Genomic DNA, 72,089 nt, shown 5'->3' with positions numbered 1-72,089 from the left:
GTTTTACAAACGCATAGAAACACAGCACAATATTAAAATAAAACAAATCATGACAGATAGGGGATGTGAATTCATGTCTAAAGAATTCTCCCAATGGCTGAAGGACAAAGGAATGTTACATTACACATCTAGCCCATTTTCTGCATTCCAGAACAGAGTTGTAGAGAGAAAGAACTCAACATTACAAACCATGATTAGATGCACATTGGAAGATGCTGGCTTAAGCAAACAATTCTGGTCAGAAGCCCTACAATATTCCAATTACACACAAAATAGAACTTGGTCCAGCATTGTAAATAAGACACCATATGAAGTAATGTATAATAGGAAACCAAAATTAGCACACATGCACATATTTGGAGTCACTGCAGACGTACACATACCTAAACAATTGAGGCGAAAAGGGGAAAACGTGTCTAGAAGACTTAGATTTATGGGATATGAGACAGGTACAAAAGGATACAGATTCATCGATAATAATAACAAATTTATAGTTTCCAGAACGGCTGTGTTCCATGAACAGGCCAACTGGTCTAAAATACATCTTAATGAAATATTCCCAAGCACCAACACAGATACCAAACCCCAAGAGAAAAGAGCTATAGAAGAGCAAAATGACAACAAGCATAGAAACAAAACCAAAACATGGACAAACAGTCAACACAAAATAAAGACAGATTCATTAACAAAAAAGGAAGCAAGATATTTACATGATAATGATAGTAAGCCTGAAAAAACAATCAGAAATACAAGAAATCAAATGCCAAATAAGTACAAGGATTATATAATGCATATGGATGGAGAATCAACGACACCTAATACATATGAGGAAGTGTTAAAACTTCCTCCTAAAGAAAAAGAAAAATGAGAATCAGCAATGACTAAAGAGATGGAAAGTTTACGAGGGTTAGATGTATTTACACCTGCAATTGCACCAAAGGACAAAACTATTATTGGCACTAGGTGGATATATAAAATTAAAAATTTAGAGGGAGGCAATACTCTATACAAAGCTAGATTAGTTGCACAAGGTTATGCACAGAAATACCCTGAGGATTATACTGACACATACTCCCCCACAGTAAGAACTGAGAGTGTCAAAACAGCTCTAGTTATAGCATCAGCACTCAATCTCGATGTATTCCAATATGACATACAGACTGCGTACTTACACGCAAAATTAGATAAGGAAATATATGTAAGAGCACCTCACAGTCAATACACAAACAAAAATGAGACTTGGTTATTAAACAAAAGTTTATACGGGTTAAAACAATCTGGTAAACGATGGTATGATTGTTTAGTAAAAGTGCTTAAAACTATGGATTTCAGTGCTACTACTGCTGATAACTGTTTCTTTGTAAAAAAAAAGTGATGATTCCATAGAATTTGTATTGATCTATGTGGATGACATTTTGTACATAGGTAAACATAAAGAAAGAAGAGAAACATTTGTAACAAAGCTAAATGAACATTTCTCACTGAAATCTTTAGGCAAAGTAAATAAGTATCTTGGTGTTCAAATTAGTAAAACTAGAAGAGGATTCAAGCTTTCTCAGAGAGATAAGATCATAGAGCTCTTGAATAAATGTAATTTAAGCGATGCTAAACCCTGTGACACTCCTATGCAGACTGACTTTCTAAAGAATGCAGACGAATCATCCCCTGAATTCAAAGATAATACATTCTATAGATCAATCATAGGTTCCCTTCTTTACATTTCCAATTGGACTAGACCTGATATCGCTTTGCCCCTCAATTTATTGTCCAGACATGTCAGCAAACCAACAATGTACCATTGGGAAGCTGTCAAAAGGATATTAAGATATTTAAAGAATACCTTAGATTTTTGTTTGATATTGGAGCCTAATAATGTCAAAGAGCCAAGCCTCACATGTTACGCCGATGCGGATTGGGCTGGCGACACTTCATGCAGAAAAAGTACATCTGGTTATATATTCCTCCTTAACGGTTGTCCAGTTTACTGGTACACTGGCAAACAAGATTTAGTGGCCACTTCAACAACAGAAGCAGAATATGTTTGTCTATCTAAAGCAGCAAATAACCTTGTATGACTTAATTTCTGACATTTGGAAAAAACCCACTTTGCCTTTTATCATGCATGAAGATAACAAAGCTGCTATCGAAATATCTAGATCTGACGCCATTGGACAAAGGTCCAGACATATAGATATAAAATTTAAACATGTGAGACAGTTATCTCAGGATGGATTTATTAAAGCGGTGCATTGTGAGACATCAGAACAAATAGCTGACATATTTACAAAACCTTTGCCATCTAAACAACATAAATACCTGACTTCTAAGTTATATGTTTTGTATTGTTCTGAATCTGAATGTAATTGGTGTAGCATATCGAATCGGCATTTAGAGGGGGATTTGTCACAAGTAAATGCCTTATTCTCCATTATGTAAATAGTATATGAACGGGATATCGGGGTTAATTTATTCTTCACTTCTTAATGTATTCATACTTCACCACTCCCATATCTAGCTCCACCCATTGTATATATAAGGAGCTGCACGCACCCATTCCTTGCTTCTCTCTGTGAATATTCAGTGAATATAGAATGCCTTATGTAAATAAAGAGAGATATATTTGAACTCTTAATTCTCAAATGATTTATTGAGTCTGATCCTGAAAATATTGCAACAAGGAAATATAAGGATGACCATGCTCATTATAGTGTGTACAACCACCAGCCTTAGGACTGACAATGAAGTTACTGAAATGGAGGATAGCTGCTGCTTTTTTAAGGTCAACTTCCAGCACCAGTTTGGTATAGTGGTTAGGGCATCAGACTAGAAACCAGTAATGTAGAACACTGCCTTACAATGGGTAGCATATGGTTTATCTAATTCAGAGTAGCTTACATTATTGGCAGCAACTTTATAGGGTTCTAGACAGGAGTAGCACCTTGACTGGTCATAAGAATTGAATCTGGGCCCCATGGCATTCAAAATGCTTGTTCTATTACTAGAATATAGTCTTTCTGCGAGCCAAGATACATTAATGAAAAACTTCCCTAAGTCACATAGATCTATTATGCATTTGTTATGGTTTCACAGAGCTGCATACCTTGACATAATGCAAACCAAATAATGTCTGAAGTCCAGTGAAGGTTGTGGAGTTCACAGTTGTATATTCGCTGCCTTTTCAAACAGGACTGGAGGATTATATGACTTGTAATATGATTTCCTTAAATTGGATACCAAATTAGATGGCAAGTTGACGCACAGCATTCCAGTTTGGATCATGCAGAACTTTTCCTCTCCCTGTGCTTCTGACCCTTAAACTACTTATCACCAACCATTTGTCCAGCAAGAGTTGCTCTCCGTGTTGGAACCCTTTTGACAGCAGGAACAGCTGCAAAGCAACTCCAGGATGAAAAGCACTGATGCACAACCTCATTCTTTTCACCATCATATTTCACTTAATCTCCATACATTCTACATAAGGACTACACTGAAACTCAAGATCCACTTTCAATTGTCAATAAATTTGATTATGCAAAAAGTGTGTTTGTGCAAGCATAGCATGTTTGTGAATCTGCAAATGTGGAAGCATCAGATTTGGTATAGTGAATTGATTGCCCGAAATAATAATTCAACTAGAAAGAGTAATCATTTGAATAGTCCTCATAACTAATCTTCAAATATTTGCACAATCCTAATAGTCACATACAAATCTTACATATTATTCATATTAGAGAAGATAAACTATCCCAAAAAATATATTCCCCAAAATGAAGAGAACATGAGCTTATGACATTGCATAGATATCACATTAATTGCTAAATTGTGAGCAATACAAAAGTACTCATTGCTAGACTGTGAAAACTGGAACTAATATTTTTGTATTTTATAAAATAAAACTGATCTAACTATCTACATATTCTTGATTGTCTTATCGAAAAGTTGAATATGACACTAAAAGGGACTACTTGGTAAAGTGACAATTTAATATCCCCCGAAGAGTAGGCTTGGGCAGGCACTGGTGTAGGAAAGCATTGTGTATGAGTTCTTTTATAGAAATCTTAATGTCCATTTGAATATGAACAAAAACACAGCATTCCATGAGCAGATTTCTGCTCCCTGTGGCGGTCCATAGTTTTGCCCCAAAGACTTGAGAAGACCCTATGGAACCTAATTTAACTAGGTAGAGGGCATTTCTAGAATAATAAACACATTTCACTAGTTTCATTTTCACAAACAGCAAAGGCACCAAATTAATTTCACCCAGTGATCCCAAATGTGTAGCCAATATCTAAAATTTATAATTATATAGTAATGTTTAATAATATATTTAAAATGGGATATTAGATATTTCAACTGCATATAATTAAAGAGGAAGGACAGAAGAATCTGTTTGCATGGTTACTGGGGTACTGCTAGTGGTTGTGCACTTATACAATTCTTTGCAATGCATAGTATCTGTCCTACTTTCAAATGACTTGCAGATGTATTACTGTTGCAGCTGTTGCTGGTCTTGTAATAGCATTAGGCTTTGATTCAAGACAGTTAGTGCCAATGAATTCTGGCAGCATAATTTGTTTTGACGTTCCCAAGGAGGAAATCTCAGTCCTGTAAGAGAAGCCGATAAGGAGAACTAAAACAAGAATTATAAACACAAAAGTATGAATCCAGTCATGAACAAAGCCTTATAAAGTGTAAACAGTTCTTCTATGTATGCCTGTACGTATGTTTAGCAATCAATACTGTTTCAGTTACGTTTACCTTTAGCAGACTTAGTTAGAAGTAAACATTGACCTGTAGAGTATTTTTAGTTTGTATTTCTAAACCTGTCTCCCATCTGATCAACAGCTTGATGCATTTGCCACATTGCACTATACAGAATTTTCTGCTAGGGCCACATTAGGTTGGTTTCATATAAGACAGATATGTCAGCTTCTCCTTCCCCATTAATGTATGATTAGGAAGATAATCAGCAGCTGAACAAAATGCTTACTGTTATTTTAAAATCAATTCACTTGATACTTGACATTCAAAAAAACGTTAACAGCCAAACCAGTAATGCCATTTTGAACCGATAGTTCTAAAATTAATGGCATTCATTACTTCTAAAATAGCACTGGGTGCAAAAAAGACAAGAAAACTTGCCTAAACAAAAAGACAAGGAAACTATTTGTAAGAATGGTTTTACATTAAATTACATTACATTAAAAACAAAGTGGACTTATTTCAGTCTTTTATACATAAAATACCCCAGGAAGCAAAATGCACTGATTTTTATCAATGGAGACATTCTAGGTGCAAGCAACTCTACCCCCCCCCCCAAAAAAAAGACTGTTTCCATTTACATGGCTCATAAAGCAAAATTATGTCAAACCCAAGAGACAGCAGCAGTATAAGAAATTTTTTATTTATCTACTGTGTACAGCATTCAAAAGCAAACAAGACATATTTATTTTATTATACCAAGTGCAGATGCTTTGGCACCTTCACATTATCTATCTATCTATCTATCTATCTATCTATCTATCTATCTATCTATCTATCCACACGCCATGCTGGAGATCCGGCTAACATTCGGCCCTCCTATAGTAAAGGCATTAGCCCTAAGGAAAAAACAAAATAGACAGGATAGAAGCAATCTACCATACAAGGGAGTAAAATAAAATTAAGGGTTGTCAGGGTATTTAGTGTGAGACAGTTGTAGGAGTTTAGGGGCCCAGACATCCCGAACGTTCACCCATTCAGACTGAGGGAGGGAAATGTTTCCAAGCCACCAAATACTGTACTTTCCCCCTATGCTTCCTGGAATCCAGAATCTCTTTGACCTTGAAGTGTTGCTCACCTTCAATGAGGATTTCTGGGTGGTCTGTAAGTACTTTGTAGATAGGAAGACCCTGTCCCCTACTTGAAACCCTTTCTGTATAGCTCAGTGATGGTTAACCTTTTTGGTGCCAAGTGCTGAATGCACGTGCATACGAATGCACGTGCATGTGCCAGAATCCCCAAAATGCAATTCAAACAGCCCCCCCTCGCATGCACCCCACCTCTGTGCATGCCCATGTGTTCCCCACCCCTGTGCATGTGTTCCCCGTGCATGCATGTGCGTTCCCTGTCCCTGCGCCCCTGCGCATGCACCCTGTCCCCTGCGCCCCGGTTTGGCTTCCAGGTTGGTACAGGAGGCTTTCCGGGCCCAAAATGAGACACGGGGGGCATGATCTTGACCCAAGTATTGTCCACTTATACCTATAGACTAAGACGGTCTTCAAGAACCACAATCAGATATAGTGGTTCTGCTTTCTTGACATGTATATCAGTGCTTTGCTTTATTAGACATGATTTGGAAGAAATGCTTGGACCTTGCCGAAGAACCAGCTCTCTCTTCTACTCATTGAAGCAATCATATTTTCAAGCTTCATAATCAAATCCAAGTTTGTTGAGACCTTATTCTTATTTTATCTGGATTTATACAAAATCCTAGGCCCAAATGTGATAAACATAGTAAAATATGTGAACAAGCCATTCCATTTTCTTTAGTTTCTAAAAACAACCCTTTCTTTTGTTCTGTATGTATGAAATGTTAATATTTCCTAAAATCAGAGTACCTTATACCAGTTATATATGAAATCTTTTTAAAATATGCATTTACTTGATGCAATATATTCAGCCCATGTCTGACAACTGGATCTAGAATAGCAATGGACAATGCAACAAAAGATTTCTATGTATTTTAATATGTATTTGTTCAAACACTGACATTCTGTATTATATATTTTGCAAGTAATTTTCCCTAATATATATTTATTATGATAATCAATATATTCATTTATATGCAGACCTCTCTCTAATATGTTAATGAACTTTCTTTGAAAAACTGCAATTTTCTAGTGATTAAAAAAATGTGACATTATGTAAATTCCCACTCAAATACAAACCAAAAGAATATATCCTGCATCCATAGCTAAAAATTATTTTAAAAGTAGTGAACTTTCTTCCCAAAATGGCAGGCAAGCTTCTCTAAATATAAACAAAGAGCACCATTCATCTGGAAGCCCTCAGTCTTGGAAAAGATCAAAAGCAAGAAAGGACTTGAATGGGAGAAAGTGCCTTTGTAAATTTGCAAACAGATTGCCAAATTACCCTTAATTTGGACAATTTAGGAGTTACATTAAGTATTTGTGTAACGTACCAGGGCAACTGTGCAGAGAGCACTTTTTTCTGGGTTATTATAGCCTCCTACAATATCTGCTAACTGTTCTTTTATCTTAAAAAAAATCTGAATATACTGCAAAAAGAAATAGAACAGCCTTTGTAGGTGAAAGAGGATTAACAGTAGCATGGTTCATTTTAATAAAGCATTTTTTCAGAGAAGTCATTTTGGTATGCTTCAAAAGCAAAAACTACAGATCAACAGCTATAAAAGGAATTAGCAGATACTATGAAGCCAAGAGGAATCAGGGTTCTTTTATCTAAATACAGTGGGTTTATATATATACATACATACATACATACATACATACATACATATATATATATATATATATATATATATGCATATTCTTTCTAGCCAGGTTCCACCTATGTAAGCTAAGTTGTTCTTCAGCCCTAGTTCTGTGAAATCTCATTCACAAGTTTCTGGGCTTTTTGTATCCTGCTGAAAAGCAACAACTCTGTGCTGCAATTTGGGAGACTCAAATAGCTATTTCTGCCTTATAAGGCGTCATCAGTGAGCCACACCCTCTTCTCAAGTAACCTCCCTGTAAAGGTATAATGTGTCTTTTTCTTTTTTCATAGGCTTTTATGTGCATATTCTTTCTAGCCAGGCTTCTTCCTGGAAAAGAAAAGACACATTATACCTTTACAGGGAGGTTACTTGAGAAGAGGGTGTGGCTCACTGATGACGCCTTATAAGGCAGAAATAGCTATTTGAGTCTCCCAAATTGCAGCACAGAGTTGTTGCTTTTCAGCAGGATACAAAAAGCCCAGAAACTTGTGAATGAGATTTCACAGAACTAGGGCTGAAGAACAACTTAGCTTACATAGGTGGAACCTGGCTAGAAAGAATATGCACATAAAAGCCTATGAAAAAAGAAAAAGACACATTATACCTTTACAGGGAGGTTACTTGAGAAGAGGGTGTGGCTCACTGATGACGCCTTATAAGGCGCATTTCATTCTTATTTTTGGATTCCAGTCTAGCTTAATTTTAAGAAATCTATATTATGGTATTTTATACCTCAATGACTGAATTGAGGTAATTGAGGTAAGGAGATTGATGTTTTGGCTGATGATGCTACCACGAGATAAATGTTATGTTTTTAGCCACATGAATTAAAATTGATAGGGTTTATATAACAAAGCTAAATTAAAGTAAAAGTTTATGTTAATCATGCATATTATGATCTAAATGACATTAGTAAACAATGATTTCCTAGTAACAGTAAATAAAAATATGTTTATTGGGTTTATAATTTTAAAGTTATAATTGGACCATTTCCTGAGATTCTGGCTCACGACTCAGCTGAGGACCTGGTGGCTGCCTGGGATAGTACAGCCGCCGGGGCTTTGGACCATGTCGTGCCTTTGCGGCCTCTGACCCGGCACCGAACTCACTTAGCTCCTTGGTTTTCCGAGGAGCTGAGGGAGATGAAGCACCGGAAAAGATGCCTAGAGAGCAGTTGGAGGGCCACCCGGTCTGAATCTGACTTGACAATGGTATGGTCTCATATTAAGACCTACCTAGTGGCAATAAAAGCAGCGAAATCTAACTATTTTGCTGCTCTTATCGCATCATCAGATAATTGCCCAGCCACCCTGTTTAGGGTGACCCGCTCCCTCCTCCATCTGGGAGCGTGGGATGACCCCTTGCAGGGCCAAGCTGAGGATTTTGTACAATATCTGAATGATAAAATAGCTCAGATTCGGGAAGACGTGGCCGCTGACTGGGTTAGTTCAGATGAGATGACTGAGGCAGGTCTTGAGAGTGTTATCTGGGAGGAGTTCGATCCTGTGGCTCCCGAAGACGTGGACAGGATCTTGGGATGGCTGAATGCGACCACATGTTTATTGGACCTGTGTCCCTCCTGGTTGGTGCTGGCTTCCCGGGAGGTTACACGAGGCTGGCTCCAGAGGATTATTAACGCTTCTTTGAGTGAGGGTGTCCTGCCAGCCGCCTTGAAAGAGGCGGTGGTGAGGCCCCTCCTCAAGAAGCCCTTTCTGGATCCAGCTGTTTTGGCTAACTATTGTCCAGTCTCCAACCTTTGTTTTATTGCGAAGGTTGTTGAGAGTGTGGTGGTGCGGCAGCTTCCCCAGTACCTGGATGAAGCTGTCTATTTGGACCTGCTCCAGTCCGGTTTCAGGCCTGGGTACAGCACGGAAACGGCATTGGTTGCGTTGGTGGATGATCTCTGGAGAGCTCGGGGTAGGGGTTATTCCTCTATCCTGGTCCTGTTAGAGCTCTCAGCGGCTTTTGATACCATCGACCATGGTATCATGTTGCGCCGGTTGGAGGGATTGGGGGTGGGGGGCACCATTTTGCGGTGGTTCTCCTCCTATCCGACCGGTCGCAATCTGTGTTGACGGGGGCAGCGGTCGACCCTGAGGCGCCTTGTTTGTGGGGTGCCACAAGGGTCGGTCCTCTTGCCCCTCCTGTTCAACATTTATGTGAAGCTGCTGGGTGAGATCATCCGTGGTTTTGGGGTGGAGTTCCATCAGTACGCTGATGACACTCAGCTGTACATCTCCACCCCAGACCATCCCAACGATGCCTTGGAAGTGATGTCCCAGTGCCTGGAGGCCATGCGGGCCTGGATGGGGAGAAACAGCCTCCGACTCAACCCTTCCAAGACCGAGTGGCTGTGGCTGTGGCTGCCGGCATCCCGATATAGCCAGCTGGTGCCATTGCTGGTTATTGGGGGCGAATCATTGGACCCCATGGAAAGGGCCCGCAATTTGGGCATCCTCCTGGACGCATGGCTGTCTTTAGAAGAGCATACGACGGCCCTGGCCAGGGGGGCTTTCTATCAGGTTCGCCTGATACGCCAGTTGCGCCCCTTTCTAGATCGGGACTCCTTACGCAAGGTCACTCAAGCACTCGTCACTTCTCATCTGGACTATTGTAACGCTCTCTACATGGGGCTCCCTTTGGGGTGCACCCGGAGGCTCCAATTGGTGCAAAATGCGGCCGCGCAGGGGATTATGGGAGCAATGGGGCGCTCCCACGTCACACCTCTCCTGTGCGAGCTGCATTGGCTTCCAGTGGACTTCTGGGTGCGCTTCAAGCTGTTGATGACCATCTTTAAAGCACTCCATGGCTTAGGGCTGGGGTACTTACGGGACTGCCTTCTGTCACCAATTGCCTCCCACCGGCCGGTTCGCTCCCACAGAGAGGGCCTCCTCAGGGTGCCGTCAGCCAGACAACGTCGGCTGGTGACCCCTAGGGGGAGAGCCTTCTTTGTGGTGGCACCTACCCTCTGGAACAATCTACCCCCAGAGATACGAGTGATTCCAGACCTCCAGACTTTTCGTCGGGCCCTAAAACCTTACTTTTTTCAGCTAGCCGGGCTGGCCTGATTCCATGTTGATTTTAACATTTGATACTGATTTTTAATTGATATGTTTTAAATTATGGGCCAAATTTCATTAATTAGTTTTAATATTTTAACTTTTGTGTACAAATGTTTTTATTTTGGCTGTTCACCGCCCTGAGTCCGAAAGGAGAAGAGTGGTATACAAATTTAATAAATAAATAAAAATAAATAAATAAATAAATAAATAAATAATTTTCATAAATTTCTTAATCATGGATACAGGATTAGGAAACGTCCTGGAAATGCTAACGTTATTACATATTATATTCATCTCACCTTCCCATTTCAAAAATTCTCACAAGTTTATAATAATGTCACTTAGAATTAGTATTTAATCAGGTAAAATTATGCAAATATAATGAAAATTTGAAAATGCCTTTGCATTTACTATAGATTATCTGTTCATCTCAATTTGTTTATCAGGATTTACTAAAACTGTTATTGCAGTATTAGCAGCATAATACATATGAAGGTCAAGGGCACTTGGAGAGCCAAACACTGCAACTGCCTCTGATCATCTGAGAAATGCGTCAAAGGTCAAGCATTTTCCAACATCAATGCCAGCCCATTTTCATTTTGGACAGACACTTGGTAAAAGGGAATTAAGCCAATAACGATTATATTGGCTGTGTTTTTACTTTATGCCCTTATTTTGTCTTTTGCCTAAGTATGTATACATTCTTAGAATTAATATCCCAATCAACCACAGAACCTCTTATTGAAAAGAGATCTTAATTCTGTTCATTAATTTGAACTATCATGATATCCCTTTCTTAATGCAAAGAACCTTCCAATAAGACCAGTTACTTGTTTTGGTCCCAAAAATAGCCAAAAAATAGTTTCTCTTACTTAAAAGTTATAGGACTGTAGTATATATTGTCATTAAAATTGCTATCTTATGCATACTACTCGGTAGTGGGTTTCAAATCCCGGTGCTACCAGTTCGCTATTGGTAGCGTGTGGGTGCGCTTGATTGCTTTGTGAGCGTATGGCACTTCTGCGCATGTGCAGAAGCTTCTGCGCATATGCAGAGCATTTTTGATGATGTCTGGGCAGGTGGCCGGAGCCTCCCGCTGCTGCCACTACCGTTTCGCCCGAACCGGGAGCAACCCACCACTGATACTACTCTTCTGAGAGGTTATGTCAATGATATTACTGTATCAAATGACATTTTCATGGTGAAAATCTAGGAGACAAAAATAACTGACTGGCACATAATTATTGCAAACTAAATCAGAGTTTACATTATTTTGTTTAAAGTATTGTAATTTACGGTTCCCTTTCAAGTGACTACTCTAATTTGATTAGCTGTGAATATACATTATGCTTCATTTCCTAGAAGCAGTTGCTTGGTCCATTTAAAGTCAAGAAATGAAATTCAGATATACTACAAGAAGGGGGGGGATTCAAAATGGAAGCATTTTTGACTAGTGGAGTTTATATTTCCCAAAATGGGGAAATTATATTTATTGTTGGTTTCCAGCAAACTTTATGTGAGCCTTCATTGCAACTGCACCTTGATTTCTTAAACCCTAAGTTACATAGTAGAAGGCTCACAATCAGTCCATCCAACAAGTTAAGCTGATACTGGTATGGCTCCATTATCAGCATTTTTTTCCTTATCCTTTTGTTGGAAGAAATGTCCATCTGGGTTCAGTTCCAAGTGGGGAGAAAGACACTGGAAACATGGAGGCTATTTGGAAGGATGGTTTAATGGTGGACAGCACCACATGGTCTGAGGTCCTGGGCAAAATAAGAACATGGAAAAGAGAGGTACATATTTATATCCTCTCTCGGGCACCACCTTAGAGTTTCCTCTTCCTGTGTAAGGGCAGGTATCCTGATTGGTTGTCAAACTTCCATGGGACCATACAGGGGTAACTTTGTAGATTGTCTTGAGTCCCAGGCTTGGTTGAATCTTGCTGGGTGGTTATGAAGAGGGTTTTGGGCAATTCCTATTATGGCTGAGGGCTAATCCTACCTTTGTTGGATCTTGGGTGAGGGTGTTTGTTTATGAATAGACCTAACCATCTCTATCTCTTAATTGCTGACATCTGCTGTGGGCTATTGAGGAGGGTGGGGGTTATTAAGAGGGAAATGCTTCCTGCTTTAAAAACATGTTTCTCCATTTCTCATCCAGGGAAATAGAATATTCTGCCTTTTTAATATTTCCTAGAATATTTCATTCTTCTAGGAGAAGGGTGGGTGCTAACTTCCTACAATCCCCCCTTTTTGCCAAAATATGTGGGTGGAACACACGTTATTGGCAAAAGATTAAAAATTGATCAGATCAGGGAGACTTGATGGGAGCTTTTAATTTTTCTCATGCAAAGGGGAAGGCGCAGCAGAAAGGGATTCCTTCAGTGCCTCCCAAAAGGAGAGGTTTCAACCATGAAGATCTAGCAGCCAGGGAAAAAGTTCTAGAAAGAAATTTACAGAATCCAATTTTCCATGCCAATTATTTTCAGATGTCAGATATCACTTTCTGTGAGCTTCCAGTCAGGTTTCAAGCAAACACAAGTCCCAAAATTCTTCACAGCTATGGTTTTCCTTTAAATAACTACAGGCTACCCATTTCCAAGGATTGGTTACTGAACCTGCCTTAGCTCTTGCTTTAGTGCATCCAAGATTTGTGAGTCCAAATTGAGGTTAGCCAGTGTGCAATCCAGGCTATTTAGTATTTTTAAAATTACACACAGTGAGCCTTGGGATGCCTACTAATGAGACCACCAGTGCAACATATCCTGCTTTTACTGGGCAGCTGGGCAGCATTATTTGTGAGTCACAATCAGGGCTTGGGGTTTGGAGATCTCTTTTCTCCTACTTCTTCAGTGAGGGAATTGCCTGAGGGGGATGCCCCTCCCCCATGGAATTAGCAGGGAGATATGACTCCCTGCTACTTTGATACTCTCAAAGTTGCTTACACCATACTTCAAAGTGGTTAATTTCTTCACATGTCCTATTTATATCAAAAGTCTCAAGATGAGCAACAGTTTGTTTATTCCAAGGAAAGAATTGCCCAAACACTTGAACACTGCAGGAATTAATAACATCTAGCACTTTGTTATTGAATCATCTCTTATTTCAGATTGTTAGAATTGATAAACTTTTGTGACAAACATAAGCAATGTTGGATATTTTGATAATGAGCTAATTTATTGTAATTGAATCTTCTACCTATAGGATATATGCATGAAGTGACAAGAAGTCAAATTCAACTTGAAAGATTGCTGTTTTTCATGGCAACAGAAGATAACAAGATTTATGTTTCATTCACACTAATTATTTCTGTATGGTAAACAACTAAAACAGGCAGGAAAGAATGTATATCAGTATAAGTAGTCTTCAGGTTATGACAACAATTGGGACCGGGACTTCTATTACTAAGTGATGCAGTCATAAAGTGTGACATTATAAACCACATCGCTTAGCAATGGCAATCCTGGCAGTCCCAGTTGCCATTCAACTCTCAGGACTCTGTGGGTTGTTAAGCAGAAAGAGGCAGGGATCCCAGGCAAAGAGCACAGGGTGGCGTGCAGATTCCACAAGAGGTGGGAGGGGTGTCCATGGGCAAATTACTATGCAGGTAGATCAGGGATCCTCCAGGTGAATTCTACAGAGGGCAGGTGGGACAGTGGGGCTCACAGGCTAGTAGGGGATGCTGATGCTGTGGGTGATCTCCTACTCTGTAGAGGAGCTCCTTGGGAGGAAAAGCAGAAGCAGTTTACAGGAACCATTTGTGGCCTTATTTGTCAGCTTCCCACAAGCAAAATCAATGGGGAAGCCAGCAGGAAAGGTTGCAAATGGTGATCACGTGATTATGGGATGGTGCAATTGAGGTAAATAGCAAATAAAGAATAATGTAGATAAAAGAAATAATGTGAATAAAATAGGAATCATACAGAGTCAGATATATGGGCTCTGGGGGACCCTCTCTATTCACATTATTATAAGGGGAAGACATGCTTGGATACATGAACTCTGAGAGACCCTATCTATTCACATTATTATAAGAGAGGAAAGTGCTTGTTGGAAATTACATTAACAAACAGTTAAACCCCTTTAAGTGGTAATATATCTTCTGAGACCTAGATGTCACGGAAAGGACTGCTATATGGAAAAACATCTGAGTGACCTGACTGTGAATGACACAAAGACCTATATGTTACAAAGAGTTACTTAATCCAATGAATTTACCCAAGGATAGTAGTAACTCTCCCATTAGCAACTCCGAGCACTTAAGAAAAGTTGTGTGGCTAAGATAATTTTGTAAACTAAGATTAATGCTTTAAGTAATTAGATGAACTTATTATACAGTGTATGTAACCATAGAAGGAAAATCGGATGTATGATCTCATGATTAACCATATATGGAAAATGTATGATCTCACTGAATCCTTTGTCTTAGAAATGTATAAAAACCATTGTATCAGAGTTCTTTCTTTGTTCAAAGCTTCAGGTACAAATCTGGCTCTGAACCTTGCGCAATAAAGCTGTCTCTGACTGACCTGGGAATGTTTTTTAGTCCTTCCATTCCACTACACAATAGTAATGCAATCCGGATGCCAAGCACCCAAACTGCAATCATTTGGCTGTGAACATACTGCAATATCTGGAACTTCGAGGACTGGTCGTAAGTACCACTCGTTCAGCACTATAACTTTGAATTATTGCTGAATGAATGGTCATAATCCAAGGACTACCTGTTTCAATTAAGTTATTTTTATTCTCCTTTTCTTATGTTAAAAGTGAGAGTAGTCTGAAGAAAGAACTGATTCCACAAAATTCTCATTTTTGTATGAAATTTATTGTGTACACTAAAATATGTAAATGAAATTATACCATACTATTGAATTTTAAGGTTTTTAACACTTTAAAGGGGGAAAACCATATAATCACCATATAGTACTATCTTAAGAAAGGAATATAATCTTGTGTGTCTGTATTCCATACAAGTATTAGTTAACTGTTAAGTATAGTTGTCAAATAGTAGTTGACAAGTGGGCAATATTAGACAATGTATTTATCTTGAATTAGATTATCATAAGATTTAAAAATGGGTAACATTTCTAAAATTCGAATTTAGTGCATATTTGCATTTACTCTTGTATTGTTTTTGTAGCTAAAGAATTAAGTTTTGGAAGTATTGCAAAAGTGGTATAATTTTGCCATTGCCAACATAATTTTTAGAAATATTTATAGATATATACCTAGCTATAACTGGGTGCACAAGGAGTTCGTTTAGAAAGAATGAGCTGCAATCGTTTGGAACTATATATATAGTTCATATATATAGTGTGCGTGTGTGCACGCGCGCACTAGCTTTTAATTCCGAAGAACAGAAATGTGGGGCACAAAGAAAACGAACTAAATCCATCCGGAACAGCTCCTTTCGCACCCTGCCGATTGTATTACATCCCCAGCCCATCAGGATCACCCCGGCCATCTCATACGGAGAAGTCGGGGGGAGGGAGACGATGTGACGTCACAAGCGCCTTCGGCCCGAATCGATGGCGCCAAGGAACGGAGCGTTTCAGGCGCTTTATCCATCAAATCCGCAGCGGCGCTATTAGGAAACTTCTTCCACCTCTCAAGCTAAGAGAGGTGGGAGGCACCTTCCCCCAACCTAATGAGTATTCATAAAGGCAATTCAGCCTCGCGCCCAGACCCAGGGGGATGGTACTTATCTTGCCGCCCCGCCCCTTCAGTATGGCGCTCCTCGGAGTGGGCGTATCTAAAAACACGACGTGCCCCGCTCCCTTGCTGAATATTGATGAGGCGTCTTTCGAAGCGTGTTGTCGTCTCGCCTGGCGCGTCCTGCGATTGGTCGAGCTCATGTATGCGTGGTGACGCGCGTCGCGGCGGTGCGGGTCCCGATTGCTGCAGCCGCTTGTCAGTGTGACGAAGATTGGCACCCAGGTAAGCGCTGTCACTCAAACCTGCTCTTAGCCAGCCAGCCATCCATCACGGCGCGCCCGCCGCCAGTATCGGCCGGCTTGGCTCAGTTGCGCCAATAGATCCGGGATGTGGGGGAACATAGGGGGAGGTGAACCCGCCACATGGAAAAGCGGGATAGGGGCATAGGCACCGTAACTTACTCGGAGGGGGGTTAGGGGCGTCGGCGGTCTGGAGCGAGGAAGGAAAGGGAGGGGGAGTGAGGAAGTTTCTGGAACAGCCGCCGACTGGCCGTTGCTTTTGTAGGAAGAGGAGGTGGCGGCGGCGGCGGCGGCGCGCGCACACACACCGAGGCGGGGGCGGTGTCGCGCGCTTCGATGTGGGAGGGGGAGAGAAAAGGGCAGCAGCTGTTCGTGGTGCGACGGGTGGGCGTATGGGGGAACCGCGAGGGCGGTATTTAAAGGGGCCGTTTCGGGGGCATTCCTGTAGACATGGAGAAGTGGAAGAGGAATTGAACATTCAGCGGGGTTTCCCCTACAGCCGCTTTTCCTCGCTCGCTTCTTTTTCTAACTCGCTTGGGCCCCTGAGAAAAGCCCTCCACGTCCCTTTCCCCCCCCCCCCGTTTTTCCACAGGTTCGCAGCTGCTTTTTCGGAGCTTGAAATAATCCCCCTTTTGCACGTGAACTGACGGGGGGGGATTCATAGTTGAAATATTGGGGCATCCGAGGGGGTTGTTGTTATTGTAATCTGGTTGTCAACAATAAACGTGGAGGGGACCTCTATCGCTGCTTTGTTTCTGAGCCGTTTTTGGGTGTTTGCTTGGCGACCTGTTTTCAGTCACGCAAAAATCAGGAATATATATATATTCGCATACTCTCCACCCCACTTCTCAAAAGGGAGAAGAGAATCTTACAATACATTTTCAAACCAGCAGACAGTCTCCCACGAATTTGTATCCCCTGGCTAAATTGAAAAAGGCACTAAATGACGTTAATGCCAGAACTTGGCAGACCTGGAAATACGAATTATTCTTTGATTCAAGTACTAAGTGTTGAGTATGTGAGCAGATAATGTGTACTTCTTGCCCTGTTTGATATTGGTAAACATTTTGTGATAACCACTAACCGTGTTTATTGTGATAGATGAAGATTGCAACTTGAAAAAGAATGCTAGTTTTCCAGTTCATTAGTTAAAACATTAAGCGTTTAAATGAGTGAGCAAACTGTATCTTTCAAAGTTATACTAAGAACCTTATCCCAATATGCACATTTGAAGTTTTAGATTCCTTTATTTTGATTTTGTGTACCAAGAACAGCAATAATATAAATGATGCTGCAGAATTAGTTTAAACACAGATTTCGAAGGATTCATGATAGTATAAATGCTAGGTGCAAATCTTTAAATTTACCTACAGTAATAGAACTTTAATAATCAAAGCGACATTTCCAATTTATTGCACACATGACCATTTTACATGCATACAGTTTTTACACTAAAATATCAAAGATTTTTTTCAGATCACAAATTTTCTGCTTGGGAAAAAAATGGAACTTTAATATTCATAAATACAGCGGATGGGTGTGTATTATCTAATTTTGTATAAATTTTTTTCAGCTGGGAGAATAATACAGTGCATTACAACCAAGTTCTTACTCAAATAATTTTACTTAATGGTTCATCAGTAGTTCTTGAAATCTCGGTGAGAATTGGGTTCATCTTTTGATAGACAAGTGGAGGCCGGTGGCACCAAGAATATATATAAGGCTGAAGAAATCCCCCATTCTTGAAAACATTGAGTCACACATGGCATTTTTTAGTCGTCTAATGCTAGATGCTAGAATAAAGTCTTGAAACCAAGATGCTTAGAATGCTGAAAGGGCCATGAAATGTTCAAATTCAATCTTCAGTAGCTGCTTTGAATGTGTGGAAATAAAATGTAGCATTGATTTGCAATATTTTAAAACAGCTGTATCTGGGATTGATGCAAAAGTACTACCATTTTTGTAAAAAAAAACTTGGGGATTGAATTCAAAGTACTGCATAATACTAAATGTCCTGGTAAATACAGATGAACAATAAGGAAAGATTCCTGAGTATTCATGTACTAAGAAACGAGGATTGTAGGAGTGGGTAATTTTACTAAGCTACAAGTTATTATATTTTAGTGTTGGCTAGAAATGGCTTTTTTCATCATAATTTCAATAATACAATGCCTACATAGAATAGTAAACTTTGCTTGCATGTTGGAATTTATTTTTGATTTCACTGAAGAAAGCAAAATATTGAATATCTAACAAATTATAAATTGACAGTTCTAAATAATAGGACAACAGAAATCAATTGAATTTCCATTAATTTTCCGATAATTGATTTTGAAAGGCAGGATATCAATCTAATAATAAATAAACAATTCAAAAGTGATGCATTTCTTTGTTTGGTTGTTGTGAATTGTCCAGTTGACGAGAGTCAGGTGTCATAAAAGTTCAATATATTATAAGTATTGTTATTCCTGCTGTTTTTATGTTTGTTTGTCTTACTGCTTTTAGCTTGGACCCTACCTCATGGTCATTTTCATATTGTAAATTAATTGTTCATCTTAAAATATACTTTTATTTTCTAGTTCCTGTTTCAATTCCACAGTTTGTAATTTGTGTTAACTATTATATAATAGTTAAGCATATAAACTATTATATAAGAGTCACAATCTTTTAACTATTTTAGGGGTACATTAAAGACTTGGTTATAATTACAAGGCAATGCGGCTAGGAATGAAGGTACAAGAAAACGATAAATTGGCATCCTTTTGCAACACTATTTTATTGTAACTTGTTACTTGAGACAAAAATTCAAATTGTTTTAAATGTTTCAATTACTTGGCCTCATGTTTTTTTTTATTCTTAATGCTGTGTATAAAGCATGTTTTTAAAAAATTGAATTGGCTTTACATTTGATATTTGAGTGGTATGCTGATGACCACATCCAAAGAGCAATTTTTTTACTTAAATTTAATTAAAATAAAACTCTTGGCAGTAATGGTTATATTCCAATTGTAATTTTCCTACCCTCTTAAGAATTACAACTTTGAGCTACTCTTTTGGGAATTCTAATTGACATCACTCTGCACACTATTTGCCTATGATATTTTATTAAAATAATGTAATTTTATGATATTACTTTCAACTTTACATTCAATGTTAATATAAAATATTTTTAAAGCATAATTAAGTTTCAGATTTGAGGTAAGGTTCAGTTACTTGAACAATTGGTTATTTGAGTTGGGATCACACACAAATAATTCAGATGGTGCTTAAATGAGAATATAAATATTATAGTCAGATGTTCAACCCTTGGTTTCTTAAATCATATTAAGATTTGACATATCAGTTTACAAATGCTGTATTCAGCACACATTTAGGAGCAAGACCTGAAGCAGCAGTAATTTATTGCAAAGTAAAATCAATTGAACGAACTGCTTGAACAATTCCATAATATGGTAACATATAATCTTATCACAAACATGATATTGTATAATGGCAGCATCAAAATAAAAAATAACCAAATTACACAATGGTTTTTTTCTTGTAACAGTTTGTATTTCCACTAAAAAAAATATTTACTTCCTTGAAGAAGGTAAAAGTACAGATAGTCCTTGACTTGCAACTACAATTGAGCCCAAAATTTCTATTAAGTGAGGAAGTTGTTAAAGAGAGTTGTGCCTCATTTTACAACCTTTTTCCCACAGTTATTAAACGAATCACTACAGTTTTTAAGTGAATTATGTGGTTGTTAAATGAATCTCGCTTCCCCCATTGAGACTGCTTGTCAGAAGCTGGCTGGGAAGGTTACAAATTTTGATCACATGACCTCAGGACTGTGAGTTGCCAAGTGCCTGAGTTTTGATCATGTGACCATGGGGATGCTGCAGTGGTCATAAGTGTGAAAACTGGTCTTAAGTCTTTTTAAAGTGCTGTAACTGAACGGTCACTAAACAAATGGTTATAAGTTGAGGACTACCTGTAACTTGTTTTGGCATTGTTTATAATTGGTAGACTCCTATTCAAATAGAATAAGTATAATTCACTTACAATACTATCAGCTACTCTCTTTGAAAGGAACATTGTAGTTGTTTGCTTTGTGCTGCACCCATCCCACTGGCAAAGTCAAAATTGTTTAATTGTGTACTGAAAATCATTCTGCAAGACAATTTTCTGCTTTGTTTCATCTGCCATCCCAGCAGAGGTGTATTCTGAGTACTTCAAAGCAGTGGCTGTGTGTTTTGGAGCAGCTGCAACTTCAGGAAGCAGATCCAGGTATGGCTACTAAGTGGCTCTCTTGAGATCTTCTGGGCATGTGTGTACATGCACAAAATGTGCTTCCTTTGGGATAACCAATGAATGCTTTGTGGAATGAGTAAATGAGTTTAATTTGGATCACAAATATAACAAGGTGTTTTGACATAAATCCTTAAATTATGCAAAACATTTTTCAAATTCTCTTAAGGATTCAGAAATGCTGCTTTTTAAAAATACAATGTAATAGTATTTCTGAATAAGAATCTATAATTGTTTGCAATTCTATCTGGAATGTTGATATAAGGCCCAATTTTATTGGGTGTATTTCAAAGTGCTGATTATCACCTACTAATCCCTTCATGGCACAGGGCTTTGTTATTTGCAGGACTAATGTTATCCATGTATCCAACCATTTTGCGGGATGGGGAGGGTTGCATTGATACAGATATGAATGCTGCTTCAAGAGTAGAACATCAAGGTGTGTTTTTGATGTTTTTATTTTCAAACAGCTGTTTACTGTCCAGAATACTATGTCAAGTGCCTTGTCATATAAATTGAATAAATAAATAAATAAAACTTTGCTCTGGAATAAAAGGCTGAATATTAATACATTTTAGAGTAATGAAAATATTAAATTTATGTTCCACATTAGTGGGATTTAGTTTTTTATTCACATTCTTTTAATAATATATATATATTTGCCCGGTTTAGTGAAGGGGAAAAAAGTCCCAATACGTCACGTGACACTACCGTGACGACGCAAGTTTGACACCCCTGGTCTACACTATTTTTAAATGCTGCTATTTGCTATACTAATTCTTGCACCCCAATTTACAGTAGTAAACAAGCAGGATGGACATTAATATAATTAAGAAGGAACCTATTAGCCTTTTCTCATTTGAGGGTAAGATATTTGTGAAAATATAGTAATCCAAAAAAAGTTTCAGAATGAAAACCACTACTCCCAAGAACCAGATTACTTCTGTCCTAGAAAAGATGTACCAAATATGTGTATCATAACAATTGTTGTAGGCACATATCATTTGTGAAAAGAGGCTCATCACTGCTCGTTGAGTTTGCAACAGCATTTGAAAGTGCTTTTCAGTGGCACCAATTCCAGAAGATAAACTTGCTAAAATAGCCTCCTGAAGCAGCTGTACAAGGAATCATGAAATCTGTTCATGATAAAATGCCTGTGGAGTGCAGTACTATTGCATCTTCCTTTCTACTTAATAATCCACACACTCATACTGAAAGTCTTTGCCATCCACTTTGATGGAGCAAGTTTGAAGTTGAACAATTTTAATACTTTAATTCTGTTGTCCAGAAACAGAACCATCTGCCATAGCCAATGTCAACAATCAAATTGGCCTATCAAGCATTGACACAGTTCCTCTGGCAAGAAAAAAAAGCAGCGGAAGCATTGTTACCAATATGCTTAAATATTTATCATTAATACTATAGGTACTGTTGCTATATGGTGCAGAATTTTGGACCTTACCTCAAAATGATTTGGAAAATCCAGAGGTTTTCCAAATGTTCTGCCTACAGCAAATATTAGTATTTCAATCTGTGATAATATAACAAATGAAACAATGAATGGTGCAGCAGCCAAGCTATGATAATGGATAAAATTCAAAAGCACAAATAACAATGGTTTGGAGAAATCTGCAAAGTTCCATGCTCACTCACTGGTGGAAATCACATCCTGTTGGTTGTAAAAATACAGGAATCAGTTCCAAATAAGATGATGTAGCAAATCTTAGATTCAACCCAAAGGGGGAAAAAACTCTCACAATAAAGTTGGAAAAATATGTACATGATATTAGTGGATCCATAGTACCTACATCAAGACTCATTATCATATGTCAGCTAAGGTCTTCAAGCTCAACTCAGTTTTTAACAACACTTTTAACAACACACTTCAATAACAACACTTGTGTTGTTAAAATTTGTCACCAGAAAGTGAATTGAAAATTTAAAAATATAATTGTGGAACTAATTTCAAGTTTGAATGTTCTTTTTTCTTGTGAACATAGTACTACTTAGAATTCAAATTATAAGTTATGACTGAACTAAACATTACATCATTTTTTGAAAATGTTTTCCATTTTAATGAAAATAAATTAAATCTGCTATTCTTATTTCCCTGCTCATGCAAAGGCATATAAATTATTTTCTCCAAAGAATATGATGGTATCAAAAGTCATATGTATGTTCTTCTACCATTCTTTTCATGTTTCTCTAAATATATAAAAAAAAATGTAACACTGCAAACTTTTTTCTTTTCCTAATATTTTTTATTCTTCTATTATAATCATCTACTTTTTTTGAAATCTATAATTTCTATTGTAACATGTTTTCTTTTCCCACATTTATTTTTATTTGACCAATATCTCCAATATGAACTTTTGGAGAAAATTATGTACTGGTTGGGCTTTTTCTTCTTCCACTAAAGATGAAATTCTGTGGCTATATTCCCACAGATTATTTTACTAGAAGTGTCAAATAGTTAAAAAGTAATTGTTGCTTCTATGGTTATAACTAGTTCAATTAAATGAAAATTGGTCTGCTACTTATTTAGGCATACCCTTCCCAGGAAATGAATACCAGAGGGGTAGTATGACAAGTAATTGAAAAGCTGGACGTTATTTGCTAAGAAGAGAGAAAAGCATTGATTGGTAAGCACTGTTTATCTTACGACAAAAAAGAAATCCAAAAGCCAATACCTTGCTGATCAGAGTCATTATATCAAAAATAATCCAATGAGGAAATTCCATTGTTCTGACTCTTGGAATTTTCTTTACTAGCCAACAGCCAAATTATTTTCAGTGTAATATCTTGCAGATCCGTGTACCTAAAGATTGCAATTGCAAGATTTTTCTATTAATGTCTCCAGAGAGAGTCACTGAAAATAGAGAAGTGCTATGTGATAATCTGCTCATATTCTTGTGTGCTGCTACATTATATTAATTGATATATTTATCCCTTTCACCACTAGAACTTGTTTCTTTAAAAAATATAGCATCCTGATCCTCACTGTTTGAATTATATTTCCATGTAAAATTAAAAAATACAGGGCAGGTTTATTTAAAACCTTCTAATTTTAGTAATTAATACCTTATTGTTTTGAGAATAAGACGATAATGTCATCACAGAAAGAGAGAAGACGGCTCAATGGCCAGCTTGGTGAGAGATTTAGTTATCCAGTTGAGAAACAATAGTACTACAGTGATGGATATTGACACAGACAATATCTCACTTGATGGGTATAGATGAAAAAGGTTCCTGATAATATATCCATTTGACAGTATTATATTTCTATAAAACAAAGTTCTTTGTTTTAAAAACTGTTAAATGATTATCTGAATGTGAAACAGATTTTCCTGCATTGGTATTGACCAGATATGACATTCATGTGGTTCCTTCTGAGCTGATAATTTCTTTATTTTGTTTTCTTTCGTTTTGTTTCCAACTTATATATCTCTTGAATGTCAACCTCAGAGCAAAAGAACCCCTGAAGATTCTTGCTTCCTTCAATGCTCCTTTACTTTTGAGAATTTTGGAGGTTTTTAAAAATGTGTAAAGCAAAGTGAAGAAAGAGCTATTTCACCAACACCATTATTGGATACAGATTCTTCTATAAGTTAATGGCTCTAAACCAATTTATATTACCTTACATAGAATATTTTCATGTTGCTACATCTGCATGTTTTCTTTAATTTTTTGAAAAACTACCTATTTTGCCTACTCTTATTACAGTATACATAGTAGCTTGGCATCACCAAAGAGTGGTTGTTATCTAACTCTGTGGACTGACTCATCCATATAAATTATACAAACTATACTTACACAGATATAAACTGTGGTAATTAAAAAAAACACCCTTATCATAGCAAAAATGGCTACTTCTAGTCTGAATATGGCCATTTTCAAAAGCACATGGTGAAAATATACAGCTGAGCTGGACATGTAAATCAATTTTTTGTAAATTAAAAGATATGATGAATGTGTGAGAGAAGAATTAAGGTAGTTATAAATGGGTGGGTGCCTGTAAATGTGACAACATATAAATACAAAAGTTTGTGGTTGAGAAACATCATGAATCTTTGTTCCTTGGTTTAGCCATTGAACAGTCTTCAGAGAGAAAGAGTGTATACTAGTGTGCTACACTAGAAGGGATTTAAAAAGAACCAGTTTGTTATACCATCTGATCCCATGACTGCACCAGTATCCATATTCATTCAACCGAATAATCTGAAAGAACATTTTCCTAATTCCCAAAAGGTTGGTTTTGCATTATTTTCTTTCAGATATTTTTGTGGTACATTTCTATTTTATTTGGGCATGTGAAAACCCATGTACAATTTGGACAAAAATTATGATTATCAGTATTTTATGACAATAACAAGCATATATATGAAAGAACACATTTTTTAACTGCACACAGATTTCAACAATTCTATAATTTTCTTTAAAAATACTAATATTCTTTATGGTTTCTTTTCAGCAAAAAAATTGAACTAAGAAATGAATTGACTTCAAAGCAACTCTCAGTAACCATGATGGCAACACAGACATTAAGTATAGACAACTATCAAGATGGGCAACAAGTAAGACTTTTTTTTACAAAAGTTCATATGATATGAATTACCTATAGAATACAAAAATCATGCTTCTGACTTGTATATTATCCATTTCTTTTTTACACAGTTTATAGATTCCACATTGGATATTATCTCTTTATGAGTCTAGGTTAAATAAACTCAGTCTACTTTACTCTTCTTGCCAATAGCAATAGTTAAACAGATTACAATGAATACTTTCTGGTTTGTTTAGTATAATATGCAAATTGATTTTATAATTTTCTTTGCCGAACAACCAATTAATGTCTCTTTTCAACATTGAATTGTGAAGGGGTTAAAGATCCAGAATCCAAATTCATTCATCATATCTTATCATATCAAATTCATTCATCATATCTTGAAAGACTTTCTGCAATTGTTTGAATCTTCTGGCAAGAAGAGTCAATCAGATTCTACCAGTATATTGTTGATTATAAAATAAAGTAAAATAAAATAAAGCTGAGTAGGCATGAAGTGCGAATATAACCAAGGTGGAATCTTAAGTTCTTTTCCTTGCCTTAAGTATTCTGGAAAAAAATTGTATTGAATATTATAAATCTATTCAGCTATTATTTAAATCTAGTTTAAATAATTGTTTTTGTATGGTTTTTAGTTGTTTTAGTTATATTTTATTAAGACTATGAGTCATTATGTGTGCCTACGTAAATCTATGTGCCTACATGAATGAATGAATGAACAACATTGATTTTATTTTCATCATAACACTTTTGTTTTCAAATAAGGATACTGTTGAGGTTCTCAATTGTGGTTTTTTCTTTTTCACTGATCTGTTTTCTTCCATTACTTACTGTAAAATGAATTATGGCACTTTAATAGAAGTCTGCCATTTTACTAGGGGCTATCATTGCTTAGAAATGAAAACCACTAATCTTTTTTACCCTGTAACAAGATTGGATTTCTATTCCAAACAAATTAGTGGCTGTAATATCTTTGGATTTGTAATGTGTTACAAACTAAGAAAGATGCTTAGTTAAATCTCATTGGCACATCAATAATAATAACAACAACAACAACAACAACAACAACAACAATAATAATCTCATTGACAAAATGGTACTAAAAATGCAAAATGAAGAAAAATGAATTTAAATATGGCGTGGATTAATTACTAGAAGGCATTTGACTCATTACCCCACAGCTGGATTAACGCCTGTCTGGAAAACTTTGAAATCAACAAAAATATATGTACATTTTTGAAAGCAAATATGCAAAAATGGAAAACAGTTCTAACAGCAAATGGGGAGAACATTGGTGAAGTCAACATCAGACAAGGAATCTTCCAAGGTGAAGATTCCTTCACCTTCCAAGGTGAAGATTCACTTTCACCACTACTGTTCAACATCTCATTAATTCCATTGACAATAATCCTATGAAACACAAAACTGGGATACCAAATCTCAAGCCCACATGGCAGATAAATCATCTACTATACATGGATGACTTAAAACTATGCGAAAAGCCCCACTGAACTTGAATCAATACTCAACAAAGTTCAGCAGCAACATCAGAATTAACTTTGGACTTGAAAAATGTGCTATATTATCCATGCAGCAAGGAAAAATGGAAAAAATAGAAGGAATAGAACTGGAAATGGAAGCATCATGAAAGCATTAGCAAAGGATGATGGTTACAAATACCTACGCATATTGGAAACAGATTTTTTTTTTTTTTTTTTGGTATATGTTTTATTCACACTTTTTCTTTAACAACCAACATTTTTTTGTGGACAATGTAATGACTGGATTGACATATTTTTCACACAGTGCTCACAGTAATAATACAATCACATATACAGAATTTTTGTCCTCCAACTTCTAGCCTTAATGTGCTCATTATAATTCTAATATATTATTTTGTGTATCAATCAATATTTTACTATTTTCCCAATTTATCACTCGGTGTTCCACCACATTTTCAATATCTCAACTTTCTATAAATACCAATAGAATCAGTTTAATCAGTCCCAAGATTATATCTAAGTCCTCTGAATTTATAGTCTTTAAATACTATATTTTCCTGTATATTTTTTACATCCTGTTGATCATAATTATACCTTTAAATATACCTAATCCTAGTCTTCCATCTCCTAATCTTAATGTATCTGGTATTTATAATAAATTCCATTATATGTCTTCTTATATACTACTATTTTCCCAGTTTAAACTTGCCACTTATTTCTATTGTTACTATATTGCAAAATAGTATATCTCTATCCATACTCCATGGGTAAAATGAGGACCTGGTTTGTGGGGGCAATAAGCTGATTTTATAAAATATACAAAAGTATGAAGGTATCAATTACAATTGAGATGGAAAGAGGACCAAAAAACTGGTATTATGTTGCATGAGGAAGAATTGGTTAGACATATAAGAGAGAAAGGTCCAATGCATATTAAAAGGCTTTATAATCTTTTGTTAGAAAGAGATTCAGAAACGGAATTAGTTAAAGATTGTATGATTAAGTGGGCACAGAATTTTGAAGAACCAGTGATGCTGGAAACTTGGGAAAAAATCTGGGTTCAGAATGTTAAATTTACACAGTCGCAAAACCTGAGAGAAAATTTTTATAAAATGTTTTATAGATGGCATTTAGATCCTAAAAAGTTGTCATGTATGTACCCTAATGTTCAGCCAAAATGCTGGAGATGTGAATGTCTAGATGCTACGTATTATCATGTTTGGTGGACTTGTAGGAAAGTTAAGGCTTTTTGGATAAAAATTTGGTGGGCTATGCAGAATGTTTTGAGGAAAAAAATTCAATTTTCTCCACAGTTGTTTTTATTGGGTATAGTTAAGGGTTTCACACGGGGTGAAATAAAACTGATATTGTATATGATAACAGCAGCAAGATTGTTGATAGGTAAATATTGGAAGAATGAAGCTTTGCCTACTATCGAGGAATGGACTTTGAAGATGGCTAGTTTTGCAGAGATGGCGAAGATTTCAGCATATTTAAAAGATTGTTCACAAGAGACTTATGAATGGGAATGGAAAAGGTGGATAGAATATGTTCAGAACAAATACCAAACTAGAAAGTATCAAATAGCTTTTATTTGAAAATAATGTATTAGAAATATCTTAATGTAAAGAGACAAAGAGGAAAAATTATATAGGGGGAGGGATGGGTTCAAGCTTATATATCAGTGTTATTAGTTATGAGTACATAATAGGGAAGTCTGGTGGGGGGAGGGTTAGGGAGGATGGGAAGTTTGGGGAGGGAGGTGGGGGGGTGAAAAAAGGGGTGAAAATGTAATTGTAAAACTTTTGCAATAAAAAAAAAAGTATGAAGGCTATTGCTTAACGCATTGTAAGCCGCCGGAGAAGGGCGGCATATAAAAATAAATTTAATTTTTTTTAAAAAAAAATCATCTCTCAGCCTTTTAGGATTTCATCATTTATTGATTTTTTAGGGATTCTTTTATGTTTCTCTCTTAGAATCCTATATGTCTTTCTAGCATTTTTACACAAACTCATTGTTCCCTCTGTCTTACCCTTTATCTCCTTCTGCTGTATCTTTTGAATATCTATCCATGACCTTTCATTATTTTTGAAATATCTTCCCTTTCCCCCACCCTCTATTCTGTTATAAGCTCTTAGGGTATTATTTATTTGATTTTTAGTATTTATTATTGCTGTCTTTTCAGTATTTTTGCCTGTTTTTAACTTATTTTTATCTTTTTGTATTTTATTTAGCTTTGTCACTTCCACCACTCCTTCTAATTTCTCAGCTGTTTTCTGTATATTACTGTGTTTCCCCGAAAACAAGCCCTCCTGGAAAATAAGCCCCCCGGAAAATATTTAAATGCATGCACAGCCATCCCCGCCATTTCCTCTGGTTAGGGTTAGGGAGACAGAGCTGGAAATCAGGTAAGATGGCAAGAAGAGCCCTGTCTTGCTCCATGCGCCCCAAAATAATAAGACTTCCCCAAAAATAAGGCCAAGCGCTTTTTTGGGGGAGGGCTTGTTTTCTCAGGGGGGAGGGGCTTATTTTAGCACATGCACTCAAAAGCTTGATTGGCCTTATTATCCGGGGAGATCTTATTTTTGGTTGACATTGACAGGTTGTACCTGCCAAGAAGAATAGGGGGCAGAGGGCTATTGCAAATCCATCAAACTGTAGAAGAAGAAAAATGAATTTGAATGACTATGTGAATCAAAGTACAGAAAAATTGCTGAAAGCTCTGAAAACAGAACATTATAAAAACAACAGAAACAAAGGCAGAATATAAGGAAAAACAGCTGGATGACAGATTAAGTGGATGGAAAACAAAGCTGTGCATGGACAGCACTTGAAAACATTGAAGGAAAATATGATAACAACCTGACATGGGCAAAGCTTAAAATGGGAACCATCAAGAAAGAAATGGAAGGTTTAATACTTGCTGCTCAAGAACAAGCACTACAAACTAATGCCATGAAAGCGAAGATACAAAAATCCACTGACAATCCAAACTACCGACATTGCAATGACAAAGTTGAAACTGTTTCACATTTAATATGTGAGTGCAGCAAAATTGCGCAAACTGATTACAAAGCTAGACATGACCGAGTTACTAAATTAATCCACTGGTCATTATGTAAAAAATATGACTTACCTGCATCCAAAAAGTCATGGGATGATCAAGTGGAAAAAGTCATCGAAAATGAGAAGGTGAAGATCTTGTGGGACTTTTGAATACAGACGGATCATCATGGCATAGGACCTAGTTATCTTCGAGACCGCCTGCTGCTACCAATGACCTCCCACCGACCTGTGCGCTCCCACAGAGAGGGCCTCCTCGGGTTGCCTTCAGCCAAACCATGTAGGCTGATGACCCCCAGGGGGAGGGCCTTCTCTGTGGGAGCATCTACCCTCTGGAATCAGCTGCCCCCAGAGATAAGGAGAATCCAAGACCTTGGTGCCTTCCGCCGGGCCCTTAAAACTTTCTTTTTTCAGCAAGCCGGGCTGGCTTAACATATTTTTTAACATATTTTAAAATATTTTTTAATTGGTTTGTTATCTTAAATTGGGGCCAAATTAATATATATCCTTTTAATTGTTTTTAATGTTTGTATTGTATGTTTTTATCTGGCTGTACACCACCCTGAGTCCCTCAGGAGAAGGTGCAGTATATAAATTCGAAATAAAATAAAAATAAAAAATAAATTTGGAACACAGCACACCAGATATCACAGTTGTCGAAAACCGAAGTGTACAATATATTGATATTGCTCTACCAGGAGACACCAGAGTCAAAGAAAAGGAACTGGAAAAAATCACGAAATATCTCAACCTGGCCATTGAAACTACATGATTATGGATGAAATACATAACAGTGATACTCACTGTCATCGCGGGACGTGGTATCATGTCCAAGAATTTTACAAAATATATCAAGAAATTGCAGCTTCCTGCAATAACACCAGGGGAACTGCAAAAAACTGCTACTCGGAATATCATACATTTTAAGAAGATACTTGTTTGATACCTAGGATGCTGGCAGCAAGCCATATCAATCAGCACCAGTGATATTTGTGATACAATTTTAAATGTTCAGTTGACTGAGTTTCATGTTTAATGAATAAAAGTGATATAATCATCATCATCATTATCATTATCTGCCATCCATTAGCCTGAACCTCCTAACACATTCAGCTAAGGAGGTCCTGCAGTTTATGAATCCCTAGGTAAGTACAAAAAATGCTCTTTGGATTTTTCTGCCCAATTCCAACTTTATGCCAATGTTGAAATACAAACAATACAAACAGTTGAGTTATTATGCGAAGATACATTGAGAAGATTTTAACAAGGAATTCACTGAAGCTATAGATAGATAAATGAGTTTATAGGGGAATGGGGTGAGGGGGGAATTTATAAAATTAAACAATCATATATGCAGAAATCTAGATCAAGTCAATGTAGCTAGCATATTTAAACTGTTGATGTATTAACTGATTGAATTAATAGTTTCCAAAAATTTTCACATGTGTCATAATTAGTGTTTGGATTCAACCGGTTCGCACCACTTTGGCCGAACTGGTTGTTAAATTGCTGGCTGGCCCAGCCCCGCCCACCGGGGGTTGCCATTCAGGGTGGGGAAGCTGCAGGGGCATGACTGGGAGCTGCGCTGATCAGTTAGGAGGCTGCAAATGAACCGACTGACCCGATCAGCTGGGAAGCTGGGAGGCTGCGAATGAACCAGCCGATCAGCTGGGAGGCTGCTCCCCACCACCTGCAGTCAGTTTTTAGCCTGGAGAGTTCCTGCAAACTCCTGCAACAACCACCGTTCCCTCACTAACCTGCTTTCCAGCTCAGTTCTCTGGCATGCAGGGCAACAAAAGAAGACCATGTGACTACCACTTTAAAAAAAACTACAGACCTTCCAACTTCGTGATATCTTTCTCCCCCCCCCCCCCAGAAGTTGGAAGGTCTGACTGAAGGTTGTTTTTTAAACTGGTAACATGGTCTTCTTTTGTTGCCCTGCAAGCAGGAGAATGGAGCTGGAAAGCAGGTAAGTGAGGAAATGGTGGTTGCTCTGGACTGGTGTGGAAGTGGGGATTTTGCATTATTATTGCTCATAAGTAAGTAGGAACCAGTAAAAAGGAATGGAAGAATCTTTATCTGTGGATCACCGTTTTTCAATCTTGGCAAGTTTAAGACGCCTGGGGAATTCTGGGAATTGAAATCCATGCACCTTAAAGTTGCCAAAATTGAGAAGCATGGGTCTACACTAGAGTTTAGGATTTTCCATTCCAGTTTATATTTAGAGTTTGGTGCAATTAAATATATCAGTTATGGTTTCCTTAACAAATAGTAATTAAAGCGATATGAACCATTACTGGACTTTTTGTGAAAAACTGAAATTAAAAGTTGATCTGTGCTTTGATGATTAAATATGGGATTATGGAAATAATGTGGACAAATGTTAATTTTCAAGTAAGAGTTTGATATATTTTGTACTATATCTGTACCAAAGAAGCTTGGAAGTCATGCTTTTTCGGTTTTCCTTCTTTTCCTCTTTCTTTCTAACATTTTCACTCCTTTCCTGAGCATTTTTTTTTCAAATCTGTTTTTTATTTGTTTATCCCTTAGCTTTGTATTTTTTGATGTATGAAGGATGAAATACTTGCATAACAACAGCAAAACAGAGAAAGATTGTTAAGAGATCTGTCTGTTTTATTACCATTGCTTAAATCTTCCATTTATGATCAACCACAATTACTGAAAAAAGATATAAGAAAGATCATATGCCTATATCCATCTATCTATTTTTGTTAATTGTTTGTACTTTTTGTATAGTTGCCAAGTCATACCAACTTTCTGGCCATTTAGTAGGCTCTCTCCCCTTTGCTTAGAAAACAAACCATTTTCAGTGCAGCTGGCAATATAAAGCATATTTCTTTTCCAGCAAATGCAAGTAGTAACAGAATTAAAAACTGAGCAAGATCCAAACTGCTTAGAAACAGATGCAGGAGGATTGAGTCCTTCCCCAGTTGAATCTCAGACACCGATGGATGCAGACAAACAGGCTATTTACAGGTAGTACTGTTGACCAATCTTAAGTGGAAAAGTATATTATTGTCTTTAATCTGTAGAGTGATTGTTCTCAAACTAAGGATGACGTTTCTGGGATGTAATAGACCATCACAGTTGAAAGAGACCATACAAAACTCAATAGAGGATAGGATTCTGAAGCCTTCTTCCTTTCCGTAGCCAGACTCCTCTATGTTTCACCACTTTAGCCAAAATTGAGAACTACTGCAATTTTATTTTCTTGGGCAAGATCAGGTATACCTGTATTCAATGCTAGTATAAAATTGTATAGTAAAGAATAGGTACCGATCCCAATGCACCCACAATGTAGAATCAGTACTTAAAAAGCTACCTAAACTCAAACATTTAACAGCAAGCACAGCAACAAACTTTATGTATTTTGAGTTCTTTATTATGTTGTATTTTCAGCCATTTTATTACTTACCTAAGTCAATGTTCTGCATGTTTACAAGTGAGTAAGCTCTATTAAAGTGAAACTGACAACTCAGTGAAGTAGCATAAGATAGTGCATATTTTATTTATTTAAGTAAGGTTTGTGATTTTTATTTCAGATTAAGAGTTTCTATTTGAATATAAATTTTAAAATGTTTGCATTAATTATATTTGTATCTCACCACAATCATGGGCAAACTCTTGGTGCTCGGAACAAGAAAAAAAACAACAGTAAATAACAATAAAAATTAAGTTTACACTTGAGAATGCAATATACCATAGTTTCTTCCCAACAGTGCACAACACTGTTTAAGTGTTGTGCAGGTTTAAACAGCAAACAAAAGATTAGTTTTCTATTCCGGGTTAGATTAGCCATGAATACATAGCATCTTAATTGTTAATGTAATTTATTTTATTATGTATGCAGTGTCTAAATTATACATGTTTTGTCATGTTGACTTACAATTTCTAGTCTTATAGTTTGCTCATCTTTAATTCCTAGGCATCCACTGTTTCCCTTATTAGCACTGTTATTTGAAAAATGTGAACAATCTACACAGGGTTCAGAAGGCACAACATCTGCAAGTTTTGATGTAGATATTGAAAACTTTGTTAGGAAACAGGAGAAGGAAGGAAAACCCTTTTTTTGTGAAGATCCAGAAACAGATAATTTAGTAAGTAAAAGCATTTTAGGAAAAGAGTGACATATTAATTTATGTTTCTTTTGTTGTATTTGTACAAATCTTGCTATTTAAAAATTATGTTTATTTTGACTCTTTATTTCATTCCTTGAAACCTGGGATAAAGTATCCTTTGTTTCCAACATGGGCAACATAACACATAAATATGGATCAAAGAAAGGAAGTATTTCTGCATACATTTCCAAATGTTATTTGGCAAACTGACCTTTTCCCATTATTTCTTGATTGTCCAACTCCAATGATTTTTATTAGCTAACATATAAAACAGTAGAAATATGGCCATCTCCTCATATAAACAAGCTATGCATCTCCACAAACTACCACAACCCCTAGTACAAAAGATTGTTCCCCCAAGGAAGTTTCTTTTTTTCCTCTCTTTGTTAGATAAGTAGATTAATTTAGGGAATAAAATGAAGTGGCAAAGTGCCTATCTATTTAAACAACTACGAATTCAGAAAGCACTGAAATAAAGCCTTTTTAAAAACGACAATTAAGCAAAATCTAGCAAAATTTGTATTCCAATTAATGTTTAATGAACTGGTTAAGTTAAATAATATTCAGGTAGTCCTCGATTTATGACAATAATTGAGCCCAACATTTCCATTGCTAAACAAAGACAGTTATTGAGTTTTGCCTCATTTTATGACCTTTCTTGCCACAGTTGTTAAGTGAGTCACTGCATTTGTTAAGTTAGTTACATGGTTGTTAAATGAATCTGGCTTCTCCATTGACTTTGCTTGTCAGAAGGTCATAATAGGTGATCATATGACCTTGGGATACTGCAATCTTCATAAATACATGCCAGTTGCCAAGCATCTGAATTTTGACCATGTGACCATGGGGATACTGCAATGTTCATAAATGTGGAAAATGTTCATATGTCACTTACACAGTGTCAGTGTACAAAGTACGCTTTTCTGTACTGTTGTAACTTCGAACAGTCACTAAACTAATAATTGAAAACTAAAGACTACCTGTAATTGCAAGTAAAGCAGCATTAGCCATCTATTTTATGAAAGTCAAACACAAGGTTTATATGAATTCTGTTGTATAATTTGAGTAGCAGTATAGTATGATTTTCAGAAAAGCCTTCTCCAGATGACTTTGGTATTTAAAGTGAAATTAATAGAAAGATCCTCTCAGTGGTTGTTTTCATTAAAGAGGAGGGAAAAGTCTTCTAGGCTACCTTTTTCCTTTTAAATTGTAGCATTTCTATTACATTCAACAGCCAGCCATGTAGGAAATATTTTTGTTTCTTTCTTTTTGATAATATATATAATGTTTTTATTTATAATTGTCTGAGTTACTTATAAAGTATGGTACCTTGTAAAGATTAGTATATAGCCTCCCACCGACCAGTACGCTCCCATAGAGAGGGACTCCTCGGGGTGCCGTCGGCCAGGCAATGTCGGCTGGCAACCCCCAGGGGGAGGGCCTTCTCTGTGGCAGCTCCCGCCCTCTGGAACGATTTGCCCCTGGAGATAAGAAGGATATCGGATCTCCGGGTCTTTCGCTGTGCCCTGAAAACTCTTCTTTTCCAGCAAGCAGGGCTGGCGTGAACCCCGCCCCCTTTTTTAGTTTTTAATGGTTATTAATTGTTTAGTTTTAATCTGTTAATGGGTTTTAATTCGCACTGTTTTAATTCGGGCCAAAGTATATAATTCTTTTAATTAATTTTAAATTTTGTATTGTTATGTATTTTAGTTTTGGCTGTGCACCGCCCCGAGTCCACTAGGAGAAGGGCGGTATATAAATTGAATAAATAATAATAATAATAATATACTGAAAGACAAGAATATAAATAATTATAGTGAATCTGTTTACCAGCAGGTTTTGTTCTATCCACTTTTAACATTAGGGAAAGCCTTGTTTCATTAAACAGATACTTTATTATTATTATTACTACTATTATTGTTTTGTTACTTTATTCTGTGTATTTAATAACTTATTTCATTTTAATGGTTGTAAATTATAGTCACTGAACTTTATTGTAAACTCTGTCAGGGAGACCAGATATAAATACAGTATTGTAAATAAATGTAAACGAAATGCAGACATTTTTGTATGTTGTTTTAAAATTCTGTTTGTTTATCTTCAGATGGTAAAAGCAATTCAGGTTCTACGAATTCATCTGCTTGAGCTAGAAAAAGTTAATGAGCTCTGTAAAGATTTTTGTAGTCGTTATATTGCATGTCTAAAGACTAAAATGAACAGTGAAACTCTGCTAAGTGGGGAATCTGGGAGTCCTTATTCACCAGTACAACCCCAGGTAACTTTCATGATAAATCAAGTATATTTTCTTTATTGCTTTGTAATGTACCATATTCCCAAAAAAATCAGATTAGATAAAAGAAGCTTTTTAAAAATCTTATAATATGCTGTCTTAATAATTTGATTAAATGCATAACAATGCAGTTTTAAAAAAGAAGATCTATGACTTGCCAATTAGCAATGTTTGATTCTTTGTGATGTTATTAAAGATACCAGGTTTCCCTTGTGCAGTTCTTAGTAATCCGGTACATGTAATTGTAATTCTTAAAGAATGACTATAATTTGTCAACTCTTTGTCTGCAGTCCAGCAACTTTAAACATGATAAAGATAGCTTGGATTTGCTGGAGCAGCTGTCTTCATGGAAAGAGTCACCAGAAAATGTGAGCAGTAGAGCAAAATTGACACAATTATCATTACACTTCTTTGGCACTGTTTCCTTGGCCTAAGTTTTGGGTTGGCTTTGTTCATCTCATTGTAAATAATGGCCCTACCCATAATAGGGGAGTTCTCAGTACAGAAAGAAAGTTCTTGATAGCTCTCCGTCATATACACAAGACTTCAGAGCATAAAGTTCTTCTGATTTAGTAACTAAATCTAAGCACAAGAAACCATGTGCAAAAGAGACTAGTTGAAAAATATAAATAAGCAGGAATCATTCATCTCACATTTTATTCATGAAATATCTCCTTTCCTGGCTGTCTTATGTTGGGAGAGGAATTTAAGAAAATGTGCTGCAAATATTAGACTAAGTCAACCTGGAAGCAGATTGTTACCCTCTTTTTGCACATCCAAGAATCACTTACTACAGTTATTAAAAATCAATTGCATTATTTTCTGCCCTGTTAAGATGACAAACAATGAGAAATTCTAAAATTAAAACTTATGGCTTCACATAATTAAACAAAAACCAAAACTCCGAACTTCCTCTGTAAATCCAATAAAAGAAAATTTAAAAATCTATTTTAGCCACCAAAGTATATTAAGCAAGGCAAGGCAAAGCACTGGCGATCAAAAGATCAACCACCACTGCATTAACTGAAGGCATGAAAAGCTAACCTGAAACAATATGGCTTATAAATGTCCATCATTGACCTATGGACCTTTATTTTGCTATATAATAGTATAATTATTGAAAAATGTGTCCCAATTGGCAATTAAATTTTTATAATACTAATGAAAGTTATGTGATCCCCCCCCAGTTCAGATAGTTATGTAATTTACTATTTGTTTAAACCTAAGTAATATGGGCACCAATACAGTCCTCAACTTACAACAATTCATTTGGTGCCCATCCAAAGTTACAATGGCACTGAAAAATGTGATTTATGACCATTTTTTAGAGTTACGACCTTTGCAGCATCCTCATGATCATGTGATCAAAATTCAGATGCTTGGCAACTGGTTCATATTTATGACTGTTGCTGTGTGCCAAGGTCATGTGATCACCTTTTGCAACCTGACAAACAAAGTGTATGGGGAAGCCATATTAACTTAACAACCAGGTTACTAACTTAAAAACTGCAGTGATTCACTTAACAACAGTGGCAAGAAAGATAGTAAAATGGGGCAAAACTCACTTAACAACATACATTTTAGGCTCAGTTGTGGTTGTAAGTTGAGGACTACCTGTATTTACATTTCAGAGTGAGGTCTGCCAAAGTAAATTCTTCATATATTGGATCAGAGTTTATTGGAGATAAAATACAATAGAAAATAAATCTCTGCATGATAATATTTCTGCCCATGTGTTTACCATTTATGCACAGGTCAACAACACATGCATAAAATCTCATTTGGATTTAATGGGCATTCTGCTGTAACCCTTCCCCATTATTATATCTCGACTAAAGTCACTATATTGTTTATGAGTAGACTGTCAGGGCCAATCCAAAATGCTGGTGTTAAATGTAAAAAACTTTTAACAGTGCGGTGCCAGGATATATTGGACAATATCTTGCAAAACTATTTCTGCCCATTCAGTCTGGTCCTCAAGAGCTGACCTAAAAGTTCTCACCATTCTTGTAGTTATTACAGGCCTTCTCTGAAAGAGCCCCTACTTTTGGGGATACATTTCCCCCCAAGGTCCAAGCATCTCTCACTTTCCTAAAATTCCATAACCAAATTTAAAAAGTTTTATTTCAACATGTTTTTAACCTCAGCTGCATGACTGACGCCAACTATCTTCGTTTGATCCTTGCTTTTTGGTGGTTTGTTTTTAATATTGATTTGCATTTAGTTTTATTATTATTATTATTATTATTATTATTATTATTATTATTATTATTTTATTTGGGGGGATGGAGGTGGGGATATTGTATATTGCCCAGACATGTTTGAGATTGGAATAGTATAAGTACTATGAAAAAATAAATCCTTTAAATAGTTTATAGTATTCATCTTCATTACTGTAAGAACTCTCCTAGAAATCCATTGGAAACATATATTTATCACTTACAGAAGAAAAATTAAGTTAATTATGAATAGTCTAAAAATAATATATGTTTTTAGAAAATTAATATTTCTTCATTGAATTTCATTTAACATTTCATGTCAAGCTCATGTCAACTTATTAAATTGCATTCTTGTATTTCATATATCAGATTGTATTTGTTTGATGATTTACTAATTTAGGTAAATATTTTAAATCTGAACTTTTAGCAAAATATTTAAAAAAATCATCTTTGCTGCGTAGGTTTAAGATGCTCAGGAGATCTTTAAGATTGAAAATCTGTACAATTTATTTATTCTTTCTTTTTTTTTTAAAAAAAAAAAATCAAGGTTAAGTACCAATAGCTATTTCCAAATATTCATCCCATTATTTCTAGCAATTTGATATACAAATTCAAGCTTTCACTATGTTAGGAATAGTATTGAGTGGTATAGGAACTATGGTGTGGTTTCATTATAATTCCACATTCTTATGATTGCTTAAACTATTCTATGAATGTTTCAATATTAGAAAGAAAGCTAACATTTTAGAATCAACATATACATATTGTCAAATTATAATTTCTTTCTTATTTTTCCTTTCATTGAAATTGTTTTCATAACATATTTTTTAAATCATACTTGTCAATATCATATTTTTTTCAAATCTCTCTCTGATTTGAAATAATTTAACAGAAATCATGGGAACATTCATAAATATAAAGCTATGTAATTCTTCTTGTTATTGTTTCTAGCAAATTCAAAGTGCCATCACAGGTACACTAAGTCCCCAAGGGATTGTGGTACCTGCATCAGCACTACAGCAGGGAAATGTAACTATGGCAACGGTTGCAGGTAAGAAACACTAAACATTTAAACGTTGCATTTTATCTAAATGTGTGGATATATGTGTTCTTCTGGTTTTTTAATAGTTTCTAAAGAGAAAAAATACTATAAAAGTTATTTTTAATACATACTATCTATTTATCTTGAGATGAATGAAACAGCATTTTAAACAATAGTTTTACTCTTCAAAGAGCAATTTGTCTAGTCTTACCCTTATTAGGAAATAATGAAAAGAAAATGAAGGCAAAACAAATATATTTGAGTAATTAAAAATATTCACAATAACTAAATTGCCTAATAATATCAAATATAGTAAAAACATTCTTAGTCACATGCACAACAGAGGTTAAAGAAATAAAAATGCAGTTTTTGTTAGCACTATTAAAGCCCTGACTCTTTTGTTTATGCATTGACATTACATATATATGCAAAGGAGCAGGGCTTCAGTTGCACTATTGAGACTGCCATCTTGACTTTTTGGACCTTGGGGGCACTCTTAACTGAATTTCTGCTTCCATAAAGGTAAAGCAGTCTATGGAATCAACAAAAATATTCACTTTTGCATTTTAAAAATAGTTTTATGTTTTCACCACAGCTTCATACTATATTTAACAATAACTAAGCATCAATTAACCTTTTATCTCTTGTTTTCTTATTTTCTTGATTGCTGCACACTTTTAAGGTGGCACAGTATATCAGCCAGTAACAGTGGTCACACCTCAAGGACAAGTAGTAACACAAGCACTGTCACCTGGAACAATCAGGATCCAGAATTCACAGGTTTGTTCAACTCATTTCATAGAGTGGTTTAAAGTAGAAGAAGCCAGGATTTTAATAAGATGTGGAACAGGTTGTCTATATAATGAATTTACATACTTTTAATAAGTCAAATGGGGGGAGAGTGAAAAAGCATCTTCCTATACCATCCATAAAATGAGTGGCAGGAACTGCATTTAATTTTCAGTATTCATAGTCAGAGAGGTCTCAGAGGGCACAAACAGAATTTTGAATACTCATACATCAGAGGGACAACATCTTTGCCCCTGACTGAGTATGTTGTTTCTCACATTACAGTGTCCCTGATTTTCTCTCATAAATATAAAAGGGATAAATACTCCTGAGAGTTACAGACAATCCATATTCATCCATTTTAATATGCAGTTTGTGAATACTTTGCTTGAATGTTCCCATAAAATAAAATTCCAGTAAAATTCCCTGTGCATAGAAAACATCTAATGAGCATAGGGTTAGAACTCTTTCTCACAATTTGATAGTTTTCCACATGTTCAGTTAAGAACTCAGCACTGACATAGTTTTTTGCATACAATCTGAAATAGTACATGTATAGCGCTCCTTCTATTTTTAATACAAAAGCTGTGCTTTTTAATTATTCTTGCAACATATTAAGACTTTTTGATGATGTTTATGGTGTTTTAATAAAGTTCTGCTATTGTGTAGCTCCAGTTACAATTAAACCAAGATTTAAGCATCTTGCATCAAGATGATGGATCATCAAAGAATAAAAGAGGCGTTCTTCCAAAACATGCTACAAACGTGATGAGATCTTGGCTTTTCCAGCATATAGGGGTAAGAATTTATCTCGGTGATTAAAAACACTTTTAAAAAAAGTTTCTTAGTGATTATAATTTTAGCTCTTTTTTTAATTGGATATGTGCCATCAAATTGGACTGAGTCTTCATGACCATACATTTTCTCCAGAAGGAAGTGTCCCCAGCTTGCTCCTTCAGATCTTCCAATGGTGCACACATCACTGCTGTAATTACTCCATCTATCTTTTGTTAGGACTTCACATAGTAGTCAATAATATAAGCTTGATCATTTGTACTTTGAGTGAGAATTCTGTATTGATTTATTCAATGATCCGTTTCTTTGTTTTCTTGGCTATTTTCTCCTGCCCCAATTTCATGAAGGACAATACTTTTACAGTCTATTTCTATGGTTCCTCTTGAAAAAAAGTTAAATTGATTTGTTAAAGATGAATCTGATTTTCAGTAAGTGCTCTCATATAAACTTGTGATTTTCTGTTGTTATTTCATTTGAATGAGGAATTTTTTTAAAAAATCATGTGCTCCTTCAATCAGTAGTCTTTTGAGAGCTATATTTAAATTTCTGTCAGTCTAAACACTTCCTCAGGGCTTGGGAGAAATTCATATAAAATGAAGTTTAGCTATATGCAGAAGCAAGATTGTTATGTGGTTTGCTTTACTAAATGTACTCCATAGTCAAAAGGGGGCCCATGTATTGTTAGTTTAGAATCACACATTTATCCTGTGATTTATATAGTCATAATCAGCTTATTCATTAACTGAAAGATCATATATATGTTGCCACAAGTTTTTTTTTATTTTACATACATGCTCTGTCTATATAATTATAACATTTAATCCATGGGTACTGCATAGTGCTGTTGGTTTTGATTGAAGGAGACAGCATTGTACAACTTCTATTATATCCATAATCAAATGATATTTGTCATCAAATGTATTATGGAAACAGAATTCTACTATCTAGTAAGTTGATGTTGAATTTTTTTCATAATAGAAAATACAAATCAAAATAAAGTTAATGGGGAAGGAAAAGGGGGGAAGGAAAAATATGGGAACAGTAGAAAAAAGTGTTAACTTCCAACTTTTTTCAGCATAGTAGAATAAAAATAATAAAGTATATCCTCAACTTTTTACTTTCACATACTTGGCATAGTAGCCATTTCTATAACAGTAACTTGGAAATGTTTGTTTGAACAGAATGGATTGGATATATCTGTTTTAGACAGACTGAGCAACATACACACATGCTACTGTAACAAATAATCATTCTATTGCACTATCAAGGCACATTTCTCGACATATATCATCTTCCCTTCTGATGTGCAATATATAAGGTCATCTAATACTAAACAGAGAAAGAAAAGAATTGCATCTGTATTATTGTTCTTTGTTGGAGGTTTGTTTTAAAAGTCCATACTTCCAGCTTGCCAGTCTTCAGTCAAGAAATGGGTAGCTGGATTATTAAGTGCTCCATCTCAATGTGATGCTATAAAATGCCAAGCCTGACTGTAATAAAACCTACTTTGTCCATTATTTAATTAAGGAGAGGCGTTTATTCCTAAAACCGGGCTGCATAAAAGGGAGCAGGTCCCTCTCATGGAATTTTATGCAGATGAATTTTGTATTTTATATCAGCCCCAACCTGAGGTAGAGGACGTGATGGGATTTTTGTATACCAAAAGGCTTTAGCTGTTATGAGGGCTCTGTTCCACAGGAGGAAAGATGTGAGGCCTTGCTCATGATACTGGGACCAAACAGGAAGCTGGGAGTACTCCTATTATCCTCACAGTTGCAGGGCAGCATCCCTCATTCAGCTACTTGACTTCACTACAGAGGAGTTTATGGATTCATGTAGACTTTTAATATTGAGTGATTTCATTTCCACTCCCTTGGGTGGATTGGGTGGTTCAGGAGTCCATGGCTGCCATAGTAACCATGGACTGATGCCAAGTCATCACTAGCCTAACTCATGTAGGGCCATACCTTGTTGGTATGGAACATTTGGGTCATGATCCAGTTGTGGGAGACTTTTCTGTCAGTCCATCTCATAAACTAATCACTTTCTTATGATAGTAGGATTAATCTTTATAGGGAGAGGAGATCTGTTAAGATGGTCTAGCACAGATATTTGATGGATCTAGCAAATTTCCAGATGGCACTTGAGGAGTTCCCCAGTGATCTGGAGGATGTTTCTATTCCATTCCAATGAAATTTTCAACAATTCCATTCAGTTCACTGTGTATCTCCTTGACTTTACTGAGCAGTTCTGTGAAATGATGCACATGAAGAAATGCCTGTAGCAATACAAAAAAACCTCAAGGAGTGAATATGTCAGATTTGAGTTTACTCTGCATCAATAAAAGCAGCAAAGCATAATTACTCCCCTGCCCTTATTTTGTTCATGGAATGCTGGCCAGTTGCACTATTTAGAGTGTTCTGATTGGCTGGAAAACCCAGTCAATGTGCATTAAGTTGCCATTGTCTGGCCAAGCATTTATAGTATATACAGTTGCTTATATACACTCCAATTTAGAAACTAGATGGACAGAATCTCCTGAGATGGCAATGATGGTGCCTTGTAGCTTATCTGGGAAGATTTTGAACCTGTGGAGCCTAATAAAGTGAACAGGATCCTTTGCAATCTGAGCTCTGCCAATGTGTTTTGCACATAATTAAAGTGGCAAAGGAGAGGACTGGGAGCTGAAGCTAGGAGCTGGATTGTAGTCAATACCCTTTTTGAGGACAAGGGAGGTGCCAGAGGACCTTGCAGAGGCATTGGATTACTCACTTATTAAAATCCAATGAAACAAAACTGAACAACTATCATCCTAGGAAGGTTTACTGAAAATAGGGACTGCGGTGGCAGAAGGCTTTTGAAGATACACATTATTTGGATCCTTGGCAATCTTGAGTTCCGACCTGGGTATGGACAAAAGTTTCATTAGTTGGTCTCATGGATGACCTTTGGTTGTCTTGTGAATGGAGGTGGCACAACTATTTTTGTCCTCCTAGATCTTTAGCAGCTTTTGATACTGTGAAGCATGAATTTTTCTGGACTGCTTGCAAGGGTTTGAAGTTGTATGCTTGATAGAACTATCAATTTGGAGTGAAGTATAATCAATATGCTGATCATGAGAGAATTCTAATGGAATAAGAGAAACATTTGCTCTTTCTTTTGTGATTATCTGCACATAAACATAATTTGAATACTAATATCAAGCATTTTAGGAAGGAGATGTCCTATGAGCTTGTATTTCTAATTTTAGAAAAGTTTGGAAATATCAAGTATAATATAAGTTGGCTATTAATACCAGCAGGCTTTTAATTGCTGGGAAATGGAAATCTGAGTACTGTCATCACATTAGTATTACTTTAATAAATCACACCCTGTAATTAATGGCATTAAAAGAACTTAGCAGGTACAAATGAATTAAATGGCATTTCATTTCATTTTTTTTTTCATTTATTCGGATTTCTATACCGCCCTTCTCCTTTCGGACTCAGGGCGGTGAACAGCCAGATAAAAAACATCTATACAAACATCACAGTTAAAATAAAGTTAAAATAATTTATAAATTTGGCTCATAATTTAAAACTTGTCAATTAAAATAAATATTAAAATTTTTTAAAAAAATTTAAAACTAACCCTAAAATCAGGACAGACCGGCTAGCTGAAAAAAATGAGTTTTTAGGGCCCGACGAAAAATCCGGAGGTCGGAGATCACTCGTATCTCTGGGGGTAGATTGTTCCATAGGGTAGGTGCCACCACAGAGAAGGCTCTCCTCCTGGGGGTCGTCAGCCGGCATTGTCTGGCCGACGGCACCCTGAGGAGGCCCTCTCTGTGGGAGCGAACCGGCCGGTGGGAGGCTATTGGTGGCAGAAGGCGGTCCCGTAAGTACCCTGGCCCTAAACCATGGAGCGCTTTAAAGGTGATCACCAACACCTTGAAGCGCACCCGGAAGTCCACCGGAAGCCAATGCAGCTCGCGCAGGAGAGGAGTCACATGGGAGCGCCCCGTCGCTCCCATAATCCCCCGCGCAGCCGCATTCTGCACCAGTTGGAGCCTCCGGGTGCACCCCAAGGGGAGCCCCATGTAGAGAGCGTTACAATAGTCCAGACGAGAAGTGACGAGTGCTTGAGTGACCGTGCGTAGGGAGTCCCGGTCCAGAAAGGGGCGCAACTGGCGTATCAGGCGAACCTGACAAAAAGCCCCCCTGGCCACGGCTGTCATATGCCCTTCTAAGGACAGCCGCGCATCCAGGACGACACCCAAGTTGCGGGCCCTCTCTGTGGGGGCCAATGATTCGCCCCCAATAACCAGCGATGGCGTCAGCTGGCTATACTGGGACGCCGGCAGCCACAGCCACTCGGTCTTGGAAGGGTTGAGTCGAAGCCTGTTTCTCCCCATCCAGACCCGCACGGCCTCCAGGCACTGGGACATCACTTCCAAGGCATCATTGGGATGGTCTGGGGTGGAAATGTACAGCTGAGTGTCATCAGCGTACTGATGGAACTCCACCCCAAAACCACGGATGATCTCACCCAGCGGCTTCACATAAATGTTGAACAGGAGGGGCGAGAGGACCGACCCTTGCGGCACCCCACAAACAAGGCGCCTTGGGGTCGACCGCTGCCCCCCTGTCAACACAGATTGCGACCGGTTGGAGAGATAGGAGGAGAACCACCGCAAAACAGTGCCCCCCACTCCCAGTCCCTCCAGCCGGCGCAACATGATACCATGGTCGATGGTATCAAAAGCCGCTGAGAGGTCTAATAGGACCAGGATAGAGGAATAACCCCTATCCCGGGCCCTCCAGAGATCATCCACCAACGCGACCAATGCCGTTTCCGTGCTGTACCCAGGTCTGAAGCCGGACTGGAGCGGATCCAGATAGACAGCTTCATCCAGGTACTGGGGAAGCTGTCGCGCCACCACACTCTCAACAACCTTCGCAATAAAGCGAAGGTTGGAGACTGGACGATAGTTAGCCAAAATAGCCGGATCCAGGGATGGCTTCTTGAGGAGAGGCCTCACCACCGCCTCTTTCAAGGCGGCCGGCAGGACACCCTCACTCAAAGAAGCGTTAATAATCCCCTGGAGCCAGCCTCGTGTAACCTCCCGGGAAGCCAGCACCAACCAGGAGGGACACGGGTCCAATAAACATGTGGTTGCGTTCAGTCGTCCCAAGATCCTGTCCATGTCCTCGGGAGCCACAGGATCGAACTCCTCCCAGATAACACTCTCAAGGCCTGCCTCAGTCATCTCGTCTGAACTAACCCAGTCGGCGGCCAAGTCTTCCCGAATCTGAGTTATTTTATCATCCAGATACTGTACAAAATCCTCAGCTCGGCCCTGCAAGGGGTCCTCCCGCGCTCCCAGATGGAGGAGGGAGCGGGTCACCCTAAACAGGGTGGCTGGGCGGTTATCTGATGACGCGATAAGAGCGGCAAAATAGCTAGATTTCGCCGCTTTTATCGCCACTAGGTAGGTCTTAATATGAGACCTTACCAGTGTCAAGTCAGACTCGGAACGACTGGCCCTCCAACTGCTCTCTAGGCGTCTTTTCCGGCGCTTCATCTCCCTCAGCTCCTCGGAAAACCAAGGAGCTAAGTGAGTTCGGTGCCGGGTCAGAGGCCGCAAAGGCACGACCCGGTCCAAAGCCCCGGCAGCCGCCCTATCCCAGGCGGCCACCAGGTCATCAGCCGAGTCATGAGCTAGAGTCTCAGGAAATGGCCCAAGCTCCATCTGGAACCTATCAGGGTCCATCAGGCGCCTGGGGCGGAACCACCTGGTCGGTTCCGCCTCCCTGCGACGGGGTACGGCGGTCAGAAAGTCAAGTCGAAGGAGCGAGTGGTCAGACCATGACAAGGGTTCGATATCTACATCCCCTATATCAAGGCCACTCAACCACTGACCAGAGATAAAAACTAAGTCCAGAGTGTGTCCCCCCATATGAGTAGGGCCGTGAATTACTTGGGTCAGGTCCATGGCCGTCATGGAAGCCATGAACTCCCGAGCTACCTCAGATGTTTCACCGATGGATGGCAGGTTGAAATCCCCCATGACCACAAGTCTGGGGGTATCAGCCGCCACCTCGGCTATAACATTGAGGAGCTCGGGCAGGGTCGTTGCCACGTGGCAGGGAGCCAGGTACGTGATCAACAGACCCATCTGCGCCCCACGACCCCACTTCACAAAAAGGGACTCACATCCGGCTATCTGAGGTACAGTGGTCTCCCTCGGATCAAGACCTTCTTTTAGAATGACCGCCACCCCCCCCGCCCCTGCCCTGAGCTCTCGGCTGATGAAATGCACGGAAGCCTGATGGGCACATCTCCATGAGGGGAACTCCCCCCTCATGGCCCAACCAGGTCTCCGTGATTCCTGCCAGGTCCGCTCCCCCCTCCTGAATAAGATCACAAATGAGGGGGGCTTTATTTACCACGGACCTGGCATTACATAACATCAGCCGGAGACTCGGGCGCTGAGACTCTAAGCAGCCTGGGGAACGGGAAGAGCTAAGGGGGCCGGGGCACGCAATCGCTCGAAGATAGCGAGCACGTGCCCCCACCACATGATATGGCCCCCTGCTCCCGCCATACCTGCCCCTCCCACTCAGCGTGTTAATAGAGAAGCCCTCACTAGAGGGCATTCTAACAGTCCCCTTTCCCCCAGAGTCCGCACCCCCTACGGCACCATTAATAGCAACCGGACTGGTCTGCAACCCCCGTGGGTTTTCCCCCAAACCCACATAACCTCCCCCACCCCCAGAACCCCTTAAAAGTCTATTTAAAAAAGTCTTTAAAAAACCCCTCAATCCCCTTTTTGCGACATGCCACCTCTCGGGGTCCCAAGATCCGTCATTAAGGTGGGCCCTCGATAACATAGAGGGCCAGGCCTGCGAGAGGGGGGAATCTCGCAGCACAAGAAGCTTTGCCCTAGAATACATTTTAACACTAGAGTGATAATACAGGTTTGGCCTAGACATGGCCTAGGGGTTTCTAATGATGGTTTCAGATGTCCAGGAAGCAAGACTAAGTTAATCGGAAGAGTCGCCATTACCCTCTCACGGTAATGGGTAGGAGTCCTCACGTTCAGTCCAGCTGAGGGAAACTATCCAACCACCCTCTCATGGTGGTTGGCCATCCTAATCAAGGCAAGATGGAAAAAGTCAGAAAAAGTCCGAAAACCACCCTCTCACGGTGGTTTGGGCTTCCTGGCCCTGGAAAGATGAGTCCCATCCGTGGCGAACGAAGTCTGGAGCTGGCTCCATCCATCCTCCCGTAACTGCCTTGTCCTCCATACAGCCAGGAGACAGGACGAAAGACAGAGCCAGGTCCCAAGCTCTGGGGAAGAAAGTCTACATTGGCCAATAGGCCGATAACAGGGCCAAAAAAAGGGAGGGGGGGGGAGGCCATCCATAGCGACCCAATACTTGAGCCGTCCACCAGCCTCTCCAATCCCAGGTCTTTCCATACAACCCTTAACATCAGCCATGTATCCTTCAACCCCTGAGCACAATGGGGTTCAGCTCCCCCATTTCAATGTCAAGGCTTGATGTTCTTCTCCTCTCCTCCAACGCCAACAACTCTCCAGCTCTCCAGCACCACCGCCCTCAACCTGGTTGCCACGCAGCAGCCGCCATCACCACAGCGTCGTCCTCGGCGCCGGCCACACCCAAGCTCCCAGCGTTCCCCAGCGCCCCCGGAACATCCAAAAGAAACCCCCAGGGGCGTCCAGGGTCAGGGGGGAGCTCGCTGGGCATCACCGCCGCCGCCGCCAACGCTCTGGCCGCCGCCGCCTCGGTCAAGCAGGGAGGAAAAAAAGCGGCTGAGCCGATGCAGCCGGGCTGTCGGCGTTCAGCCTCGGCGTTCTTCCACCCGCGCCGTCTTCCGCTCGCTTCTCCCCAGCCACGAAGTTCCGGAGGGCGAAAAAGCCCTCATCAGGCTGGGGAGAGACTCCTCCAACTGGGAAAGGGGTTGCCGATGTTCATGGCAGCCCCAGAAGACCCCTGCCAGTCCACGAGCCGCCCATCCCTAGACGCGATTTAAACGGGCGTCGCCATCTTGGGGCATGCGCAGAAGACAGTTGAAATCACTGCAGGATGCATTATAGAAAGATTAATTTAGCTGGTCATATTTTATTTTATTAATGGACAGTTAAATTCTACTAAAATGCTTGTGGAGTATTAAATCTCTTTTCAATTTTAATTTTCTTTTATGCTGTAAGGAAAAATTGAAACTTATTACCACTGATAGTCTTGTGGGAAATATCTCTGGAAAAAAAAAGAGTAAAAAAGCTGATCCCCACCACAAAGATTCCTTTACTGGACTTGCAGCAGCAACCCCTCCCCTCTAGCTGAATGTCTAGCATGTTTGTTTTAAATAATGTGTATGGTATTCTTAGCTGTAATTGCTATATTGTTTATAAACTTCTTTGGACAGATGGTTATACAAATGGGACATGAATAGTTGTAATAAAAACTAAGAAGTTGTAATTTATTTAAAAATAAATTTAATTCAAAAAGAATAATGAAAATATTTCTTTCTGTAGCATCCATATCCAACAGAAGATGAGAAAAAACAGATAGCAGCACAAACAAATCTTACCTTACTCCAGGTTAACAACTGGTAGGTTGAACAATTATTTTATAGTTCTATCTAATCTTCCTTCTGGGAAACCCAAAGTAATGTGCATTGTAGATCTCATCATATTTTACCCCCTGGAACTCTCTGAAGTAGGTTGAGCTAACAAAATCAAATGGAATCAAATGGAAACTTGAATTTTAACCCGGGTCTCAATTCACCGCCATAATTTCTATAAAGGTAAAGGTTTCCCCTATCCAGTCATATCTGGCTCTAGGGGGCAGTGCTGATCTTCATTTCTTAGCCAAGGGAGCCAGCATTGTCTGAAGATGCTTCCATGGTCATTGTTCTGACCTAGGCTTCCTGAGACAGTAAAAAGCACACAATTAGTCCCAAAAACCCTCTTTTTATATCAATTCCTGTGAATTCTGTTCATTCACAGCCCGTGATGAGTCACAAATAGTTTGTAAAGAGGCTGACAGAAGTCTGCCACAGTCCTTCGGGATAAGGCTGATAAGCACCCACCTTTATCTCCCTTGACACGCTGCCAAAGACCTAATTGGCAATTAACTTTGCAAGGCTGCACGGAGCACAATGTCAAAACGAAGTTTCAGAATTTAAACCAACCAGCATGAACAACGTTGCTTCCTGCAAAGGCTCACGTGCCTTTGCTCCTCCTTTATGTCTTATGGGAGGGGCCAATCATCTCCAAGCCTTACTCCTGAGTCACTCCTTTTGTCTTAACTTACAATTGCTTAACGCATTGTAAGCCGCCCTGAGTCTCCGGAGAAGGGTGGCATATAAATCAAATAAAAAACAAAACAAAACCTGTTTTTGCCTTCTGGCAGCACTGTGCATGTACGCACTGGGAACAGGCTTCCCCTGTTCCTCTGCCTCGCTGACATCAGACTCTGGAGGCTCTGGAGTCAGCACATAATTCCCAGATGGCCCTGGCCCCATCTCTGCCTCCAACGCAGAGCCCTCGTCCGAGCCTTCCCCAGACTCCAGGACTGGCCCATGTTCCTCCCCAGCCTCCTCACTGTCCGACTCTAGTGCCAGCTCCGCAGGCTGCTGACGGACCACAATAGTCATGTGGTCAGCATGACTATATGCCAAAGCGCACAGAATGCTGTTACCTTCCCACTGAAGTGGTACCTATTTATCTACTGGGAATTTGAAAAGGCATTTTGGGAGAAGAAATTGGCAAATTACCTCAGCTCAGTCCCAGCCTGAAGGCCCTTTAGAACACATGCTCAGGTCTGGTTAGCTTCAAAGTGCATTGTATACAAGAATGCCTTAAGTGGATGATTGTGGCCTTCCTCAGATTGTTTGCTGAAACCCAGTTTGAAAGATCTTTGGTACGTGGTGAGAGGATTCCCAAGCAACTGGGAGGATTTCAACACATTGCCCAAATTTACCAATCTGGATGCCCTTCTCTTAGAGGAGAAGGCTCCTCTAAGGATGGGGAGGAATCTGCAAAGCATAGCCACAGAAAGGAACATGATAGTTTGCTCATAGATTTCTAAAGTTACTTTGGAAGTTTACATTTTACCCTTGTTTAGGTTTATCAATGCTAGAAGGAGAATTCTCCAGCCAATGTTGGATTCCAGCTGTTCTGAAACACCAAAAACAAAGAAGAAAACAGCCCAAAACCGACCAGTTCAGAGGTTCTGGCCAGACTCCATTGCATCAGGAGTAGCTCAGCATCAATCAAATGAACTTACTATGTCAGATGGTAAGCAGATGCTTTACTTCATTAGCTTTAAAAAACTACTTTATTTTTTACTTTGCTGATTGATGAGCTAGTTTGTAAATTTATTCAATTTCTCTGTATAAAGCCTACTGGAAATAATGAATTGGTATAGGTTTAATTTACTAAATATGTTTTCATGAACAGCATAGAAAATAGGAATGATTACTATCTGCCAAAGTGGAACTTTTTTCCCTTACATGATCAGACAAGTACATTTATAGCAGTGGATTGAAGCTAAATATCCCTGTTCCGGTATTTAATGGGGCTTCTCCACAAGTAAAAACTCCATATGTCACAGATTTCATATATTAGCTTAACTATTGATGTCCATTTAATATGTAGTATTTGCTCCAGATGTTGCAAATCTTGTAATGCTAGTTTAAGTGCCTTAACATTTCCAAAATTCAGAATTCTTATTTAGCCCAAAGTAGACTAAAAACAAAATGAACACAGTCATTAAAGTGCTTACTGAGGAAAATAATGGACTAGATGGTGCATGCAATTGTAATTCATTTCCAATTGTTAAATTTACAGCAGGCAAACTAAAACTTTTTTTTCCAGTTTATTTTAGAAAATAAGATGAAATGCATATTTCAGTAATGAGTTGTGGGTTTTTAAAAATATCTAATTGTTTTTTCCAATTGGACCTGTACTTTTATCCATTTTTAGGAGCTGTTGTAACAATTACAGCTCCCGTCAACATGAATGTAGACAGTCTCCAATCGCTTTCATCTGATGGTACTACTTTGGCTGTTCAGCAAGTCATGATGGCAGGGCAAAGTGAAGATGAATCTGTAGACAGCACTGAAGATGATGGAACAGACCTCTCAACTACAAATATCAGTGGGCTGGTCTTGGATAACAGTGATTCTCTGCAATAGGAAGCAAGAGGACCTGACCTAAAATATTAGGAAAGACAATGGACTGACTGACTGACTTTTTATAGTTTGCACAGCAAACGTTTTACACAAGTTTTATTTCTAATATGTTTTATATGTAGATATAGAAGAGTGCACTTTTTTGTATTTCATAGTAAGCTTAAAGAGTGTCTTTGCAGGTGCAGCAACTTCTTTCAAATGTGTTGTTTTTTGGTTTTAATTTTGAAAATCTAGTAAGTTAAAAAATTATCATCCCATTTGTTTTCCTAAAGTTATTATTTCATTCACGCACACAAAAAGCTGAGTCAAGCTGAAAAAATGTGTATAATGGGGTTGCAGACATGGGGTAAAATGGTGGCTGCCTGGAATGTGAGTTAGTTTTACATTAGCATGGATTTAAACTTGCCCAAACCAGACAATTACTATGTTACTCAGTTCCTTGCTATTCTATAGCAATAGATCTGCAATTTTCAAACATATAAAATTACACTGCTATGGAGGAACTAAAAATACTTTTTATCTCGTTGAAAATAACCAGTTTCAGTTCTGTCATTTTAACAAAGGTGGTTAATGTAAATGTAAAGCATGTCAAACTAATGTATGGGATTTGTTTATGAAGTTAGCCATGTAGATTTGAAAGATGCTTCTGCACCTTAAAAAAGGAAACTAAACTGCCTGTCTAAAGTGGGCAACATAATACAAAAAAGAAAGGAAGGAAGGAAAGAAGTGAAAATGTGTGATTCCTAAAGAATGCATGGCATTTACTATAAACTTAATTTCTTCAGGAGGAGTTAGGTGGACAACTCTAGATCTCATTGTACCTTTAAATTTTGCTATTGATATGGCTACCACAGCTTTTTTCTCAACAAATTTTCTCCCTTTTTTATCCATTTGCCCAGTGGCTCCTTTCCTTTCCTTTCCTTTCCTTTCCTTTCCTTTCCTTTCCTTTCCTTTCCTTTCCTTTCCTTTCCTTTCCTTTCCTTTCCTTTCCTTTCCTTTCCTTTCCTTTCCTTTCCCTTCCCTTCCCTTCCCTTCCCTTCCCTTCCCTTCCTTTCCTTTCCTTTCCTTTCCTTTCCTTTCCTTTCCTTTCCTTTCCTTTCCTTCTTTTCAGCAAATAAGGTGAGGTTAGAATGGCAATAAAAGAAATAGAGGAGCCAGAAGAAGCCATGATTGTAGCTCTGTTCTGGTGATACATTCCAGTGTAGAATTCACCATGTAAGGAACAGCAAACCACCCCTATGCTGTCTTAGTAGTAGTGGTGACATCGCTGATCTCCACAAGTGTGGCATGATTGTCTACAATATGAAATTTGAAAATGCATGTTTTTTTTTTAAAAAAAAACCTCTTCACATGTACGAGAAGGCTTCCAACTGCTAACAGCCATGCTATATTCAAAGATAACGGGCTGTTAGTGGACATTAAAGCATAATCTAAAGAGTGGAAGGATTATTAACCATTCTTCATGTGTTGATTCTAAATGGGAGTCTCCTTCCTAAACTAGTATTCTCTTATCTCAGTTCAAAGATACATTTAAAGGTACAAAAGATGCTATAAGGTGTACCCCTAACTAGTGTGTCTGTCCATTGTTTGCTATAAAACACTTATTTTTACCTTTATCAGGATTCTTGGATGAAAAATATTTTTATAAATTCTCTAAGAATTGGACGGATGACTGTATTAAGCATGAGGAAAAAGTGTTTAGTACTACTATTTGAAAAGTTATGAAAACTGTCCAAATTGAATAAACATGCCTATGTGACATCTTATGGTTCTCTGCTCTCCCATAATGGTACAATTAATAGTAATATATTATTCCTTATTGGGAAGCTGGATACTAGTCAGCACTCAGTTATTTCACGCAAACTACCATTCAAATTATATTTCTGTCCATATTGAATGCTGTCTCACAGGAGTAGCTTTTCTCAGACTGATGTTTTCTGGAAGTTTTGGGTCTTTTAACTCCCAGAAATACAAGCCAACAGCATCTAAACTATGATGGCTGAAAATTCTATAAATTGCAATCCCAGCAAAGAGCACCAGTGTGGGGAAGACTGCTGAACAGTGATATTCAGGTGAATAAAATGCACAGTCTTTATTATAGTTTTAAAAACTCTCAACAGTACACATACTTCACATCAGTTGACTGCAGATATTTTCTTTTGGGTTATCTAATTTTTCCCCACTTTACTGCATCCCAAATGTTATACATTCAGCAGCTTTGATACAAATAAGGTAAGAAAGTCTCCTTCGAATTGAGCTTGATTCTGATGATTTCATGAACATGTCCATCAGCTTTCATGCATAATATCACAGTGGTTCAATTACAGGTAGTCCTCGAGTTACGAATGGAATGGAGCCTTCCCATTCCATTCGTAATCCGAGGATTCGTGGGAGTGAATCTTGTACCTTGAACAGGATCACTCCTTCCTTTCGCCCATGCATTCACTAATCGAATGTGAGGCTCGTTAAGTGCACATGAGGTATTTCAGAGTAGGGAAGGCCATGGAGGGCCTAGTGATGGAACAGGCCACCTGCCTAAGACCACCCAAGGCCTCCTCGACCCACTGAAATAACTCATGCTCCCCACAATTGCTTCCCCCCCCTCAACCTGCTGCACCGGGTTACTTATCATGTGAAGATCTAGCAAACTGTGTCCTCTCCAGCCTCTCAGCTGTGTGTGCTCTCTACAGCTCTGTTTTGGTGTGCACAGACCTTGCCTGGTACTTTGCCGGCCAAATTGGAGCTCCGTTTAGGCCTGCGCAGACCTCATCTGGCACTTTGCTGTCCAAAATGGAGGTTCAGAGGGGTGGATCTGCCCCTCTGAAGCTCCATTTTGGCCTGCAACGTGCCAGGAGAGGCCTTCGGAGGCCAAAATGGAGCGTTGGAAGGAAGGGGCCCCTCCAAACCTCCATTTTGGATGGCAAAGTGCAGGACGAATGTTGCAGAGGCTCTCTGGTTGTTCATAAGGGTGAACAACTGTTATAGTCCTACAAGATTCATAGTTTTGAGACTTGTTCATAAATGCTAGGGGGCGCTTATCACGTAACTTCGAACACTCACTAAGGAAAAGCTCGTAACCTGGGGATTATCTGTACCTTCTTCCAGCATGCTTTTTTCCTTCCCTAGTATAACTGGTATTTCCTGCCAGTTTTTAATACAAATACAACCAGGTCCATTTTTTTAGCTTTTTTAGATCAGCTAAGATAAGGGGCAAATAAAAACAGATTTCTCAGGACAGACATTTCAATAATATTTTAATGTAAATTGAATATTATTCCCACATTCATAAATAGTGCTGATAAATCTTGGCCAATTTTCCTTATTCTTTATATTTTCAAAATTGCTATGTTCTTGTCATAAGTATGAATGTTGATATTTTTCCAATCTTAACTTTAAGAGACCATACATACAGGCTGTACAGTATAACAGATCATGTTGTTGAATGATTTATGAAACATTTTTATACATCAGCCTTCATTATGTGCCTTCCATAGTTGGTGATTTTGGTGTTCACCTATGCTGACGAGTTTTGGGGGATTGCAGTCTCAGCAGAAATGAAAATTAACAGGTAGGGAAAGGATAGGCCATCTCAACAAATTCAAGATTTATTTCCAACAGATTTTAATAAGTTAGTTTTTATGTAAGTCCTGATTCAGCAAAGCATTTAAAGCTGGTTTTGATTTATTCTATTTTATTAAGTAGTTAGATGATGACCATTTCTGGTCTATTCTAACAATTCTAATTATTCTCCTAAATCTAAGTTTAAATGGATTTAAATAAATAAAAGGACTGTTACTCAAATAAGTCTGTATGGCAGAGATTCCCTGAGGTCACTTTTAAGAGCTTCAGTCAGTCTCATTCATTGAATGAATGAGAAATTCTGTACAGTCCTAGAGAAACTTTGTAGGGACCCTGATATGCTTTGGCAGTCACATGACACATCTACAGTAAAAGGTTTTAGGTATCAATACCACGGCTATGGTTAATATTTGTATGCCCAGAGTGAAAGAACATGTTTTTTTCTCCCAAAATACTGGACTGGCAATAATAGAAGTAAATTAGTATGCTAGATTAGATTATCATCGTAATCTCACAGGAAAAGGGAAAACACTATTTTCATTTTCCCAGATTCAAAATACAATAAACACAAATATGAGTAGCCAGTTGAAAGATCACAAACTTATATCAAGATATTCTGGCATATTTCACTGTCTTGAGACCTTAGAAACTAGAATTCATATTGCATTGGTTCTTTTGGTTGTGTAATAGTTAAATAAACCCATTATTTCTCTTTTTTGAGTTTTATCAAAATTTGAGTTAAAATGTGAAAAGATGTTTCTAGAGCATTTATCTTTAAAACATTAATATAATGTAGATTTATAGAAATTTTAAAGCTGAATATATTTTAAACAAACACCCAAAGTAATTGAGAACTACCCCACCTGAATCTAACTGCCACCAAAAGACACTCCCCATGTTTTAATTTTATTTTGCATTTGGGATTGCAAGGATTAAAATCATAACAATTAACATTTTCAGAGAAGCAGCTTACTTTACAATTCTGTTGGCAGTTACATAAAGAAATATAAATCAACCAGACATATTTGAATATCAGATCAAGACACAGGTTCTCTCTTGCTATGCAAGAAGATCCTTGCAAAATGAAACCAATCAGCTCTTCATTTTGATTCATTTGAAATTCATGTTTAATGCTAAAATTAAGCTGGTTCTTAAAGAACCACATGTAACAAATTTCATATAGTAGCGTACAATGAATCTCAATCCTACAAAAGATACAGAAATACAGATTTTGTAGTGCATATGTTTGCTGGTATTCTGTGGATTCTGTAAAAACCAATAAAAAATAAAAAACAATGATTTCCCCCACCCCCAAAAAAAATATTTTGAGGACTATATGACTGGGTATAATTTTTGTTGATCTGAGTCCTGATGGCGCACCAGTGTGTAAAATGTGAAAAGACAACAGAGATAGCTTGTGGGATGCTGCTATAAACTATGTTAAGTGGCCCATAAAGATCTCTTTGAAAAAGACAGAGATAATCATCAGAATAATGTGATGTCCAAATGATTTAATGAGGGATTCTCCAAGAAATTCAAGAAATGGAACACTATTAGGGATGAATTTCAAGGCAAAGTGCACCAATTGGTCATAGTGTCTTCAATGGCATATCTCATGATTCAGACATGTTAAGCAACTGTTTTTAAATAATACATAAATACTGATTAGTTTATTATTATTTTTCTTGGAATACTTTAAGGAAATTGCACTGATTAAATTCTACTTTTACAGGCTTTTAATCTTTTAAAATAAGAAAAGCCCTTACTGCTAATTCTTTCCAGGGCACACATCCAACTTCTTGGTTGAGGTCCCTATTTTGTTGACAACATCTAGTGTAAACACGGAGCATTAAAAATATTTATGCCAGCAGCATAATCAAATGCTGGGATACATTTTTGAGTGTTGGCATGACAGATGTCAAGAATAGGACATTAGATTTTGAGGTCCATCAATTGAAGGATTAAATAACTTGATTATAATCAGTGTGAGTGAGATAACAATGGAGCTTTGCTTTAAAATATATAATATTGTCTTTTTCAGTTCAGACTATTGCTTATTTGTAAAAGGTTGTATTTTCAGCAGGGGCTTGAATATTTGATTGATAGTTTTTGAAATCTAAATTTGAAAATTGGGGGATATTTTTAATGATATATTTGGAAATGTGCTAGAGAATGATTCATCAATGTTTTTACATGCTGAACTCAAAACACCTATGTTCTGTACCTTGTGTTTAAAAGTAAACTATCAAATTACCTTGATAAACATTAATTGTATTGATCACATTTAGTTTTTCCCTGATGTAGGTTCTGTATAATGCAACTATCAAAATTGTTTTGGTTTTCAAAATTAATTGCAATGAAACAATAGGTGTTTTTAAACAATGGAGAATTTTTCAAATTGCAACTGTTCTGATTGTTGACAATATTCAAGGGCAAAGAAATTTTATTAATTTTTTATTGTCTAAGAAAAACTACACATTAATTGAACAGAAGTAGGTTAATATACAATTTTCAAAGTATTTATTTCCTTAAATAAAAATGATAGGGATATAAAATTTTGAAACTCCTTAGAAAATTCCTTTTAAAGCCCATCAGAAACATTTCATTACTCTGCACTTTTAACATAGTATCTATTTTAAACAACAAGATTTATGATGTATATGTTCCTTCCATAATTCCCATGAGGATAAATTAATGGAAGCACTATTAGCCCCTTGGTTTTTATTAATGGGAACCAGTGGTGAAATGCAGCTGGTTCTATCCAGCTCGGGTGAACCAGTAGTGCCGGCAGCAGGAGGCTCTGCTCACCTGCCCGGACGTCATCACGTCCCATTTTTGACACTGTGCATGCGCAAAAGGTCCTGCGCATGCACAGAGGTGTCATGTGCGAGCAAAGCGCACATGCATGTGTGAGCAAAGCACGTGCATGCTCCCATTTGCAAAGCAGTAATGAAGATAAGTGGATTTCACCCCTGATGGGAACCAAGATGCTGTTTTAGGCAGATATACAAACAAAACTGTTTCTGAAAGTCTTGTCTGTTTCAAAAAAAGATTTCTATGAAACATGAGAAGCTACTATTATGAATACTTAGTAGAACTGCATAGTTATTTTTGAAAGGCACAGATTTGCTTCCTGGAATCCAGCATTAAGGTACCCAGCCAAGAAAACTGCTCAGGAAACTTCTGTCTTCTCTATGTTCCCCAAATCATTAACCATTTTATTTATTTATTTAAATATATGGGAAAACTTTGAATGGGCCACTGTAACTATAAAGGTGATCTGTGGAGAATAGTTCATGACAATTGTTTTCATTCCATGAAATTTTTGTAAAAACAAGCTAGGCCAGTTTTCCTGTTCTGACCAATTAGAAACTTTATAAGGATCACTTTACTAGGATGTTAAAAATGTTAAAATACGTACGACTCACTGATAGAAGAGTCTTATGCAGAGACTTTTCTTTTTTCTTTTTTTATTTGATTGTCACATGCACCACATGGACCATAACAAGTATGAAATAACTGAATAGTATTGGGTGATTAAAGTAAAAACAAAAATAGAAAAATGCAGTTCCATCAAGCCAGCACAATTTGTAATCTTCCTTTGAATCAAATAAAAGAGGGAAAGAACCATATTCTCTCTCTCATAATTCTATGTTATAAACTTATTATATGAGCTAAAGAAGTGCAAGAAAAGCCATGCTGAATCAGCCCACATCACCTCAACTCCAGTACAGATAATCCTTGGCTCACAACCACAACTGAGCCCAAAATTTCTGTTGCTGAATGAAACATCTGTTAAGTGAATTTTTGCTCTATTTTGTGACCTTTCTTGCCACAGTTATTAAGTGAATTACTACAGTTGTTAAATTAGTGATACGGTTGTTAGATGACTTTGCTTCTCAGAAGGTTGCAATGATCACATGACCCCAGGACACTGCAACCATCATAAATATGAATCAGTTGCCAAGTATCTGAATTTTGATCATGTGACCATAGATATGTTGCAACAGTCATGTGAAAAGCAACTATAAGTCACTTTTTTCAGTGTGTTATAACTTTGAATGGTCACTAAACCATTGTAAGTCGAGGATTACCTATATTCTATCCCTCTCTTGATCCTGAAGGCATTTAGTAGCTGTTAATACTAGTAGACAACAGTCAGAATCATATATAAATTGAATTAATTAAATTAAATTAAATTAAATTAAATTAAATTAAATTTTTCAGAAAATGAGCCCTTGATCATAAGATGATGTCTTGGAAATTCAAAAAGTCTCACCCTTTTGGTTGAATATTGTTAACAGTTAACTTCTAAATCATTATATATTAATATAGGGAAGGGGTAAGATTATGTCATTTATTACAGAACCAATTTTTATGTAGACATGTTCAAATTGTAGTCAGGTTTTCAGGCTATCCTCTCAGTATTTCAGGAAATTAAAACAGGTTTGTTCATCTTTATTTCAAAAACTTTTTCTTGTATCTAAAAAGCACCATATGCCACCATGCTCAAAGAACAAAAAATTGTGCAAAATAGCTACCCTATATGTGTGTCCATGTGTGAGTGTATGCACACACACACACACACACACACACACACGCATTTTATAAACAAAAGTGCTATCAATTGGCTTTTTCAAAAGGACGAGAATGTGAGATCTCAAATCTTATTGGAATTTCAGTATTTTTTTCAATGTGAAAAAATGGTGAATTAAGCACCTAGAAATGTATGCCTGGAATTCTTTTATACAATAAAAACACAAATCAGCATTAACATTGGTGCCTGCACTTGATACAATTTTTTTTTTTAAAAAAAATCCTTATAAATTACAATTGCTTCCAGTTGTACTCACACTGGATACTTTATAATAAGGTATAACAGAGTTTGACTGGGTTTGGTTTAGTGCTAGAATTGTTTCATCAAACTGATTAAAATCATAACGTACATAATATACTAATTCCTAATGTATTTTTCAATTTACAATAATACTCCTCTTTCTACCTATTTTAATGCACCAATTTTTGTCCTGCAGAGAAATAACAAATAAAATATTCAACTGTGTCTAATATCTTCCTGTTCTGTGCTCAATAAAGTGATACTCCCATCTTGAATTTGTGGAGAATACAGCATGGTATCTAGAAAAAGACTGTACCAGGGTTTCCTAACATAGATTTTCCTGCTAACTGAATTGAAAACCTGTACTTAAAATCTCTCATCCTATGTTTTTCTAACATTTCTCACATGAACTTCTAAGCCTTTTTTTTTTTTTAGGTGAAGGTGCAGTTTCATTGGAACATATAAATCCCAGTTTTATTCTCTGTCACCATGATGAGTTATTTCATCACCAGACTGTTTTATGTGGATTTATGCTGCTTTCTGTACTGCGAACAACATCCAACAGCTATCTGGACAAAGTCTGGACCATGTATCACTGTGCAAGCTGGTCTTTTTATTAACAGAGCTGGGTTTACTTAGGAATGCTAATAGAAAGGTCTTTTAATTTCTCCAGCTATGTAGAAAAAAAATGCTGACTAGTGAAGAGAAGTCTTCTTAGCATGATACTCTTGAATATATTACTCTGATTATGGCAAGGATGAATTATGGGAGTTGAAATCCAATATATTTGAAGGGTAACAGAAGACTTACACAAAATACAGCAGTTTTCAAGAGATCAAGTTTATTAATTCAGTACATGAATATCAATATGCCTAAATATTCTGAGATTATACTTACTGTGCTCAAATGTTTACCTAACATTTGAAAATGTATCGCAACTTTCCATCTTCTGGTAGACACCTACAAATCTAACATTTTTCAGTAATAGTATTATCAGCAAGTATCCCATCATAATTTCCTGTGGTTCAAGCACAGAACGGACAACCAACCGAAGGTCTTTTTATATGCTTGCATTCTGAAGGAATTTGGGGGCAAATTGAATGGCATACGATGTTCTGAACTGATTTACATGTACACACCCTGGTACCAGAGTCAGTATGCAGATTGTTCCAAGAGAAGAGTCTTATCTTTATAGCTTTGGTTAAGGCATTCATCCACCAGAAAGGCAGGACACACAAACACAGGGATGCAATGAGGACAGCATTCATGTTTGACAGTCACAGCTTTGTGATGTTTAGGACAGGCTAGGCAGCTTACAGCAGAACAGTCTGGTTTTGTATGCTTACAGTTGATGTTTTGGAAAAAACAGCAGCCCACCTGGAGGCAAAAGGTAAATTCAAGACTGATCATTCTATATCAAAACAAAAAGATTCATTTTATTAAGGTTTTAATACATACAGTATACTATTGATGAATCTACACTGAAAGAATTTCATTACTTATATAGCATTTTCTCTCACTGATGTCAAGATCACTTACATAGCAGGTTGCATTTAAATCTATTCACTGTAATTATATAATCTTATGTAAAACCAAATTATCTAAATGGGATATTTTCCCAAATAAATGTACACAGCCAAGATAGAGAGGGGAGAGGGCCGGCAAATACAATTGGAATTGATCACAACATGCCCATTCAACTTGTACTTCCTGCACAAGTTCATTAAATTTATTTGAAACATTTCTGTACAGCCGTCAGCTCAACAGTTCTAATGTGATTTACAATGATGATTTTATACTGCAGAGGAAGGGAGGGTGGAACCATCAACATAATTCTTTCCTCAACCTTTTTCTTGCTTGTAAATAGAAAGAAAAGAAAAAAGTATTCATAATATTAATTGTTGGCATTTCTCATTTTTCTTTTAGAATGGTAATGGAAAGTTCAGCCAAATCTTTAATTGTGCTAGGAAAGCTAACATTACCTTGGTAAGCTTCAGGTAATTTGTGCAGCAGAGTTTGTTCCACAGCAGTTTTCTTCCTGAGTAGAAGGAAGACTTCCTTCTTTCTTCTTGGACTTCCTGTGCAAGTCCAGCTAGAAAGACCTCTATTTATATGGATACTCAGAAAGTGAAGCTTCTAAAAAGAGTTGCTGGGAGGAGCTAAAAGACCAGAATGAAGTAATCCATTTTGACTGTGCAGGTTGCCTGCAGTTGCGTAAATGTAGGAAGCAGTAGCCGACACAACAGTTTTGAAGTATCTAAAGCTGTTAAGATGCAAAAGTCCATTTCCTGAGATATGTTTGTTTTAAACATTAACAAACCTTAAACAATGATTGGGGAAGGTGTGCAAGGAAAATGAACAGTGATGTACCCTATCAATCCTGTTGAATATTCAAATACCGTCGGTCCCTAGTGGCCAAGTTAGTTACTACCTATTCTCTGATTGGTTGGAAGATGACAGCTCCGGGTATAAAAGGGAGCTGTCAAGCGCGGGAGTTGTTGCCATGTTATGTATGCTGAAGTGAGTTGAATAAACATTACTGTTGCTGTTCCCGTTCGCCTCAGAATCGTCATCACCGGCTGGAACTTATTAAATCCCATTTAAATAATTAGCATTTTAACACATCTCAGACTTGCAATCTAATCAGACTTTGTTCCTGAGGTTGTCTGGGGGAAGGGGAGTTGTATGGAAAGCAATTACAGTTGTTATAAATCTAAACAATTTGTGAACTCTTGAATTTTCACATCCGTGCAACCCATTCATAACTGCAGCTTCTTCAATGAGATCCAGGCTTGTGCTGATCTATAAGAGTAATACATATGCTGTGGTTTATGGTTTAGCAAATTGTGCAATCCCAGCCAATGAGGGCTTTGATAAACCATGTTAAGTCATGGTTAAGTTTGATCTCAGGACTTCCAGCGGTGACCTCACACAGTGTGGGCGAGGGAGAGTTTTGACAACTCCCATAAACCCAGTTAATCCCTGTACAGGAGCCCCATAAGGGCAGTTCCAGACTTGGAGAGTCCGGAATATTAATAGTATTTGTGTATTTTAATAATATTTGTGTATTTTTCTTCAACCAGGTATTTTCCTACGTAACCAAGTTTGCAGCCATAGCTCAGTGAAATCACATCCACTATCCTATGACAAAAGAAAAAAGTAAATACTTAGCCTCTACGGGGAGGGAATATATGGTAAGGGTGTGGCTAACTGATGAGGACCAATCAGTCCAAAATAGATCTATATTAATCTCCCAATAGGCAGCAAAATGCTTGCTTGCTGTCTGAAGAAGCCTAGGATAGTGGATGTGATTTCACTGAGCTATGGCTGCAAACTTGGTTACGTAGGAAAATACCCGGTTGAAGAAAAATACACAAAAACCTATGACAAAAGAAGAAAGCATACACACACACAGAGAGAGAGAGAGAGAGAGAGAGAGAGAGAGAGAGAGAGAGAGAGAGAGAGAGAGAGAGAAATAAAGGGAGACTGTTTATCAGCAAATATAAATTTGTTATAAAATGGTTTGTCGTGAATGCGACTGCTTGAGGGCTCCTGGATTGGAGCTGAAAAGTTAAAGGGAAGCAATATGCTCCCTTCCATATTGGGGGTAGACCAGGTGCTTTGATAGAAACCCACACACACACACACACACGCACACTGGTCTCTGTGCTTTTATGTATGTGTGTATATATGTGTATATACACACACACACACACACACACACACACATACATACATACATATCATATTTTTTGGAGTATAAGATGCACCGGAGTATAAGACGCACCTTAGTTTTTGGGGAGGAAAATAAGAAAAAAGCTAATTGGCAGGTGGATCAGCCTCCAGAATACCCCCAATCAGCTGTTTTCAGAGGTGAATTTTAGCAACAGGTTCCTTGGTTGTGCGCTCTGTGCTTTGCTTTTTTTTTTTTTTTTTGCTTTTTTTCTGCCTCTGAAACTTCTGAAACTTCATTTCAGAAAAAACTTTTTTGAGCCAATTTATTATGGTTCAGTAGTTTATTTGAGGTCACATCAAATGAACTTTGTAATGCTATAATTTTGCTCAGTTTGTAGACAAGGTGTTTATTCATTAGTAGACATTCTTCACTCACTTCCCAAGCACTATTTCATAGGATCTTATTAGTGCAATACAGGGAGGGTGTCATACTCAAGGCCAGCAGGCCGAATCTAGTTCACGGGGTGCTTAGATCTGGCCCACGGGACTGTCCTGCAAATAGCAAAGGACTGGCCAACGGTGCCCCTGCCAGCGAAAATGGATCTTGGGGTGTGTGTGGCCACTCCCACCTTGGCCCAGCCATGCCCACCCCAGCCATGCCAACCAGGGGTGGATTGTATTTACTACTTTACTACCAGTTTGCAAAGGGGCCACACAGAAGCTCCCTGATAATGTTGGGGTCGGTGGGTGGAACCTCCCACCGGTTTTACTACCGGTTCTTGCGAACCAGTCCAAACTGGGGGCAACCCACCACTGATGCCCACCCACCACCCCAAGGTCAAAGACAACCAATAATTATCATGCATTGTGATAATTTTGTAATTGCTCCTGTAACATATAGCTTTTGGTTGTTCTATCTTGGTGTGTTGACAACATGATACTAAGTGCCCATGCCTAATGGAGACAGCACCTATATAAGAAATAGTAGCTATTTTTCATTGGTTCTACAAGTGAGGTCTTTCATTCATGGATCTCTTTGCTTCATTTTTGCAGTTACTCATGGAAAAAATCTCAAACTACATATCTGAAGCCATATCAATGTTTTCTCTTTTTAAATTCTGCATTTCTGACATCATTCTGGTCCTACTGATCAAAATACTGCAATTCCAAAATAGGGAGAGAAATAAAAAAATATATAATCTGTTAATTTATGTATAATTTCATAATAATTAAGGATAATAAAAGCCAGGTAACTATTAAGAAAGGGCGCTTTGATTTGGGAGTTACTTGTACAGCTTTATTGGAACACTTTGGCAACCGCAATTTTATCTTGTGTTGCTATAATGCTAGCTCTGTTGTGCCTTGTCCTACATCAGGATTTAAGAAGCAACATCTGGCTCACTTGCTAACCAGAGAACATAGAGAATAATAGAATTGAAATGAAAGGCATCCAAGGGTTGAGATGAACACAGAGAAGCTGTCAGTTCTGGCTATGCAATCAAAGCCTGTCAAAAGGACAGTTTTGTTTATGTAGTCGTGGCAACTGTTTTGACATATTTTTTACCTCCCTCTCCATGGATGCCCCTTGTCACTGGAACTCATCATTATACCAGAAGTTCTTTCTGCTATCACAAGAATATATAGATCCTACTCAAAACATTACTAATGAGAAAAGTCTTACAGTCTCTTAATGTTGACAAAAATGCAAGCAGACCTGCCAAACTAGCTTAGATTTTAATAGCTAAACTCCTAGGGCTTTATTTTATGCTTTCCCTACTGTGGTCAGAAGGAAGATAATCACAAAACACTGCATGAATGAGGAAGCACCGAGAGGCCAAAGTTGATTCGATATTTATCATGGTTTGCCCTTGTCAAATTCATCTTTGTATTGTAACAAATACTGCAGGGAGTTAAAGCTGGATTTGAATTATTACCTGTTGGTGCAGGTCAGAGGTGGGTTTCAGCAGGTTCTAACCAGTTCTGGAGAACCGGTAGCAGAAAATTTTGAGTAGTTCGGAGAACCAGTAGTAAAAATTCTGACTGGCCACCATTTGTTCTCTGCCTTCCAAGTCCCAGCTGAACAGGAGGAAATGGGGATTTTGCAGTAACCTTCCCCTGGATTGGGGTGGGAATGGAGATTTTACAGTATCCTTCCCCTGTCATGCCCACCAAGCCATGCCCACCAAGCCATGCTACCCCCACCAAGCCACCCCCAAAGGACCGATAGTAAAAAAATTTGAAACCCACCACTGGTACAGGTTCTCAATTCATTGCCTATGCTTTGTTTAAGATTAGAACAGCTGCTCCTTCGTGCATTTGCTACACATATAAAGAAAGACTCGGTATCATTCCCGTGGCACAGTTGCCATCTCCCTCAACTACTCTTTTAAAAAACAAGGATAAATTCTAATTATACAAGAAAAGGTACACAGCAAACCTTTTGTCTGAGATAGATCTTAAGCAGTCTTTAAAGCTAGATATCACACTGAGTACACACTGGGATAAAAGAAACAGAATGCCAACATCATGATGCTTTAACTCTTATTTCTTCATTTAAGGACAAAGGAGCTATGGTGGATTAGGACAAAAGCCAATTTACTTACAAACAGAATATGATTGCAATAGTTTCTTCTTACTTGTCACTAATATAAAGAGGCCTCGACTTATAACTTGTCTCTTAGTGACCGCTTGAAGTTACAACAGGCTCCCCAAAAGCCACTTATGACTGGTATCAGAATTCTGATGGCTGCACATATCCCCATGATCATATGGCTATAATTTGGGTACTTGGTTGCAGATCTGAGATTGTCCATATATATATATATATATTTAATTTGATTTATATGCCGCCCTTCTCCGGAGACTCAGGGCGGCTTACAATATGCTAAGCAATAGCCTTCATCCTTTTGTATATTTATATTTATATGTACTCTGGACAGCTGATTTTTGTGAATATACTTCAGAAATTGACATTTTTGTAGCTGTTTGTGATCAGTTGGGAGTTGCGGCTTCCATCATGCTCTGAGCTATATCAAAAGGCCTATATGGACTATACTTTTAAAATGAAATATAAGAGCTCTACCAGAATTGCTTCATGGAATTTACAAACAGGTTGGATAAGGATTATAAGAATTTTGAGAGAAAATACAAAGATAGAACAAAAGGAGAGATAAATTTTATTTCTGGGACTTAAAGATAGTTAAGGGGAAGAAGGCAAAAAAATACTAAATTGGTTTATTTTATTATTTAAATAATGTTGCTATCTATGGGGTGCTTAGTGGTTATCTTGATTGAATATTTTTCTTTTGGAAGAGTTTAGTGTGTAATAGATTAGTTTGAAACATTTATGTTATTATTTTTTTACATCTAAAAAAAGAATTGTTGTTTTTAGTAATGTTTAATAGTTTTTAATTTTTTTCTGCAATGTTTTATTGTTAAGAGATGGATGAGGGGGATTTAAACTAAATGGAAAGGAGAATTATATATTTATGTAAGGTATTTGTTAATTTTTACTGGACCTTTGCTGATTAATAAGGAGAGCTAAAGATTTAGAGATGAGTTTATAGAAAACAAGGTGAGGTAGAGGATGAAGATGTATTTGGTTTTATTTTAAGAGACAGTGATAAATTATTAATGTTGAATATGCTTGCTATGGATGAAAAGGGAACTTTCTTTTTCTTACTATTTCCCTTAGGGGAAGTTTTTTCCAGTTTTTCCTCACTTTTTAATTTTTTCATGTATTTTTGTATTAAGTTCTTGTATTAGTTTTAGCTGTTTACTGTAACTCTTAATAAAACTATTGAAAAAAATAAATCTATAACAGAATCAGAAAACACTAATGTTTGAAAACTGTGTTGATTATTATAGGGCATAATTTATATTTTATTTAAAAAAACACCCCAGAAGGACATCCAGTTAAATTTTGAACTAGGAACAATTCATATAACACACAACAAACAACCTATGTAACTTATTACATTTGTTTTCATAAAAACAGCAGTCTATAAAAAGCCTTTTTAAGTTAAACCTGTTATCATATGATCACTGCCATTGTATGGAGCAACCTGTAAATGATGTCAGTGAGTTTTGTATGCGCACATTGGAAAATAATTGAAATTACTGAAATTGCTTTCAGCAATTGTGCTAATAATTTCTTCCCTCTCCCCTTGCCAATAGTCTCAAATTTCATTAGCAAGCTTCAGTATTAACTTTGATTTAACAACAGCCCTGATTGTTCTTAAAAATAGCAGAACATTTTGCTATGCGTAGTGGTATGCACAAATATTTATTCACATTTCTTGGAGCTGGCCAAGGGGAAGTAGAGGTTTCTTTTTTTAAAAAACAATTTTTTTTATTTCTAAACAAACATACATAAAACCATCTTCAATTGCAAACAGTGTGTCGGTTGGATACAAGTCTTTTGTGCATCATTCACCAAATTCATAGCTTACAATTTACAGTTTACCTAAATTCTCATATCATTGTCCTAATAAATATCTATATATTATTATCCTCATTAATCATTTATTTAACTATAGCTATTTCTTCTCTCATTATTATTTAAATTATTCTAAGATTTGAGTTAATTTTTATTATAACATTCATTTTATCCTCCTGAATCTATCCAATAATAATACCTCTTTATGTTATATTTCACATAGTTCTAGAATTTTTGTATTATAAAGATCTCTACTATATTTCAGTTCCATATTTTTTTATCTAACCATTGATAAAATAGGTTTTATCAACAATATAGTATTGTCAAACAATATAGTATTGTTTGTCTTCTTGTTCTCTAATTTCAAATGTCAATTTGCTCATTTCAGCACATTCCATTATTTTCTAAATAACTTCATCCTGTGTTGGTATTTTCTCATTTTTCCAATTTTTAGCAAACACAATCCTTGCCACTGTTAATACATTCACAATCAGATATCTCAATTCTCTATTATATATTTCAGGTACAATCCCCAATAAAAAAATCCCTGGTTTAAAATCTATGTGGTTTTTTTGTCATTTTTTTCCAACCACGTGTGGATTTTAGTCCAGTATCTTTTGGCTTCTGCACATGTCCACCACATATGGTAATATGAACCCGGTATCTGAAGATATTTCCAACATTTTTTGGATTTATTCTTAAACATTCTGGCTATTCTCGTCGGGGGAGATGCCACCTGTAAAACATCTTATACAAATTTTCTTTATATGCAGTTGACATTGTCATTTTATAATTTTGAGACCACAATTTTTGCCATTTCTCTAAGTCAATTCCATGTCCAAAATTTTTCCCCCAAGCAATCATTGTTTCTTTAACTTGTTCTTCTTCCAACTTAACCTCCAATAAATATCCATATGGTTCTTGAAACTCAAACCATTTTCAAGTTACATTTCTAGTCCATAATAAGAAAATGCACTGAAAATGAACAATGACCGGGGTATTTTTTTGCGAAAAATGGGTGGAGGGGGGGTGTCTTTATTGTATTAATTGATTTAAATAATATTGTGATAATTACTCCTAGAAAAATAAAGAACTTTGATGTAAATATTTAATCTGATATCATTTGACTTTGATATAAATAGATGGATAATGCTTATTATGAGATTAGGGAAAGAATAAATATGGTAAAAATGAATTTTACTTAGAATGTTAATATTAATTTTGAGCAGATTTATCCATTTTATTGGGTACCTGTCCTCACCCCATTCTTCCCATCCCTCACAGGTGGGAAGAATGATGAAATATACATCACTACATTGCAGTGCAATGTACTTTTAAAATTTGCATTATGGATATGCTGCAGTTTTTCTTTTGTCTGTTTCTTTGTTAGGCAGTTTAATGATTACACATAACAACAATAACAGCAAGCATTATTCCCAAATCCCAGATGTTAGCTTTACTTTATCTCTCACCATAAAGAATATGCTTTCCCCTTGTTTTTTAATATGTTTTTTTTTAATTCAGTTGCAAATCACAGAAAGATTGCTGAAGAAATGGACCTAGTTCCTGACAGGAGCTGCTGGACAAGTCATATATACAAGATATTTTGAGTAGAGTGACCTCTCTGTCGATTTCTCTGTGTTTAATAGCTTCTGCATTACATTAAAATTCAGGGAATAACAAACGTTATTGAGAGCTAACCTCACACAGAATGCAACATTAAAATCAATCATGATCTTTCAGAAAACCCCAGCAAGCCGTGAAACATCAGTTGAGAAAGGCTGCTTTAAGACAATAATTAATATAATCAAGGAATCAGGAATATTATCTGGCCACAATTAGTGAAAATTAATCGAATTATTAGCCCCATGAGGTAAATTTAAACAATTCCCCCAGTACTAAAGCCAACATTTCTTTAACAATTTGTCTTTCTTAAAAAAATAAAATAAAATTATGGACATTTTTGCAATATTCACTGTATATCTAAATCTAACCTACCCTCACCCCCATCCCACTTTATACAGGAACAAAATTTTGAAGATAGTGCTAACCAGTCAATAGGAAAAATACAACTGCGAAAGTAGAATTCAATTTGGAGAAGCTTCACTGAATGTACAATTGATTATCATGTTATTTATGATTAACACTAATATCTTTTCCACCTGTCTTCTATGTTATTTCAGGCAAGGCTCTCTTTTTTTACTCCTATTGTCCTCTTTTTATAAAATTATGTAGAGTTAAATAGGCTTGCACTACAGCTAGTCCTCAACTTCCGACTACTTATTTAATGACTGTTTCAAGACCATTACAACAACAGTAAAATGTGACTTGTGACCATTTTTCACACACCTGTTGCAGCATCTCCCATGGCCAAGTGATCAAAATTCAGATGCTTAGCACTAGCACTACGGTTGTAGTGTCCTGGGGTCACGTGATCAGCTTTTGTGACCTTCTAACAAGCAAAGTCAATGGGGAAGCCAGATTCATTTAATAACCATTTAAAATTGCAGTGTTTCACTTAACAAAATTGGCAAGGAAGATCATAAAATGGGGGGGGGGAATCACTTGACAATTGACTTGCTTAGCAACAGAAATTTTGAGCTCAATTGTGGTCATAAGTCAAGGACTACCTGTATTCTGCATGCAATGATTTGTTTCCAGTGATTAAAATGATAATTTAAATAGAAAAATTAATGGCAGAAGTATTTATATTTTGACACTGTAAAAGGCTCTCAAATTTCCTCAAATCTTATCTTCAATTACATTGCTGCCAGTCCACTGAAATCAAGAGGAAATGGATATAATTTTCTCAACCTAGAAACCTTTCTTACTGAAAAATGATTTAAAAGATTAAAGTTGCGTTGATCAGTATTAACAGATACAACTTGTAGTCACTCCATATATGTAAGATATTTTTTCCTCTGGAGAAAAAAAAACCTGACACACATTCACCTTACTGCCAGCACTTCAAGCCCCTTCTTTGTCAATGTTCTGGATGTTATTTAGATACTTTTACTTTATTCTTCTGCCAACAGATTTTGAAATGAATTTATCAATCAAAGTTAACATACAAAAAAATGTCAAAAGAAATCTTAATTCAGATTATTAGCAAAATTATTATTCAGAGGGACATCAAGTAGACCAAG

The 72,089-nt window shown here is 37.4% G+C and overlaps 1 protein-coding gene across 2 annotated transcripts; it reads left to right on the top strand.

Annotated features, from left to right (window-relative positions):
* The first annotated feature begins 16,431 nt into the window (after positions 1–16,431).
* PKNOX1 (PBX/knotted 1 homeobox 1) lies at positions 16,432–53,305 on the top strand. Of its 2 annotated transcripts, XM_070943483.1 has the most exons (14): positions 16,432–16,502; positions 23,355–23,451; positions 24,896–25,057; positions 25,281–25,383; positions 32,805–32,935; positions 33,885–34,056; positions 36,182–36,352; positions 36,658–36,735; positions 39,538–39,637; positions 40,311–40,408; positions 41,087–41,215; positions 49,752–49,828; positions 51,346–51,518; positions 52,206–53,305. In XM_070943483.1, exons 4-14 carry the CDS (start codon positions 25,333–25,335, stop codon positions 52,415–52,417), a joined length of 1,392 nt encoding a protein of 463 aa, XP_070799584.1. In that variant the 5' UTR covers positions 16,432–16,502; positions 23,355–23,451; positions 24,896–25,057; positions 25,281–25,332; the 3' UTR covers positions 52,418–53,305. The 2 variants fall into 2 exon arrangements, with proteins under 2 accessions (XP_070799584.1, XP_070799586.1); XM_070943485.1 differs by lacking the exons at positions 24,896–25,057; positions 36,658–36,735.
* The last annotated feature ends 18,784 nt before the right edge of the window (positions 53,306–72,089 follow it).

This window comes from Pituophis catenifer, unplaced genomic scaffold (assembly GCF_029215685.1).
Source record: "Pituophis catenifer annectens isolate HBS135680 unplaced genomic scaffold, rPitCat1.0.hap2 SCAF_4, whole genome shotgun sequence".
NCBI lineage: Eukaryota > Metazoa > Chordata > Lepidosauria > Squamata > Colubridae > Pituophis > Pituophis catenifer.
The sequence above is the reverse complement of the archived record's forward strand: the minus strand, read 5'-3'. Positions and strand labels throughout refer to the sequence as shown.

Coding starts and splice junctions, on each gene's coding strand:
- PKNOX1 (XM_070943483.1), top strand. CDS start 25,333: ATGATGGCAACACAGACATTAAGTATAGACAACTATCAAGATGGGCAA. Junction 39,638..40,310: donor AACTATGGCAACGGTTGCAG/GTAAGAAACACT, acceptor CACACTTTTAAG/GTGGCACAGTATATCAGCCA. Junction 49,829..51,345: donor TTACTCCAGGTTAACAACTG/GTAGGTTGAACA, acceptor ACCCTTGTTTAG/GTTTATCAATGCTAGAAGGA.